We start from the raw sequence: 60,948 nt of genomic DNA on the forward strand, positions 1-60,948 counted from the left end.
TTTTCATTATGTATGTGTTACTCTAAGAGAAAGGAGGGGCTGGGAAGGTGGCTCAGTGGTAGAGCGCTTGCCTTGCATGCATGAGGCCCTGGGTTCGATTCCTCAGTACCACATAAGAAAAAAGAAAAAAGCCGGAAGTGGTGCTGTGGCTCAAGTGGTAGAGTGCTAGCCTTGAGCTGAAGAGCTGAGGGACAGCGCCCAGGCCCAGAGTTCAGGCCCCACAACCAGACCCCAAAAAACAAACAAACAAATAAGAGAAAGGAGCCAGGCACTCCTGTAATCCTAGCTACTCAGGAAGCCAAGATCTGAGGATCACAGTTCAAAGCCAGCTCAAGCAGGAAAGTCTGTGAGACTCTTATCTCCAATAAACCACCAGAAAACTGGAAGTGGTGCTGAGGCTGAAGTGGTAGAGGGTAAGCCTTGAGCTGAAGAGCTGAGGGACAGAGCCCAGGTCTAGAGTTCAGGTCTCACAACCGACAAAAAGAGAGAAAAAGAGAGAGAGAGAGAGAGAGAGAGAGAGAGGAGATGACAATTCTTGTTAATATCAATTTAGGACGTGTAACTTGAGCTGGACTAAAAAACACCTTCATATTAGTATTAGGTTCCATGTGATAATAGGGTTTTGTTATCTACTTAAAGGTAACAAGTAATTGGGGGGGAGGGGGGAAGCTGGGAAGGGATGTGAAGGGTAAACCAAAGGAGAAGGCTGCAATGCTTGGTAAGAAATGTACACATTATCCTGCCCATGTAATTGTAACCCCTCTGTACAGTATGTTCACAAATAAAATTAAATTAAATTTTAAAAAAAAGGTAACAAGTAAGCCAGACCCAAAGAAATATAGGTCCCATGGTTTCCCTCATTTGCAATAATTTGTATACATTTGGATAATTTTATCAGATAAGCAGTAAAGCTCAAAAGCTATGTACATATGACCATATAAGATGATGAACCAAGATATGGACACAAGAGGTCTTTCCTTGTTGTTGTTGTTTTAATGTATTATGTGATTGTTTTGTTTCCTTTGTAGGTTCTTCCCCCTATGGTATAGCCCCTGTTGTCACTGTACTTGATTTTGGTACCCTGCATCTTGTATATACATTTACCTAATTTGGGGAGGGGAAGGGGAATAACAAAATGCTGAAACAAGGACACAGGATGACCTATTGCAACAATGATACCCACAAGACACTATGATGGAAATGAACTTTACAACGTTGGGGGGGGAAGGAGAGGAAAGAGGGAGGTGGGGAAGGGAAGGGATAGTGGGAGAACAATGAAGGAGGGGGTAAGAATGCTTGACAAGAAATTAACTCCTTACCTTACTCATGTAATTGCAACCTTTCTGTACAGCATCTTTACAATAAAATGAAGTTTAAAAAGATAACAAAAATAAATTAAATAAAAATAATAATCAATTTTAGAATATAAAATTATCCTATTCATTATGGTTTTGTGCCAGTCCTACTTTATGTTTATCATTTGGCTTTATGAACATTTAATTCATTATTATAGCTTCATATGATCTCTTCTGCCTCTAGAATAACAATATTTATACCCTTCATTTGGCATCAGAATATTGTCATGCTAGAAACTTCAGGATCAATAGATTCAGATCAACTTTGTATAACCTAACTGGAAAGCCAAAGAGAGATAAAAAGTTTGACAATGACAGGAGTAAGACAGCAAAGTCATGTTATGTTGATTGAGATCTAGGCTGATTGATTAAGGAACTTGCTCCAACAGCTCCCAAGAACATTGTCAGGTATGGGATTTGAACCCTGTATACACACCTCCCCTCCATACACACACACACACACACACACACACACACACACACGCACACACACACACACACACACACACACACACACACACACACGCACACACACACACACACACACACACACTTCCCTCTGCAGTTTCTATGCCTTCTGATTCCCAAGTCAGACAGTAAGGGATTTAATCACAGACAACTTTTAAATCCTTTATATAGTATCATCTACAGAATAGGGACTCAGTAACAAAGTTTTCTGGGGAGATTGTGGAATCACTAGGAGAAAAAAAAAAAAAGATCGCTTATCCAGTAAATTGGCAGAATGGGAGAAAGGAAGTCAGATGGACAAGAATTGTACTTAAGTCATTTCCACCATCATGTTTTCTTTTACTCCCTCAAAATTACCTGAATCCATTTGACCTTTGGAATCTTATTCAGAAAAGTGGATGTATCTAGTGAAACTGAAGGGCAATTACTGGGATAAATAGTTAAACTTGGAATTACTAAGCCGCATTCCCAGCCCTTGATTACATTTTGTTATACATCTTTTTTTTTTTTTCTTGTCGGTTGTGGTCCTTGAGCTCTGGGCCTGGGCGCTGTCCCTCAACTCTTCAGCTCAAGGCAAGCGCTCTACCACTTGAGCCACAGCGTCACTTCTGGTTTTCCGGAGGTTTATTGGAGATAAGAGTCTCACAGACTTTACTGCCTGGGCTGGCTTTGAACCGTGATCCTCAGATCACAGCCTCCTGAGTAGCTAGGATGACAGGCGTGAGCCACCGGCGCCTGTTTGTTGTACATCTTAATGGATTTCTTCTTGACACTTTCATACACCTACATCATGCACTGTGATTATATTCATTCCCTATTTCATTCTCTTGTCTTCCTTTCTTCTTTTTCACTAATCTGTTCATCTTCCCAGATAGTCCCTTACTGCTTTCATGTCTTTGAGGAATTTTTTAAAATTTATTTTTATATAAATAGTTAACAAAGGGGCTTCAATTCAACATGCTACGTTATGATACAATGCATCATTACCAGTGTCATCCCTTCCACCATTTCTTAAAAAGCTTATGAATCCCCAAGCAACAATGTCTACTCTAGATTTTTCTTACACACTTTATACATCTACATACACACACACACAAAACCCTACTGAAACTTTCTTTGGAATCTCATCTCATTAATGAGTACACAAAGTGTACTCATTAAAATGTACACTTAAAATTCCTGCTATAGTGGGACAGTGTGCTAACATTTTTTAATTTTTAATATATATTTTTTATTGTAAAGATTCTGTACACAGGGTTACGGCAAGGTAATGAGTACATTTCCTATTGAGCATCATTACCCCTTGTGCTAGTACTTTTAACTACTCCTTGCATTTTTTTCCTATGTATTTTCTACAGAGTGTCCCCAAACTAATGATATTCATTTGTGTCCAGAAAGAGAAGGAAGAAAAAAAACATCCTTTGATGGCTCTGCTGGCTGAAACTGGGCATGGACAGAAGAATCTAGTCCTGCATCATTCTGGAGTAAAGCTTTAGGGAAGAAATAAGGAAAAACACATGAGACTTGGAAAAGGAGAGCAACCACAGGAATAACGAGCGATACTTTGCATGACAGGACATTTTCCAGTTTTCAAAACACTTTAACAACTCTACATTATAAAGCAGGCAGGGCAGATCTGATTGCCTTCACTTTATTGATAAGAAATTCAGGTCCAGAGTGGTTTCATGAATACCTAAGGTCATACAGCAATCGTAAGTGGCAGGTCAGAGACTTCTTTGCAAGTAGAGCTTTGGACCCAGTTTCTATATTCCCGACAGTAAGAATACAGTTGTTGTTGCTGTTATTGTTTTACCTTTCACCTTTGTTTATGAGGGAAAGAGGAAGGTTGAAAGAGATTTACAAACTTTCAACCCTTTCAACCAAGACATAAGAAATTTTATTTCTATTCATTGTGTTAAGTTATCTGGCTGTTTTCAAAATGCCTAGATTCTTTGCTTTATAATGAGATTGCCCTTTTCTTAGTCATAGAAGTTTAATCATTTGTGAAGAATGAAATGGCCCTATCTTTACCATTGTAATCATTTGGTAAATGTCTGCAGTCATTTGTATTATTCCTTATGGGATAATGGGTTCATAGTTGTAAAATCTGGAAATATTTTACCACTAGAATGCTGCTCTAGGCATTTCTCATTTTCAGTCTCAGTTTTCCCCACACTGTCACATCTTGCAGCTAAAGAATCATATTTCAGGGCTGGGAAGGTGGCTCAGTGGTAGAGCGCTTGCCTTGCATGCCTGAGGCCCTGGGTTCGATTCCTCAGCACCACATAAGCAAAAAGAAAAAAAGCCAGAAGTGGCGCTGTGGCTCAAGTGGTAGAGCGCTAGCCTTGAGCTGAAGAGCTAAGGGACAGCGCCCAGGCCCAGAGTTCAGGCCCCATGACCGGACACCCCCCCTCAAAAAAAAAGAATCATATTTCATCTATGACCCACATAGTGAACAAAGCAATTCTGAAGACACTGACACAAGATCTGATAGATCCTAAAGTTTGTGTCTTTCTCAATCCCTTCTATTTCCCATCACCCAACTCACTCATCGAATGTGCTCTCTTCCTGGCTATAGTTAGTAGCCTAGCTTTCTGATGTTAGGGAACCTGCCATCAGAAAATTTGCCAGGCTGGTGGGTTGTGGTAGTGTATACTTATAATGCAAGCTCTGCAAAAGCTGAAACAGGGAGATCAAGACGGTTTACAGCCAGTTTATCTTGAAAGAAAAAAGAATAGGAAGGAGAAAAGAAGGGAAGGAGAAGAGAAGAGAGGAGAAGGAAAGTGGGGAAAGGAACAGGTAGATAAAGGAGGGAAAGTGAGTGGAGGAGAAAAGAGGAGAGGAGGAAAGGGAAGATCAGAGAAGGGAGGGGAGGGAAACAGAGAGGAGAGGGGAGAAAAGGTTCAGCAGGCTGACCCTGTGTTGGTTCCTGGTGGGAAATTAGAAAGAAAACCCTTTTCATAGGCTAGAAAGTGGAAGATTAGCATGCATTGATAATTGCTACTTTTTCTAATTCCTTCAATATTCACTGAGCCTGAACAAAACTTGAAAAAAGTAATCAGAGAAAGGAAAAGTAATGTACATGTGTTAAAATTTAAGATGAACCCTTTGCATTTCCCCACAATCTTCATAAAGGTGAAACAAGATGTCCAGAAATTAATTCATAAGCAGCAGATACAGCATTTGAACTTTATCCCCCAAACCCATATGCTTCCAATTACATAAGTTCTTTCCAAACTTTAAACACTCTTGATTTATCCTAAAATCCTGTACTACAGGAGCATAGTTAAGTAGACAGAATATATTTCTAAAGTCAACATACTTCAGTTAGTCCTGCCTCTCACCAGCTTTATGGCTCTGGGCAGCTAATTTGACTATTACTACTTTTGAAAGTGTTAAACAAGGGTTAAAAAATAGCATCTATTGGGCTGGGAATGTGGCTTAATGACAGAATGCTTGCCTACTACCATGCATGAAGCCCTGGGTTCAATTCCTCAGTATTACATAAACAGAAAAAGCCAAAAGTGGTGCTGTGGCACAAGTGATAGAGTTATAGCCTTGAGCATAGACAGGCTCAGACACAGTGCCCAGCCCCTGAGTTCAATCCCTGCAGGGATTGAAAAGAAAAGAAATAGCATCTATCCAATGGGGTTATGTTGAGGACTGAGTGCTTGTATTCCCAACACTTAGGAGGCAGAGTCAGGATTTTGAGTTTAAGGACATCCTGAGTTACACAGTGAGAACCTGTCTAAAAATAAAGCAAAATGAACCGTGCTTCAAAATTTTCTTGAGGGCTGGGAAGGTGGCTCAGTGGTAGAGTGCTTGCCTTGCATGCATGAGACCCTGGGTTCGATTCCTCAGCACCACATAAGCAGAGAAAAAAAAAAAGCTGGCAGTGGCGCTGTGGCTCAAGTGGTAGAGCGCTAGCCTTGAGCTGAAGAGCTGTAGGACAGCGCCCAGGCCCAGAGTTCAGGCCCCATGACTGGACCCAAAAAAAAAAACAAAACAAAATTTTCTTGAAATCAGCCTTTTGCTATGTAAGTGAATGTATTATAAAGAGGTAGTCCTTACAACCTAACTGTCAAGGTACTAGCTCGATGTGATAGTTACATTTTAGTATGACATTAGAATAAAGACAAAGAAAAGAAATGTATCTATGTACCCCCTAAATCATTATCAAGACCTAGATCCTGATTTGATGAATATGGTCTCCCACTTTCCAATCCATACAAAGCTTATAGAATGCTGAGTACTTAAAGGTAAGCACAGTAGTTAGTAGCCAACCGGGTTTATGGAAAATAAAAAGAAAGAAAGAAAGAAAGAAAGAAAGAAAGAAAATCTAAGGGAGAAGTAGAACGTAATGAGCAGATGCTAAAACCATTGGGCAAGAAATGAAAAGCCAATCATGGCAAGCCCCCAATTTCTATGGTACCCACTAGCTGTCAGGAGGAGGTCCTCAAAAAGACAATGCAACCCTCAAACAGAACTTAGTTTATATCCTGACACTGGGGTCACAAGTAGGGCTTGTGTGATGGGACTATAACTGGGACAGGAGTCCAGAAACTTCAATTCAAAATCACAGGGCAAAGGATGTAGGGGAAAATAGCCTTCCAGCAAACAAACAAAAGAGAAAGAAGCTAAAGGAAACAGACTTGGCCAAGAATAGAAGCAAACACTTGATATGTGCCACAGTTCTGCAAACAGAGGCCACCGTGGCAGAGAGCATGAAATCCTCACAACACTCAAAATAATGATCAAGAAACTCAAGGTGGGGGCTGGAAATATGGGTTAGAGGTAGGGTACTTGCCTAGCATGCATGAAGCCCTGGGTTCGAGTCCTCAGTACCACAAACACAGAAAAGGCCAGAAGTGGTGCTGTGGTTCAAGTGGTAGAGCACTAGCCTTGAGCAAAAGAAGTTCAGAGAAAGTGCCCAGGCCCTGAGTTCAAGCCTCAAGACTGGCAAATAAATAAATAAATAAAATAAAAAAGCAAAGAAACCTCACAACAAAAAAAAAAAAAAACAAAGAAACAAGAAAAAAAAACTCTCATGGGGCTAGAGAATTAACTTTGGCTTAAAATGTATGTGGTCCCATAATGATTATGATCTTACTCTGTAATCATAGGATCCAGTTTCAATAAAGTTTCAACAAATTAAAAAAAGAAAGAGCCGGGCACCAGTGGCTCACATCTGTAATCCTAGCTACTCAGAAGGCTGAGATGTGAGAATCACGGTTCAAAGCCAGCCCAAGCAGGAAAGACCATGAGACTCTTATCTCCAATAAACCACTCCAAAAACCAGAAGTGGCACTATAGCTCAAGCGGTAGAGCACTAGCCTTGAGCTGAAGAGCTGAGGGACAGCGCTCAGGCCCAGAGTTCCGGCCCCATGACCAACAAAAAAACAAAGAAAGAAACACAGGTAATGGACTGTTGTGCCCTAGGATGGGTATTTGTATTCTGGAGAATATTCAGCCCAACTATCTCTCCTTTATATTTGCTAATGTTAGAAATTAAATGCAGGATATCATGCAAACTAGGCAAGTGTTCTAAAACTGTGCTAGACCTCCAAGCCTCCCCTTTATTATTTATTTACCTGAGAACTTTCTAGATAGCACAGGCTATCCTCAAACTTGAGATACTCCTGCCCCCACCTATCTGCTTTCTCTATTTCTCATACTTTGTTGAGCTTTTTGCTATAGAGGTTGGTATGCAATTTGTAGATTCTATCTTCTGAATTATAATCCCCAAGTACTGACAAAGTGCACAGAGATTAAAAAAATCTTCCTTTAGAATTTAATGAAGCAAGAGCTTACAGTTAAGGACATATTGACTGCATGCCTAAATATTTAGAAATGTTTATGAGAAGAGGAATGCAGAAATGGAGGAAAAGCCAGTCTCTATGGCCAGACATGCTTCTGAAAGCCTTCCAGGTGTTCCAGAGGTCCACTGGAGGTCACCTTGGGCTGTGTTGCTTTCCTCAGGAAAGGCCGGTTCGACAATATTTAAAAGTCCAGGGGTTTTGCTTCGATGGCAGTTTCTAACATAAATCCTTTTATGACAAGGTGATTATTCTAATGAACAATTATTAGATAAGGGGGATAATTAATAGGCATCCATATTCCAATACCAATCTCGTAACCACAGTTCTTTGCAGTGATTCTCTCTGATCTACTGAGCTTTAACCTTTGTCTTTCAGCCTATGTTTCTATTTCCAGAAGCCATTTGCTATCCCACACACACACATTGACTTTTCTCCTTTCATGTTGCAATGTCTCAAGGTTAGTATGCTGAACAGAGACTGACATCAGCTAGAAAGAAAAGAAGTTCATGGCTGGGAAGGTGGCTTAGTGGTAGAGTGCTTGCCTCGCATGCAAGAGACCCTGGGTTCAATTCCTCAGCACCACATAAGCAGAAAAAGCTGGAAATGGCACTGTGGCTCAAGTGGTAGAACACTAGCCTTGAGCTAAAGAGCTGGGGGACAGTGCCCAGGCCCAGAGTTTAAGCCCCATGACCCCCCCCCAAAAAAAAGAAAAGAAGTTCAAGTTGAGGCTCAGAGATCAGGTGATCTCCAGCAGACTCAGTTATTGCAGAGACTGGCTGTTCAGAAGTGAATCTCAAGGGAAGATTGTCCTCCAGCAGGGTGAAACCAACAAATGTTCACGTAACACGTCCTGAGTGTCAGTCCCTTTCCAGAGGCCTCAGCTGTCACAGAAAATACTCCGAGAAGAAGTAAGCAATGCTCCAAAGAGTGGAAAAACTCAGGTTCATTACACCAAAGAGCCAAGAGGAGATCCTCCTCCAAAGCCTGAGCGCTGACTGACAGGAGTACAATCCTTTCATACTTGGGTTCCAGGTTTTAATTCCACAAAGTGCACAGGTGATGTGAGTTTTGGTTTACGCCAATGGCTGCAGTTTCTCAAAAATCTCTCACAAACTGGCTACAGCAATATCGGGTTGAGCTAGTTCTGGTAATAGCAGATAGTTCCTTATCATTTCCCTTTGAATCTCTCTCTTTGTATATATATGAATACATATGTGTGTGTGCATGTGTATATCCCCATATATATGTATATATGTACATATATTATGTATATGTATGTACATGTGTATATCCTTGTGTACATGTGTATATATATATATATATATATATATATATATATATATATATATATATATATATATATGAGCAATGTCCTTTAATAAATTGCATTGATCTAAGGGCTGGTATCCTCACCAAGCAAGGACAGGTACAGCTATCTCCCTTGCTCCTGCAAGATCTATGAAGCTAGACAATGAGAAAACTAGGAGGGGCAGTATGCACAGAATGATTAGGCACCCTGCTGTTATGTTATTAGGCACCCCCACCCCTGCTTCTGCCATGTGTGAATTGGCCAGCCCAGGAAAGACCAAACAGGGCTGTTTTGTTTTCTCTTCAAGATTATCCCCAGCAGGGATGGTGTGGTTCCTTCTTCCAGATTTTTCCCACAATGACTGCTCTGGTCCACAAGGCTGAGCCCAGTGACCCTGGGGAATGAGGAGCCCTTTCTAACACCTCCCAGGAGACACAATGGAGCATCTTTTTCAAGGCCTGGATCTATGGTGACAGTTCTATTTGCCCCAGTCACTTGGGGTCTCCCTTTAACCTACGGATGATAGGTAGGAATCTGCCCTACGTAATCTCAAAAGGAGAAAACCCTGAGGAGTTGGGTGTGCAGGGGACCCAGAGCAGAGCCACTGGGTGCAGGCTCAAGCCAGGGCACCCCAGCTTCCTGACAGAGCTCAGCTAAGCCGGACTTTAGGGTTCCATCCACACAGTCAACTTTCCCTGAACTCTGTGGGCAGTAGGCTGCATGGAATTTCAACTTGATACTTAAAGTCTTAGTCAAAATCTGGGTTGTCTCAGAAACAAAGGCTGCCTCGTTGTCTGATCCTATAGTCAGATGCAGTCCATGTGGAGGTCTGATCTCTTGTAACAGTGGTTTTGCTACCTCCCGGACCCACTCAGTACATGTAGGAAAGGCCCCCACCCATCCCAAGTGTGTGCAGATCAATACAAGCAGATAAGGAAACCCATGGCATGGTTTTACTTCTGTGACATCTACTTCTACATCCTCAATAGGTGATATCCCCAGAGCTTGTATGCCAGAAGGTTTGGCAGTGATGTATCAACACCATTCTAGCAAAGATCTAGTATTTCCCCTGTGCCCCATTTCATAATACTGGGTTACAAGCTGCTAAGATAACTTTTGTGGAACAAAGAGGCATTGATCGGGGAGCTTCCACCAACCTTCCAGGGCCAGACACCAGCATCAGAAGGGGGCTTCTGTCTGGGAATGTGGCTTAGTGGTAGAGTGCTTGCCTAGCATGCATGAAGCCCTGGGTTCAATTCCTCAGTACCACATGTACAGAAAAAGCTGGAAGCGGTGCTGTGGCTCAAGTGGTAGAGTGCTAGCCTTGAGCAAAAGAAGCTCAGGGACAGTGCCCAGGCCGAGTTCAAGCCCCAAGACTGGCAAAAAAATAAAAAGCAGGGGTGTGGGGACTTCTGATGCTGCTGATACCTGTTCTTCCTGGCTATACCTTGGGCTTTCTGGAAAGCTTGGGAATACCAATGCCTGGGCTATAAAGGGGCGACTTTAGTACTGCTGTACAGCTTCCTTGGCCACCCATTTCCTTTACTGACTGGGTCCCTGATCTTTTGATGCCCCCTAGAGTGGATTACAGCCACCTGTAATGGCGCCTTGTTCTTTATTTCCTGTCTTTACTGAGAGGAGGCCTCTTTCCTTGTAAAGTGCCCCATGCGCATGACATGCAGCTTGACAAAGACATACGTGGAGTTGGTGTTCAGCAAGCTCCAGATCCTTGATTGAGGCCCAAAGTTTCGTCCTCTGGGCTGACCATCCCTGAGGAAGAGCCTTTGGCTCCAATATTTGGTCCAGCTTCTGACAAGAGGGTTAGCAAACATGAAGGTACCTCTCCAACAGTCCTTCTGGCTAGGGCTGGCTAGGAGGAGATCAATTTCTTTTTCCTGTGTCTAGGTCTTCCCATTTGAAGGCAAAGAGCAAGCTGGCTCACTGGGGCCAAGCAGAAGAAGGCATCCTTGAGATCCAGACAGATGAACCAGCTAGCTTGAGCAGGTACAAGGCCTAGGAGAGTGTATGGACTTGTGGACCCCAAGCACAGCCAGAGGCCTGAATCACTATTATGCCATATGAAGTCACCCTTGAAACACAAGTTAGGACTCTCTCAGACTCCGCAGCTTTTGGCCATGGAACCACCACTAATTTCACGTTCGTTCACACGGTCACACACACCAAGTGAAAACAGCATCCCCCTCACCTCTCCCTCAGGAGTGCCCTAAACTGGTGGCTGTTAGTAAAGAGAAGCCCTGCACTGGTGGCCTCTTCTAAGAGAAGGGGCCTAATTTGGTAGCTTTCCTTAGAAAGGCCATGGGAGGTGATCAGGCTCCCACTGTGTCCTTCTGGATAGGCCTGGCTGGGTCTGAGGGTTCCCAGGACCTTACCTTATCCAGAATTGGACCATCTCTCCACTGAGTCCAGCTCCCAGGAGAACAGTCAAGTGTGGCTGCCTCGTTCAAACCTAGAAGCCAGTGAATGAGCATGGAGGCTTGCACCCATGGCTCAAGTGGCCAGATGGTTGTCGCTTCCTGGTCAATGCACCCAAAACTTGCTGAGGAAAATACTCAGAAAAAGCAAGCAGCACTGGGAAAATCTGAGAACTTGGGTTTGCTATGCCAGCACAGGCCCAGAGGAGTTCCAAAGTCTGTGTCCCTACCCACAGGAGTGCAAGCCCTGTGTACTTCGGTTCCGGGTTTTAGTTTGGGATAGAGCTCAGGTGTTCTGAGTTTGGGGTTACTCCAAGGAGTATGGAGTCTCTAAAATGACTCAACTTCTGGCAATATCAGGTTGAGCTGGTTCTGATGGCAGGTTTTCATCATGATTACAGCTTCTGAAGTAGGGGTATCACAAGCCAGCGACGTTGAGAAATAATCAGAGGCCTTATTTCTAAACTGACTGTGTTGCTGCTCAGGTTGGTCAATCACAAAAACTCATCTTTATTTTCCTTATTAGTTAAAAGAGGGGAATGACTTTGCAGGGATTTGTGAGGATTAGTCTAGGGTCTATGTCAACTGGGGGAGTGTAGCTCCTGGAAAATCATTTGTTGAGCATGTGTGGGAGCCCTGGGTTACATCCATAAACCCGCAAAGCAAAAGAAAACAAAATTAGCAGGGCTGGGAAGGTGGCTCAGTGGTAGAGCGCTTGCCTTGCATGCATGAGGCCCTGGGTTCGATTCCTCAGCACCACATAAGCAAAAAGAAAAAAAACGGAAGTGGCGCTGTGGCTCAAGTGGTAGAGCGCTAGCCTTGAGCTGAAGAGCTGAGGGACAGCTCCCAGGCCCAGAGTTCCAGGCCCCACAACCAGACCAAAAAAAAAAAAAAAAAAAGAAGAAAAGAAAAGAAAACAAAATTAAGTCATATGTACAAGTCAAGTACTTGGGATATAGAAAACTGAGTCAATGTTATTGTTATTGTGTTATATGTTATATATTATATGTTGTTATTATGGTATTATTACTACACTATTATTATTAAAATGTAATCTATGTTTTCAAGAAAGATGCTATGTACTTGAAGAGACAAAGAATCAAACATTAAAGGAATTGGTAAGTAGTAAAAAAGGTCATCAGAATATAGAATTAAGGAAAATGTGGGGGTTTGGTGGTGAAGGGAAGGGCATGGGACAAAGGTTTGCTAATGTATTCTAGGCTAGCCTTGAACTAAGATCCTCATGTCTCAGTCTCCTGAGTTATGGGAGTACAAGTGTTTATCAGGTTGGCAAATACTATAGTCCAATTTTTTTTGTTCTCTTATAAATAGCACATACTCATAGAAAATTAGAGACAGTGGGAGAAAAGAGCATAAAGAAGAAATGTTTTCAATGACATTAAGTCAAAATGTGCATACATAGTACCCAGAAAGTGTCAGCACTAGGCAAATGGTATTTAAAATCCACCATATTTTCTAAAGGAAATAAAATTTATCAACAGAAGATATTTAAGTTGATAGAGCTATACATGTTTTTTTTGTTTGTTTGTTTGTTTTTTGTCAGTCATGGGGCTTGAACTCTGGGCCTGGGCGCTGTCCCTCAGCTCTTCAGCTCAAGGCAAGCGCTCTACCACTTGAGCTACAGGGCCACTTCCGGTTTTCTGGTGGTTTATTGGAGATAGGAGTCTCATGGTCTCTCCTGCCCGGGTTGGCTTTGAACGAGATCCTCAGATCTCAGCTTCCTGAGTAGCTAGGATTACAGGCGAGAGCCACCAGCGCCTGGCAATGTCTTAAAGTATAGCATATTTTCTTAAATTTTTATTAGCCCCAGGGGAGCTATTACTACAATAGATTTCTAAAACTCTTTTTATTAGCACCAATTACCTGTTCATTTTGACATGTGCATACATGTATACAATGTTCCTTAATCTGCCACCTCATGTCACTCTCTCCCTCAACCTCTTTCTACCTTCCCAAATAAAAGGCACCTTAGATTTTTAAGTCCTACCTTGCAAGACTGCCAGAAAATATTGTCACATGTTTTAAAAGCAAGTTGAAAAACAAGACATATATAATTACTTTATTAAACATGTTTATTTCTGAGGTTTGGGCTTCTCTGAAACACTGCGCGGGTTTCATTGCTAATTAGTAATTTTAGAAAACTATTTGAGGCAAAATAAATAAATAAAATACAATTTTTTTAAGTTGAGAAAGGAGAGAAGGCATACACCCAACCCCCAAAACAGCGCAAAGAGTGCTTCTTGTTGTTAAAATGCAAAGATATTCACTGAAATTTTGTGGGGTTTTTCTCTTTTTTATTATTGTATATTAATTGTACAGAGGATTTTTTTGCAATACTTCTACATATGCATATGCTGATCAAATTCATCCCCTCTGTTATTCTTTACCATCCCCTCCTCCTTGCTTTTTAAGACATGTTAATGGGTTGTCATTATTCTATTTTCATATAGGTCCATGAAATACTTTTTAATCACAACCCTTCCTTCCCACTCTCCTTCTACATTTCCCCCTGCTTTATTTTCATGTCATTCATGTTTTCTTTCTTCTTTCTTTCTTTCTTTCTTTCTTTCTTTCTTTCTTTCTTTCTTTCTTTCTTTCTTCTTTCTTTCTTTCTTTCTTTCTTTCTTTCTTTCTTTCTGAACAAATGGCACGTTCTTTCAAATGAGTAATGGGGCTGATGGGCTGAGGGGGACAAGGATGTAGCCGCCCAAGTCCAGGGCCGTGTGAAGTTAAGATAGGGCTCTGCTCCCCCGACACACCGCTGATGTGGGATAACCCCTGATATCGCTCTCAGAGCATTCTTAGCATCAGTGTTAAGCATGACTCAGTAACACAGGGGCACCCCCATTTGAATGATGGTGCCAACAGACAAACTGCCTGCTAAGTGGACTGTGAGGAGGGATGTGGCCCGTATTTCACTGATGGCATTCATTCACTCATTCATTCATGTGTGGGTGGGTAGACATCTAGATTCCTGGGTAGTGAATGACAGACAGCTTGACCTCACTGGCCATATGAATTCCCATACAATGAGGAACCCAGTCACCTAAATTGCTCTAGCTCCTCTTATTTTAAGATACCAGACGGTGATTTAAAAAAAAGCCGTGGTGGTAGCTTTAGCCATATATGAGTATCTCCAGGGAGTGAATATTTCCTATAAGAAGCCATCTTAAGCCTCTGGCCAGTCTTTTGCCATGATATTAAAAGGATTTTTAATGGTCTCATGATGCAACAAAATAAAATAAGGTAAAACCAGGGCATGCATTTGATCCAGATCCTAAATGCAGACATCTGTAGAGGCAGACCCATACAGAGTGACTCCCCAGACACAGCTAACATTTTACAGGTGCTACTACGTGCCAGGAGCATGTCTTATCTCATTCAATTTTCACAACACCCTGGGAAGTAGTTTTTATAACTCACGTACCAACCGTGAAAGGCTGTTGACACTCCCAAGCTGAACTTCTCAGGTAACCCACACACCAGCCAAGATGCCACCCTGTGGCCACCTTTGCAATAAATTATAAATAAATAAATAAATAAATAAATAGATGATGGAAGACAGAAAACAAAATAACAGAAGGGCTCCCTCCCTCCATTATCATGTGTAAGCCCAGAAGCAAAAGCACTCTGCACATGTACACAAAAGACAGAAACCATCCTGGATAAAAACAAAAGATGGAGGGCTGGGAAGGTGGCTCAGTGGTAGAGTGCTTGCCTTGCATGCATGAGGCCCTGGGTTCGATTCCTCAGCACCACATAAGAAAAAAGAAAAAAGCCGGAAGTGGCACTGTGGCTCATGTGGTAGAGTGCTAGCCTTGAGCTGAAGAGCTGAGGGACAGCACCCAGGCCCAGAGTTCAGGCCCCATGACCGGACCCCCCCCCAAAAAAAAAAGAAAAGAAAAAGAAAAAAAAGAAAGAGAAAAACAAATGATGGATCCATCCTGGACATACTTGTCCTCACTAGCTGACAGCAGCCAACCCAGAGCAAAGACCTGCTTTCCTTGAATCCTCCCCACATCACTGAGCCTGAGCCTCAACCCCACAACAGCCCTTGGAGCACATCCTTGCTGAACTGCCCCTAGCTCCCTATGGTGAGGCTAACACTGAGCTCCAAGTCTTTGACTTGTTCCTGGTAGAATCTGTGTTCCTGGTGTATTCCTGGCAGAATCTGACTGGAGACTATTGGCAGCAATGGGGTTTCCCCAGATACAGCCAAGACACTCACCACTTGGAACCTGGATTTGCTAATTCTCCATCAGCAGTATCTCACCTCCCGCCGGAAGGAGGTGATGTCCTGTATTGCCTCCAAGTCTGTCAGCCTGGAATGTCTTTGATTCTCCTGTTTACTACTTTGGGTCCCTTGGGAATTTTTTTTCTGGTACAATTTGCCAAATGGTTTTTCCGGTATATTTTTTTTCTGAACAATAAGTTGTACTGTTCTCTTGTGACAGTGGTGTAAAATTGCAGGAGTTGAAAATCGAATGGGGTTGCTGTGTACATTTGGACCTGTCAACAGTCACCATCGTGAACAGTGAGTTTAAAATGAGAACAAATCTGGCTGAAATTCCTCTTACTAAATGCTGGCATTTCAAAAAGATCTAACAACCCATGGATCATTTGTAGTCCTGGGCCCTGTGCTAAATGCTCAGCCCAGCCATCTCTAGTCCTGATGGTGCTCCCCTGAATCAAGAACTGTAGTTTCTCTCCACCTTACACATGACACAAATGACACTGAGATATTTTACAATGTACTTGTGATAGTCAAAGAGCTAACATGGTACTTTGGGATTTGAAGTCATGCAGAATCTTTAAATGCTCTACATCGTGTATACTTATGTATACTTTATAATATATATTGATTCTCTCATAAGAATTCTCTGTAAAGAACTTCTCTATAACCTAGGTTTGTTTGTTGATACCTGGATCAAATCATGTCTCTCTCCTTAGATGTGTCATCTGTCACAAAGAAAGCAAAATGTATAACAAGTATGAAACATCATATCTCCCCCAGAATATTGTACTAGTTTTTTCTGAATGCCTTTGCACATTGGATTATAGCTATGAACTTGCAGTACTCCTGTAGGATCTTTTGAAGAACCTCATACCGATTCTGTAGGGTAGATAAGAGACTTGCTTCTTATCACAACTAGCAACCCATATCAAGGCCAGCCACTAGAAGAACTTGCTTCCCCTCCCCTTCTACCCTCTTCTCTCAAGAAAACAGAGATAAAATGGCTATGACTCCCTTGCACACTTACTTCTCCATTTCCAAGACTAAAAGAATTAATGTGAGGTGTGAACTCTTTGGTTTTAATTGGTGTTCATGCCTCTGGTCCAGGTATGTTTGTGACCATGTGGTAAAAATAGAGGAGAAGGGAAGTTCACTTCCTTCTTGCCTCACGCCAGACAAAAGAGATACGGCCCCACTTCCACCCAAAAGGTATGTTAATGTCACAACATAGTTTTCTTTTTTGTTGTTGTTTTTTGTCTGTTGTGAGGGCTGAACTCTGGGCCTGGGTGCTATCCCTCAGCTCTTCAGCTCAAAGCTAGCACCCTACCTCTTGAACCACAGTGCCACTTCCAGCTTTTTTCTGCTATGTGGTGCTGAGGAATTGAACCCAGGGCCTCATGTATGTGAGGCAAGCACTCTACCACTGAGCCAACTTACCAACCCACAACATACTCTTAATTGGCAAGCAATTGGTTGCTTGCTTGGTTGGTTAGTTGGTTGGTTGAGGAGATAAGGTCTTGCTAGAGAGTATAGACTGACCTCAAATTCATAATCTTCCAGCTTCAGCTTCCTGAGTACTGGAATTACAGATATAGGCCACCATGCCTGGCAGTAACATACTTTTGAGTCAGGACACTGGATGTGGAAGGCTCCATAGTGTATAGTCTGCAGGAAATAACCTTTGGGAAAAAGTGGCACACTCACATAGAAAAAAGAAATAGAAATCAGCAAAGGAGAAACCAGCAAGGAAGTATCTTGACAAATGTAATTGAAGAAGGGGAATGCCTTGGGCAAGCAAAGAAAAGGCATTGTATCATATCCACCTGTATGTTCAAGGTCTAGTCTCCAGCCTGGTGGAGGTGGTAGTGTATGAGGTGGAGTGTGGAGGAAGGCCTTCCAATCACTGGGGGTAAGGAACATAGTGGGACCTCAGTCCCTTCCTTCTTTGTTCTGCAGTTCCTAACCATGAAGTAAGCAGTTGTTGCTCTGTCACCAGCTGACCGCCATGATGTGCTTTCTCCACCACAGGCTCAAAGGAAAGAAGGCCCAAAGTGGCTATATGGCTCAAGTGCTACTGAACCAGCTTTGAACAGAAAAAGAGAAGCAGGAAGGAGAGGCCATAAGTTTAAGCCCTTCCATGGTACCAAAAAACAAAAACAAAAACCAAGAAGGCCAATTGGGCATAGATGGAAACCTCCAAAGGTCTCAGCCAAATATAACTCTTTTTTCCATAAGTAAACCATGTTGGGTGTTCATTACAGTGATGGAAACCTTTATGACACAGGGTGGTGGAGGGTAGCAGAGGAATGTGAAGAAGACACTAAAAGAGAAAGAGAGATGAGACTAATTAAAACCAAACCAAGGAAGGGACAGGTAATAATTTTGCAGAGGTAAGTTGACAAAGACAAAATGGGGCCCGCTAATTTGACTTTCCACACACATTTGAGTCACATTTCTACTTTTTTTTAAAAAAAATTTATTTACAGCACCATTAAACAGATTACACCTTCAGAAGGTGTGCACATGAACTTACATCATTTGGGGATGCGCATGCAATTAGTTGGGGTTATTCAAAATTTGTATCTTAAAGTTTCAGCAATCATTTTCTGTCCTGTAAGGACAGAAAGGGGACTGTAAGCAACAGAACTCCACAATATTGTAACAAAACCTCAGACCGCCAAGAAGGGGCCCCTCCCCCTTAGTAAATCACTCTTTTTAGGTTGTTCTCATTAGAATTCAGAGATGTGTTGGGGTCTGTGGCCTGGCTTCCTACTAAAAGGTGACAACTGATTATTTAGCAAACTTCCAAGAAAGTTTCATGTAAACAAGAAAGTCCAGGAAAAAAAAAAAAAAAAAAACACTTGGAAAGAGAGGTACCAGAAGTGACACATTTGCATTCACACAATTTGGATTTCACTGAAGATCATGCTCTAATGCAAGTTCCATTTGACAAACCAGTTTCCTGGTTGGAGAACCTCTTCCCTACTTGTGGCCACATAGAAGCACAAAAAGGCAACAATAGATCAGGCAAAAAGGGAGAGCTATAGCACAGGTATTCTGTTGGTGATCATTAATCTAAATTTGAAAGCCAAATCAGGAAATTGCCCTGGCTTTTCCTAATATGGTATGCAGTCTTTATGAGAGTATAAAAATAATCTAATGTCAGGATATTTTCAAATTCATTAAACACAATTTTCCCCTTCAAAGAAAATAGGATTTGACACTGGATTAAAGAAATTACAGAATATTTTAATGTCAAAACTTATCATAACGTCTAAGATGAGCTGCTGAAGCAGAACCTAATAGCAATATTCATCATCAATTTTTAAATCAGTTAATTGTTTTGTTTTTGCTTTTTGACACAGGAGCCTAAGTTCTGTAGCCCAGGCTGGCCTCAAACTCATGATCTCTCTGCCTCAGTTTCTTGAGTACGGGGATTTCAAGGGTGTACTACCCAATAATGGGTAATTTTAAATATGAAGGAGAATTAAACATCTTACTCTAACTATCCGTCGTGCCAAGTAGAGGATACTTGAGATTTGAATTCATCACAGAAGAGTATGAGAAAATACAGTTTCCTTCATTTCATTCACCAGACTAAGATTTGTAAAGGCTTTTGTACAAATCATAGCTTTCTTTTCTTTAAATATCCAAAATTCCTAGGTAGAAACAAAGGTAGATTTTCATGACTAGCTTGATGTCATCTAGCTGGATGTAGATCAGTAGGAGAACATGTGCTTAGCATGTGCAAGGCCAAAACCTAACCACAATACCAAATGAATAAAGATTAAAATGTTGTTTTCTTTTTCTTTTTCTTTTTTGCCAGTCCTGGGGCTTGAACTCAGGGCCTGGGCACTATCCCTGAGCTTCTTTTGCTCAAGGCTAGCACTCTACCACTTGAGCCACAGCTTCTTCTGTATATGTAGTACTGAGGAATCAAACCCAGGCTTCATGCATGCTAGGCAAGCACTCTACCACTAGGCCACATTCCCAGCCCCACAAATGTTAGTTTCTAAAAAGTGAATCTTAATATCTCTAAATTACTTGTGGGTTTAGCTAGAGGCTCAGACCTAGGGACAAAACTTCTTCCCAGGGCACCTGAACTCGGGGATGTGACAACTGGCAATTGTAATTAGAGAGAAGCTGGGGATGCTGCTAAACATCCCATAATACTGAGGACAATGTCTGCGTCTGGTTCAAAGTGCCATTATTGACCAACCCTACCTCAACATAGCAAACATGCTCCGGGCAGCTTCCATATCATAACCCCATACCTGCCCCAGCCAGTTGCTTGACATTGAAACATTCCTGTTGAACTTGGGAGTTCCTAATACAGCGCCACTGGAGTTTGCTCAGTGGGCCAAAACAAAAGTAAATAACAGAATGAACTATATAACATTCTTCCTCACCTAATGTCTTCCTTTTATTGGTATTTTAATCAAAACCTTAGAAGGACGATCTTTCCATGAACAATAGAAAGCGGAAGCCCTGTGGCATTTATAATGACCAAAGGTCAGGGGGAAATTATTCTCTGTCTTTGTATACAAAGCTGGAAGTTGAAAAATGGAATAGACTTAGGTAAGTTCCTATAGTGCTGAAATGATAAGAAAGGGATTTGAAGAGCCAGAGAATAGCAGAAAGTTCTAGAAGGGTCGATGACCAGGCTAGTTTGCAAGACAAATGGTCCTGACTGATACCACTGCTTTACTATGGATACAAATGCAGGGCTGTGCTGCAGCTCAGTGGTATAGCTTGTCCCTGGCAGACATGAGACCCTAGGGAAAGATCTCAGGGTAGGGGTGGGTGATGGGGAACAATGCTTTTTTCAAAAGTAGGAAATTAGCCAGGTGCTAATGACTCATGCCTGTAATCCCACGCTTGTAATCTCAGGAGGCTGAGATCTGAGGATCGCCATTCAAAGCCAGCCCAGACAGAAAAGTCCCTAAGACTCTTATCCCCATTAAACTACTCAGAATAGGCTTGAAGTGGCACTATGGCTCAAGTGGTAGAGCACTAACCTTGAGCACAAAGTGGTTCAGGGCCCTGAGTTCAAGCCCTAGGACTGGCACACACACACACACACACATACACACACACACACACACACACACACACACACACACACACACACACACACACATACACACACACAAAAGTAGGAAATTTTCTGGAGCAAATCTAAACTGAGGGGCAATGTTTTCTCTAATCTCAAAGAAAATCTGTTGTTTTAAATTGTTCATCAGATGCTACTGCCACCAAGCAGAGCTGATTAGGAAGAGAAGTGGGGGAAGCTTTTGTATTTCCTTAACAGAATTAAAAGACAGGAAAACTAAGGGGAGGGTAAAACCCAAATGAAAATACTATACAGCTGGCATCACCGTGATAGGGGTGAAAAATAAAACTCAGCCAAGCTTATACAGAAATATTGCACTTACCCCACTTGTTTGAACTGAATTAAGTATACTCAGAACCTCATGTGGTAGCTTATGCCTGTAATCCCAGCTACTTGTGAGTCAGAGGAAGCAAGGAAAAAATGGAGAGTTTGAGGCTAGCCCTACCTCAAATACAAAATAAAAATAAAAAGACGAAGGACAGAGAGTTTTCCCCATGCCCTGGGTTTAATATCTAGTGTCTGTTTGACTGTCTGTCTATCTGTCTCTCTCTCCTCTCTCCCTTACACACACACACACACACACACACACACACACACACACACACACACACACACACACACACACAGACTGAGAGAGAGAGAGAGTACTCCGCAAAACTGTTCTTAAGAAGTTTTGTTCACATTAAACCCTCATGCACAACTTGGTATGTGTTGATCAAGATCATTTTCTGAGGTTAGATTTAATTATGTTGGAATTAAATTCCTCTTATTTCCAAAAAAAGGTAATTTAGAGATGAAAAATATTATTTTGATGTAAACTAAAAGTGATTCCATGGTCCAGTAGCAAAGAAAAAGAAAGGTGAAATTACAACATTTCCCTTTTAATAAAGGCAGAATGATGTGAATTCATCTTTGGAGGAAAGTGAGAATTTTCTTATTTGCCTCTGGCTCCAGCATCTCAAACAATTTTATAAAGGAGAGAGTTTGGTTCATACATCACCTAAGGATATTTCTTAAAGAATCTCCAGTTCGTATTTCTAAAAATCAGAAATGTTGTCTTTTGCTCCCTTTTTAGCTTATATATTGCTTAATATATAATCCAGCAGACATCTAAAAAAGCAAACAGTTCTAGAAATTTTTCTATTTACCTATCCAAGGCCAACTTAAACACAGAGAATAAACATTCAAGAAACTCTACTATAGACCAGAGCAGCATACTCATCAGGCCTCCATTTAGAACTAAGACAATTTGCTTTGTTTTATTCTGTTTTGTTTGAGACAGGGTCTCCTTTTGCTGCCTAGGCTAGCCTTGAACTCCTAGACTCAAGTAATCTTCTTGCCTAAAAATCCTAAGTAGCTGGGACTACAGGCATGAACCACCAGGCCCAGCAAAGACAAAACTTCTGAAATGATTTTATGCTAAAAATGTGAAGGAGTCATTGTTTCTGCTATTATCTCAGCATTTCTGATGAATTTTAGGCAGATTCTAAATAGGGCTGAAAGCTTACGAAGCATAAGAGACCATCATTTTTAATTCTGCAACCTATCACAGAAGATTCTAGTTTTTTAAGTAAGGTACTCTTCCTTTCCCAATTTTCTCATCTCGATGAGACCTGTTTAAATATTGAGGCCTAAACAATGTGCTAAGTACATGATAAATGCTTCTCTACTAATGATACAATTGGATTATGTGTCTCAATCAAATTACAAAATAAATTTATTTGAACTTGGTAATATGGGTCAGAGACCTAAAAGAAAATTCTAAGCTCTACAAAATACATTGAAAACAGCAGCTGAATTAATTTTCATTTCTCATTTGGACACCAATTTTTTTCCAATCAACTTAGTAATTGAAAACCATAATAAATACTTTAAAGTATGTCTACTTAAAGAAGAGGCAGTCTAGGTAATTTATTTAGCAAAAATGAGCACTCAATGGCATACACTCTTCTAGCCCAGGAATACTTGTCCCTGATAAACACTACCCTGATTAACGTGATTATGTAAAAGGAACTCTAAGGAAATTTGGACAGATAAGTAAATTATCACCAAAGCCATGAATGTCATGAATACAACTGGAAGACTCTCAAAGACCATAAATACATATTTGTGTCATACTTAAGGACGCAGAAGAATCTCTGTATGTCCAAGCAAAGAGAATATATTACATATTTAAATAACACACTATAGCTGTAGTTCAGTTCCAAGCAGAGAATAAAATTTTGTTTTCTCTCATCTCACAAAACCAAGAAGACAGAAAATATCTTTTCTTCCAAGCCCCATTAAACTCTACCTCTTCTAATGTTCTGAGAACATTTTCCAACCTGAATAAGTACTTGTTTTACATTTCTCCAACAATGAGTGGAAGAAAAGATACTCTTGAAGTGCCACAAATAACCTCACTTCCCTCTTCCATGGACTTTGAAGGGGATGGGAAAAAACACAGCTATTATGATACTTCAGTTTTTTTCTATATAGACAGTGAGCTATGCCTCTCACCCAAGAGTCAGCTAAAAGCTACTGAGAGTGCAGCTCAGTGGTACAGCCCTTGTTTCACATATACAAAACCTTAGGTTCAATCTCCAGCACCACAAAAAAAAAATAATAATAAAAGGAAGAACTATTTTAAAACCAGTGTCCAGAGTTAAGAGTTCCCCCTTCAGTATCCCTGGTCTATGTGCTAGTGTACTTTGCTTTAGAAATCACAAAACTGTTGAAGAGCAGCAAGAGATACCCAGAGGAATGAAAAGGGGTTAGCAGCCACATGAAAACCAACAGATATGTTCCACTAAATCCTAATTATCCAACCCTTACTGAACACAGAGAGTGCAAGGTTGGTTCGAGCCCACAACCCACAAAGCTGTTTCCACAAGCCAAGCTGGTGGTCCCAATGCACCTAAACTATATAGAGTCCGATCTTAGGGGAGTACCAGATCAAAAATGTGTACTGTTTTCAGAATGTTGTTCCTCCCAAGTTTTGTTAATAGTTTGTCCGTGGTCATGCAGACAGCCATCCAAAGGCACGTCAATGGCTACTTCAGTGGCTTCTCTTCTACTTCGATATATCTCTAGAGGAGGGCCACCATTGTGCTCAGCACAGCCATTGACATGAGCCAGGGGCAGTGCTCCAGGAGGACAGCACAGCCTTTTAGCACAGCCGTTGGAGATGCAGGGGCTGCTGCATTGAAACAGTAAGTCTTTCTGCTCCAGGGGTTCCTTCAAGTCCACCTTTTCATACTGAATGGTCAGGTTGTGGATTCCTGCATTGTGAAAGATTTCTCGAATTTTTGTGCTGGCATCCTGATAACCTGTGTCCTGCTGGTACTTGATGTGCAGGGTGGCAATGATCTTCCCACTTACAAGTTCCCAGATGTGCACTTCATGCATGCTGCTGATTCCAGGCACAGAAGAGAGTTTGCTCACTAGGAGAGAGAAGAGTAGATGATGGGAAATTGTGAATGCAGTAGGGGAGACCCAGAACCCAGAGGTGTAGCTGTTTAAGCTCATCACCCAAACAGTGTGCATTTACTAAGACTAACAGAAGAAAAAAAAATCACTGATCCTCTATGAATAGATATTTCCCATCATCTTCTTTCTTCTCTCTGAATGCCTACACCATGGTCAGCCCATAAAAAGCAATTCAAAAGAACAAGTGTAATAAGAAGAAAATGCATAGGTTTGTTGAATGTACAGGGAATGATTCCCAGTGAACGTCCATGAGCATTAAGTAGAATAGCTCTTTGAAAGAAGAAGAATTTGACAAATATGGATGGAAAACATTTGCCAACAAATCTAGAACTAAGGTTTCGGCCAAAGGATATAACCAAATATCCATGTACATGAACAGCTTGGGCCATGCTCTTTGTAGTAATAAAAACTGGAAACAAAAACACAATGCCTCCTATCTTTTGTCCTCTATCTTCTTCCTCTCCCTGCCTGCAGCACTAGGCAAACAGCAGGTACTCAGGAAATAGAGGCTGGTTATTTTAAAACAGTCAGAGCAATGCTCGCAGAGAAGAGACTAAAAAATACAACTAGAATGTCCAGGAGAAGATGCCTGAAGAGGAACTGAGGCTGTTGTAATGATCCCACAGACTGGCCACAGTGGGTATACTCAAACATAGTTACCAGAGCTATAACCTTCCAAGCAAAGTGATACTAGAGCTGGAATGGTAGCCCAATGGTAAGATTGTGTTTGGCATATGAGGAGTCACGAGTTCAGTCTTCAGCATTAAACACACATGTATGTGCACATGTGCACACGCACACACACATACACACACACAATTCACAATGCAAGTTGCCCCTATATCTGGAACAATCTACCATTGCCATAGAATATATTGTTGTGCCATTTAAACTGACTGTCAGAGAGGATAAGAAATGTACTCATTACCTTGCCCATGTAATTGTAACCCCTCTGTATGGTATGTTCACAATTAAAAAATATATAGAAAAATAAATAAATAGACTGATTATCAGGCAGATAATAAAACAGATCTTCTAATTTCTACTCACTCCCTGTTTTCTGGCTCACCAATGAATAATGTATAATAATAACCATAACAAATATGTATAAAATAATAGTTTTATAAAAAACTGAGTTTCTGCTGTATAAAAATGTTGTCTCCTTTTAAAAACTAGAAATAGGGCTGGGAATGTGGCTTAGTGATAGACTGCTTGCCTGGTATGCAGAAAGCCCTAGGTTTGAATCCTTATTAACACATAAAAAGAAAAGGCTGGAAGTGGAGCTGTGGCTCAAGTGGTAGAGAGCTATCCTTGAGAAAAAGAAACTCAAGGACAGTGCCCAGGCCATGAGCTCAAGCCCCAGGACTGGACAAAAATAAGTTAAATAAATAAATAAGTAAATAATTGAAATCATACAAAAAAATGTCCTCAGGCAATAATGGAATTAACTTGGATCCTACAAAGACAACAGCAAGCTGAACACCAGTGGCTCACACCTATAATCCTAGCTATTCAAAAGGATGAGATATGAGGATCATGGTTCAAAGCCAGCCCAGGCAGGAAAGGCCATAGTAAGACTATTATCTCCAGTTAACCACCAGAAAACCAGAAGTGGAACTGTGGTTCAAGTGGTAGAGAGCTAGCCTTGAGCTGAGGAGTTCAGGGACAGTGCCCAGGCCCAGAGTTCAAGCCCCATGACTGACAAAAAAAAAAAAAAAAGTGTGACTAAGTCAGAGCATCCTGGGTTACAAGGACCTTTGGTTCTTGGAGCTTCGCATCATCTTCCTAGGCTGCCCAGCACCCAGGGAAATCTTCATGGCAGTTTCAGAATGCACAAACCAAACAGCACTCTGCACAATGCTAGCCCTCCAACTGCACTAGCACTCCGTCTCAGCATCCAATCCCCAGTCTACTTACTCAGCTCTTCCATGTCAACTCCCTTGGGGACCATCTGCAGCAGAATGGCAGCAGTCTCCTTGATGAGCGGAAAGGCCGATGACAGAATAATGATGACCATGATGATGGTCAGGCTGGGGTCAATGTAACATTGCCAGTTACATGGCGCTTCAGCGGTCAGGGGACGTAGGTAGAATATGACAGCAGTGATGACCACAATCACAGACCCCAGTGCATCTCCCATCACATGTAAAAGAACGCCTGCCGTGAAGAAAGATACTGATAAAGCCCACAGTCCCACAGTACTCAGATTTCCAAGTAGAGGGATATCTGTTGCTACCTGTGTACTTTGCAGTTAGCACTCCAGCAAACATCAATATGGAAATAATCATAATAATGGCAATACTTTCTCTGAAATCAAAGCCAAGACTACAAATTCCAGGATGCAGAGAGCCCGGGAATGTCAATACGTGGGTGATTATCTCATCTCACAGTGTGAGATGAAAATTCTCTGGTGGATCGAACACATCCAAGAAGAAAGCATCCAAAACACACAGATGAACCAGGGAGGGGCTGTTTCATATCTTGCCCTCCTCCTGCCCTGAAAAGATTTTGCCCCACACTGATGCACTGGGAATGTGGCTTAGTGCTTGCCTAGCATGCATGAAGCCCAGGGTTGGATTCTTCATAAACAGAAAAAGCCAGAAGTGGCACTGTGGCTCAGGTGGTAGTGCTAGCCTTGAGCACAGAGAGGCTCAGGGACATTGCCCAGGCCCTGAGTTCAAGCTCTGGAACTGGCAAAAAAAAAAGGAAGGAAGGAAGGAAGGAAGGAAGGAAGGGAGGGAGGGAGGAAGGAAGGAAGGAAAGAAGGAAGGAAGGAAGGAAGGAAGGAAGGAAGGAAGGAAGGAAGGAAGGAAGGAAGGGAGAGAGAGAGAGAGAGAGAGAAATGAAAGAAACATGCTATCCCTACACGAGCAAGAAAGCTGTTTGCAAGAAAAAGAGATCCCAGGAGAAACAAAGATGCAAATATGTATGATATAAGAATAATTGAAATGTAAAATAAATACAAATAAAAGTATAAAAATTAGAAAGAAAGGAAATAGGGAGAGAAGGAAGGAGGGGGAGAAGGAGAGAGAGGGAGGGAGAGATAGAAAAGGAAGGAAGGAAGGAAGGAAGGAAGGAAGGAAGGAAGGAAGGAAGGAAGGAAGGAAAGATGGAAGGAAGGAAGGGAAGAAGGGAGAAAAGGAGAGAGGGAGGGAAGGTTAATTCTCAGGCCCCATCAGAAAGTCAATCTCCATTTTACAAAGGAAGAAAATGAAACACAGAGTAGTGAGTAATTTGTACTAATTGTAATAATACAATTATGGAATATGATACATGGATATATACATAGATACATAGATATAGAAAGAGAGGCCAATCCTCATCTAGTGATAAGGATTAAAAGAGTACCAATCTCATAGGCTTGCATGAGAAAAAAAAACATATATAAGAAGAAAACATGAAAAGTGCTTAGGCTTATAGTAAAATGAACTACTACTTTTATTGACTCTCTACTTTGTGCCAGGTGCTAAACATGAATGAGTTGCTTCATGTTTACAATCATCTTCCTAGATAGATATTAGTGTCATTGAGGTCCTGAGTGCAATTAGGAGACTCCAGCCCTGCTGTTTCAGTAAGGGTTAGCTTAAAACATGCCTGTAGCTTCTCATGGTTACGCTGGCTGTATCCTTTCCATATCTTGGACACAGAGTAGCTCAATAATGTGTCCAAGATCACATAACTAAAATGTTTTTCAGAGGGAGAGAAGCCTGGGAAATCTGCTTAATGGAACCCTGTACAAAGTTCTGAATATGAAAAAAAAAAGCCTGCTGAAAGAATCAGCTTAAATTCTTCCTTTGTTATTATCATGAGTTACTATTTGTATCTGTGGAGAAAGCTCAGGGCCTCGCACATGCTATGCAAGCACACTGCCGCTGAGCTACACTCCCAACCCCAGCAGTGGATTGTGGGCCTCCCACACAAAGATGAGGAAAGCCATTATCCTCTGGGATATCACCAGTGCACTGGTGATATTCTTTTTCTTTAATTGATGCAAATACAAAGTGTTCATGTATATAAGGTACCATGTGTTGTTTTGGCATATGCATGAAGCTCAAACAAGAGAAAAACATGTATTTCCTCCAATCTTTGTTGTCTTTATGGTGAGAGCACTCAAAAAAATCCTTTCTTCTTGCTTTTTGGGAAAGCATACTGTACAGCGTTTTCGCTGTCTGTAATCACCCTGGTGAACAGCAGCACAGGCCGGATCCTGAGCTCCATTCACTTGCAACCTGGGGAAGGAAGGAGGTTCACTGCCTCTCCTACTATCAACCTTGGTAATTTGTGGAATAAATCCTCGATCTTGTGCCTAGCTGTGCCAAACATCCAGGTCATGCTTACCACAATACCAGGAAGATGGTACCAGTATCTTTATAAACAGATGAGGAGGCCAAAGCTAAACAGGAGTTACTGGGCTAGAAAATGCAGAGACAGAAAGCAAGCCAGATCTGCCTGACCTGGGAAGGTACGCCCTTCTCCACCTGGCTCTACTATACAGCAAGTACAGAGCAGTAAGTACTGAGAATGGCAGTGCAGGAGGGGAGAAAGGGGCAGAAATTTCTAGAAAGAAGTACTGGCAACAAATAGCAAACTTTTGATTTCCAGCAGTACTCAGACATTTTATTGAACATAATAAAAGTTTGTGAGCAAACCCTGCTATGGTCTCATCTGTGATTCAGAGACAAGTCTGGTAGAGACAAAGATCAGCATTCTAGCCACGTCAGTCACCTGATTAGTCACAGTGCTCAGAAGACTGGAGTCCTTTACAAAGTCAGGAATCCTCTGTACCTGGGCTGGGAAGGTGGCTCAGTGGTAGGCATGCCTTGCATGCCTGAGGCCCTGGGTTCGATTCCTCAGCACCACATAAGCAAAAAGAAAAAAGCCGGTAGTGGCGCTGTGGCTCAAGTGGTAGAGCACTAGCCTTGAGCTGAAGAGCTGAGGTACAGCACCCAGGCCCAGAGTTCAACAAGCCCCATGACTGGACCCAAAAAAAAAAATTGTGAAGAATCCTCTGTACCTACCCTTCACATGTCAACTTGGAATTTTAAAAAGTACAGAAAAAAATAGCACCGGTGGTTCACACCTGTAATCCTAGCTACTCAGAAGGCTGGGATCGGAGGATCAAGGTTCAAAGCCCCAGAGAGGAAAGTCTGTGAGACTCTTATCTCCAATTAACCACAAAAAGCTGGAAGGAGAGCTGTAGCTCAAGCGGTAGAGCACTAGCTTTGAGCACAAAAGCTCAGGGACAGCACCCAGGCCTAGAGTTCAAGATCTAGGACAATAATAATAATTATTTTTTATTATTAATAATATTATAAACAACCTCAGACTCATATATCTCATGAGCTGGCAATTTGACTAAAATTGGCATTTGGTAAATGTAAGAATCTTGCTGGGGGTGTGCTGGGAATGTGGCTTAGTGGTAGAGTGCTTGCCTAACATGCATGAAGCTCAGTACCACATAAACAACAACAAAAAAAAAAAAACCTAGAAGTGGTACTATGGCTCAAGCAGTAGAATACTAGCCTTGAGCAAAAGAGGCTCAGGGACAGTGTCCAGGCCCTGAGTTCAAGCCCCAGGACTGGCAAAAAAAAAAAAAAGAAAAAAGAAAAACAGAAAGAATCTTGCTGGTGGAGGAGATGGGGACAAACAAGTCGTTTAAGGATTCAGGTGGACCTGTTGCAACAATGAGAAGTACAAAATGTCATGTCAAAACCAGCTTTACAATGTCGGTGTGGGGGGGGAGGGGGGTAAAATTGGGTGGGGGGAGGGGGGTAAAATTGGGTGGGGGGAGGGGGGAGGCGGGGAAGGGAAGTGAAGGGTAAACAAAGGAGGAGGCTGCAATGCTTGGTAAGAAATGTATGCATTATCCTGCCCATGTAATTGTAGCCCCTCTGTACAGTATGTTCTCAAATAAAATAAAATACAATTAAAAAAAAAAAAAAAAAAAAGAATCTTGCTGGGCGCGGGTGGCTCATGCCTGTAATCCTAGCTTCTCAAGAGGCTTCTCTAAGGATCATGGTCCAAAGCCAGCCCAGGCAGATAGTCCATCAGACTCTTATCTACAATTAACCACCAGAAAACTGGAAGTGGAACTGTGGCTCAAGTGGTAGAGAGCTAGCCTTAAGCTGAAGAGCTGAGGGACAGCGCCTAGGCCCAGAGTTCAGGCCCCACAACCGACAAAAAAAAAAGAACAGCTGGAGTAAGCAAAGTCTCCAGAACATGACATTTTTCAATTTCAAAAATTGCCAAGGAGCCGGGCACCAGTGGCTCATGCCTGTAATCCTAGCTACTCAGGAGGCTGAGATCTGAGGACCATGGTTCAAAGCCAGCCCAGGCAAGGAAAGTCCATGAGACTCTTATCTCCAATAAACCTCCAGAAAACCAGAAGTGGCATTGTGGCTCAAGCGTAGAGCGCTCACCTTGAGCTGAAGAGCTGAGGGACAGTGCCCAAGCCCAGAGTTCAAGCCCCATGACCAACAACAACAAAAAAAAAGTTGCCAAGGTATCCATGTATTGCAACTACATACTCCAATTATTTGTATGCAGAAAGAAAACAATTAACAATTGTGTTTTCTGAAGCAACTGCTTCTAAGTGTACATCGGAGAAGCAAGCCACCCCTCCCCGGAAGCCAGAGGCAGTATGTGATCATAGAAGGAGCCGGAAACATGAAACAGGGGCACAGGATTCCGGCCCACCTCTATGCTAGCTAAGGAGACACGAGGAAGTCGCTAAATCCTCTAGACTCTATTTTCTCCTTTGTAAAGAGTAAGGAAGGGTGGGAACTCATTCTAAGTTCTTTCTAGCACTTACATTTTGTGGTCCTTCCCTGAATTGAAGGGCCCAGGCCTGCCTCACACTTAACCTAAATCCTGAAAGCATAAGCAAAGGCATGATCTAGCTCATCATTACTGAACCAGCAGGGCCTGGCACTTTACAATTTCACTCAGGACCTGAATGATAAAAGTATCCTTCTAGGAAAATGATAATGAACACCGAATGACTCATCCATGCATGGTACCTGGCACAAAGTAGGCACTCAATTAAAATGGAAGCTCACTTTCCTGTTATAAGCCTAAGTAGCTTACATGTCTTTTCATCATGCAAATCTATAAGTACTGTTGTTATCTACCTTTATTTAATTAGTTGCTTTTCATTCATTCATTTGCAATTCTGTGGACTGAATTCCAGGCCTCGTGGCTACTAAGTAAGTATTCTACCACTGACCTCATTATCCTCATTTTAAAAAAATGAGAGGAGCTGGGGATGTGGCTCAGTGGTAAGAGTGCTTACCTACTATACATGAGGCCCTGGGTTCAATTCTTCAGTACCACATAAACAGAAAGAGCCAGAAGTGGCACTGTGGCTCAAGTGGTAGAGTGCCAGCCTTGAGCAAAAGAAGCTTGGGGACAGTGCCCAGGCCTTGAGTTCAAGTGCTAGGACTGGCAAAAAATAAAAATAAAAAATAAGGGACCCTAAGTCCTGAAGAGATTCAAGAATATGCCCTAATCTGGGTAGTCCTTAAGTGCCAGAGCCAGGCCTCAAACCTAGGCAGTTGCCAAATTCCAACTTTTTGGCCACTATATTCTTCACCTCTGCCAGGTGCACTTCCGAAAATCTGTCTGGAATGAATATTTGGCTAGGTACAGTTGTAGACTAAAGATTAGTGTGTCCCCATCATGTAGAACTAAGAGAATATAGCTCAATGATAGAGCAACTGCCTGGCATGCACTAGGCCCAGTGTTTGAGCCCAATGCGCGCACACATGCACACACACTTACACACACACACACACACACACACACATCCCAAATTAGTAAGATCATACAAACTTCTGAAATAAGGTCATGATCTATCCTATCTACTGTCCTTTCTTCTTTATGCTTACCTATTCTTTCTCTAAACTCTGTAACACAAAAATGAAGGTAATTACCCGTGTTTTAAAAGGGTAAAGTGCTACCATAGCAAATTTTACCTTAAAAAACTTAGATAGAAATCAGGCACCAAAATGAACCCCAAGATAGGGACATAAGTATTGTTTCTAACATATTTATAATGTACTATGTGACTTTTTTTGTTTCTTTGTATGTTCCTCCCCCATGGTATAACACCTGTTTTCACTGTAGTTGATCCCAGTGCCCTGCATCTTGTACATACACTTCGTTAACTTGGGGAGGGGAGGGAAAAAAACAAAATGCTTAAATAGGAATACAGGTTGACCCATTGTAACAATGAGATGTACAAGACACTATGCGTCTTTACAACTTCAGCAAGGGGGGAAGGGGAGTTGTGGAGGTGGGAGGGAAGGGATGGTAGGGGAAAAACAAAGGAGGAGCAGGCAGCAATGCTGGATAGGAAATGTACTCATTACCTTGCTCATGTAACTATAACCCCTCTGTACAGTATTTTTACAATAAAAAAATATACCAAAAAAAAAAGACATCAGGCTCCAGTAGCTCACACCTTTAATCCCAGTTACTCAGGAGGCTGAGTTGTGAGGATCTCTATTCAAAGCCAGCCCTGGACAGAAAAGTCCTGGTAAGCCTTTTATCTTCAATTAACCACTCAAAAACTGGAAGTGGTGCTGTGGCTCAAGTGGTAGTGCTAGCCTTGAACACAAAGAGGCTCAATGACAGTGCCCACAGTTATGAGTTCAAGCCTCACAACTATCAAAAAAAAAAGACAGATGTGTATTTAAACTGGAACTTAAGAAAGAAAGATATATTAAAGGATGATGACTTTTCATTACAGATTCTCTCAAATAGATCTACCACTATTCACTTTAGAAAAGTGAATTCATTTTGCAATTTTTTCAGGGCTACTGTATACTGATTTCTGGATATTTTCCTCCTGTAAGTCCATTCTAAGAATGACTTTATGTCAGGTGTGAGACTTCCTAAACTAGAAAGAATGCCTCCTGGATTATTCTCTTTTCATTATATTATTTTCATCTAATTCTCATTCCACACTTTTCCCAAACCATATGAAAGTAAAGGATTAACCTTCACCTTATACTTCACTGCAATTCTCAAAGTTAAGATTGGGGATTAAACTGGGTGCTGGTGGTAATCCTAGCTACTAAGAAGGCTGAGATCTGAGGACTGTGGTTCAAAGCCTGCCCAGGCAGGGAAGTCCATGACACTTTATCTACAATGAACCACAAGAAAACCAGGAATGGCACTCGAAGTGGTAGAATGCTAGCATAGAGCTCAAGAACAGCACTCAGGCTCTGAGTTCAAGCCCCACAACTGACAATAAACAAACAAACAAACAACAGGCTGTATTATACATCAGCAATATCCATGGATGTGCAAAATTGAGTGGAGTAGCAAGATGACAGTGCTATATGGAACTCAGGAGCAGGGGCAATATGTTGGGCACAACAAGAGCAAAGATAAATCATTAGCAACTAGTTTCTCCTTCCAAATCAATGCATCCATTAGGTAAGACACCCAGGTCATAGTCTGTGCAGGCAACGGGCCTACTTTCCAACACATCATTGACTTATTCAAAGTCAAACAGAAGTGGAGAGCAGAACACACATTTGGAAAGGATTTCAAATGGACCCAAAGTCAATCCTACCTCGGATATTCAGGGCTTCAGACTTTTTCTCCTTTTTCATAGTCTCTTCCAGCTCATTCTGGGTGCTCAGGGAATCACCTGCATTCAAAGAAGAAACCTTGTGTTGTGTATAAGTTCTACAAGCAAAAAGAACCAATGGACTCAAAATAAAGTTTTGTTATTTCAAACTCCTACTAGCATATGGGAACTCCACCCCCTTTCTGTCACACACACACACACACGCACACACACCCCAATAGTACCCCTTGACCCTAAAAGGACTTGTGGTCCAGCTTTGGATTTCATTCACACTTCCTTTCCAATTAAAACCAAAAAAGAATAACTGGGGAGCCCATCCCCACCCCAAAACCCAGAAACTAGAGGGTGGCCAAAGGGGGAGGAGGGAAACAAAGTTCAGACAGTAATCGATGAAAGGGAGGCGGGAGGAGGAGGAGTGTTCTGTATTGCTCAAGAAGAAGAACTGATTCCTAAGAAAATCGATAACTTCCACACACAGAGAGACTAGAGGAAGACAAATGACAAACGAGAACGCAAAATCGAGGAGGAAATTCAAGTCATTAGGGGGGAATATATACTGTTAGGAGAAGAGAGGTCACGCGGGTGCAAAGAGTATAAAAAAGAAAAAGAAAGGAAGGAAGAAATACTGACAGGAAGAAAAAGGCGTGGGGTGAGGAGGAAGGGACCAGGAGGGAGGAGGGAGACAGAGGATGGAGGAAGAGGAAGAGAGGAGGAGGAGGAGGGAAGGGCAAAGCCGTCCAAAGGATGCAACCGAAAGGCACCTGCTACATTTGAGAAAACGGTCGCCCCCTTCTCCTGCTTGCTCTCCACCGAAGCCCCCCGGAAGGTCACAGCGGAGTCAGAGCCGGGGACGCTCGGGGTCACCGCATCCTGCTGGCCCTCCGTGCCCTGGGGTCCCCCCGAAGCACCCCCCTGGTCCAGCTGTCGCTGCTGCTGCTGCTGCTGCAGGCGGCGGCGGCGGAGGCCCGGGACGCAGCAGGAGAACCAGGCGGCGCAGTCCTGGAAGATGAGCAGCCCCACCAGGTTGACGGCCAGCCCCAGGGCGCCGACGATGAGCACCAGCTCGGGGTCGTCCATGCGCTCGGGCCGGGCGAGGCGCAGCACGGCCTGCACGAAGATGGTGAAGCAGAGCGCGGTGAGGAAGACGGCGTTGCTGAGCGCGCCCACCACCTCGGCGCGCGCGTAGCCGAAGGTGGCCCGGGAGCCCCGGCCAGGGCGCCGCGCGATGTAACCGGCGCTCAGCCCCACGCACAGCGAGATCAGATCCGACAGCATGTTGAAGGAGTCGGACAGCAGCGCGATCGAGTTGCCCAGGTAGCCCGACACCAGCTCGGCCACGAAGAACACCACGGTGAGGACCAGCATGAAGAGCAGCCGGCACGTCTTGCCCGAGTAACGGCCCATGGCTGCAGCCCGGCGGCCCCAACCCGCCGCCGCGTCCGGCCCTCCCGCTGCTCCCCGGCCAGCGCCGCCAAGCCCCGCGCCACAGGTGGGGGGCCCCCCGCGCACGGTGACCGCCCCCTCCCCGACTCCACTGGGGCCTGGCACCCCGCCTCCAGGGCTTCCCCGCCCGCGCGCCCTGCCCAGACGCTGCTTTATAAGGCGGAGGCAGAGCCACCCCAGTCCCCCCACCCCCACCGGCAGTCCAGAGTCTATGGGAGTGGCTGAAAGGCCTCAGGTCTCCTCCCTCCGCCCCCGGGGCCTCCTCCCTCGCCACCCAGCCAAGGGCCTTTCCAACCTGGGCTGCTGGGAGGAAGGGGTGGAGGGGAGCCTGTGGGATGTCACTCTTCATAGAGGCCCCCCAAAAGCAGCGGTGGGATTCACCACCTCCTTTCCCTCTTCTCCAGGTCCTCCTTTTTCCCCCCAATGGCCAATGGCCTTGCCCAGCCTGATTGTCCAAGACCTTGACTGTCCATGGGCGTGTTCCCGTTGGTGGTGGACGTGGACACCTGTGCATACGTGCCCAGTCTCGGGTTGCTGTATAGATTTCCCCATTAACCCTCCGCCTCGTAAGGCCCAGGAGCGTGAACTTGGGCCAACCCTGCCTCTCAGGGCTCTGCCTGCCTTTCTGTTTTATTGAATGTGAGTTCAGCCATCGCTTGGTACCCTGCTGACGCCACCACCGGTGGTGAGATCACCAGATCGCTCCTCTCTTCTTCCTCACTGACTTCATGAAGAAGGCTGGGACCATCTCTGTGACCCTCTCCTGGCACTGTTATCCTGGTGCCCTTCTCCTCCTGCGGGGCACAGACATACATGCAGGCTTACACCCAACACTCAGATGCTCATCCGTTCTGTGGCAAACAAAAGTCTCTTGACCAGAAACAAAACAGCCACACCAGGGCCAGCCACCTCAATGGACTTGTCTCATTCTCCACCAAAGACATTAAAGAAACCCCTCTGTACAGCATCTGTACAATAAAATAAAAATTTTAAAAAAAAAAAAAACGGGCGCCAGTGGCTCACACCTGTAATCCGAACTACTCAGGAGGCTGAGATCTGAAGATCGCTGTTCAAAGCCAGCCCGGGCAAGAAAGTCTGAGGGACTCTTATCTCCAATAAACAACTCAGAAAACTAGCAGTGGTGCTGTGGCTCAAGTGATAGAATGCTAGCTGTGAGTTGAAGAGTTCAGGGACAGCGCCCAGGCCCAAAGTTCAAGCCCCACGACCGACAAAATAAATAAGAATAAGACATTAAAGAGAAAGTTCCACTCACTCCCATGGTCTTCTTCACACCCACCTTATACTAATTACATCATTTTAATGCCTTTGTGGTAAAACTTAAGTAGAAGAGCCCTTCCACCATCTAGCTGCAGGAAAGTGGCCCTCGGGGCTGTTGCTGGAATGTATGTTAGGGGCTGTCTGAATGCATAGCAGGACGCCCATAAGGCTAGGTTTTTTGTTTGTTTGTTTATATTTATGTTTTTGGCAGTCTTGGGCCTTGAACTCAAGACCTGGGCACTATCCCTGAGCTCCTTTTGCTTAAGGCTAGCACTCTACCACTTGAGCCAAAGTACCACTTCTGGCTCTTTATGAGTAGTTTATTGGAGATGAGTGTCTCCTGCATTTTCCTGCTGGGGCTGGCTTAGAACCACCATCCTCAGATCTCAGCCTCCAGAATAGCTAGGATTTCAGGCATGTGCCAACAGGGCACCCCACCCACAAGGCATTTTAAAAATAATTCAGGGCCGGGCGCTGGTGGCTCACACCTGTAATCCTAGCTCCTCAGGAGGCTGAGATCTGAAGATCATGGTTGGTGCCATGATTTCTGTACAACTATAAAGGAATTGCCCACCTGGTCAGAATTTCCCTCCTGACCTTTTGTATATCTAATGAATGCCCACTTTGTATGCAACCAGTTTGTATAAAGCCCAGGATCTCCCCTTATGCTGACCCCCTAAAAAGAATATAAAATGTGAAATTAGAGACAGAATAAAATTATTGATTTTTAAGAATAGGGCCAAACTTGAAAGATAGGATCTCCCTGTAGAAAACAAAAAAACTCAAGGCTAGTCATTAAAAGGAGAAATTCCAAAGATAAAGGCTTGAAGTAAATTAGTGAGTTAAACACCCAGTTACCGGAATTCATTAAGTAGTAGCAAAACCATCAATATCCACCATGGGGACCCTCCAGACCAGGGGCGAGGGGAAGTCTGCCCCCTTTTCTGTAACTAGTAGTTTTGAAACAAAAACACCCATTTCTTAAAGATCAAGAAATGGTTACAGGGGTATTTATGGTTTTAATTGTTTCAGGAATGGTTGTGATTTACGTGCTTGCAAAATAACATCTAAGTTCTGCTTCTGTATATCACCTTGTTTGCATCTACTCTAAAAGAAAGCATTTTTTGCCTTTATAAACCCTGAGCTATTTGAGTTCAAGGCTGCTCATTCCCAAGTTGAGTCAGCCCCGGCCAGTCAATCCAATAAACTCCTGCTTTTAAGATACTTGGTCACCATCCATGACTTTGTCCAGAGGGTCAGTCCACTTCACCCTCCCTCAGGATTCAAACTTCTTTCCAGCACTAGCCTGATTCCTGTCATCAGCAATAAACTCATTTATCCTCTCTTAAAAGTAGTCTTGAGCTGCACTGGTCAGCACCTCCATAACAAAACAAATGAAAAAAAGTCTAAGTTCACGTTTTTCGTTGCAAAACTTAAAACATACCGTGAGTCACAAATTCAGAGATCTTGACACTAAAACTATTTCTACACTGGCATTTGCCCCAGAAATAACTTTTTAAAAGAACTTTCTAAAGCAAAATGGGGAGGGAGGAAGAGTGAACAAATGCCATCATGGTATTCAGCATATGCTGTGTGGAAAAAAGAACTATGTAACTTATAAGCAGGGATGAGAGAGGAAAACTGAGCCAGAGAGGGGGCAGGTTTAGAGGGTAGAGATAGTGAAGGAAGGGGTGACATTATCCGAAAAGAATTTTACTCATGGGGAGGAGAGGTGGGGGAGGGAAATGGCGGGGAGGGGGGAGATGGGAAGGGATAAGAAGGGGAAACAAAGGAGGAGGCAACAATGCTTGATAAGAAATGTACTCATTACCTAGCTCATGTAATTGTAACCCCTCTGTACGGTATTTTCACAATAAAAGGGCTGGGAAGGTGGCTCAGTGGTAGAACGCTTGCCTTGCATGCATGAGGCCCTGGGTTCGATTCCTCAGCACCACATAAGCAAAAAGAAAAAAGCCAGAAGTGGCACTGTGGCTCAAGTGGTAGAGCGCTAGCTTTGAGCTGAAGAGCTGAGGGACAGTGGCCAGGCCCAGAGTTCAGGCCCCACAACTGGACCAAAAAAAAAAAAACCACAATAAAAAAATTAAAAAAAAAGACACTCCTGAGAGATCCCCTCCTACCCTAAAGATAAGCCATACTTGGAAATGTCCCCTTCCCAATGGTCCTCTCTTCTCCTGCTGTAGTTCCAGTCCTCACTACCTTCAGACATATACAGAGGTTTAAAAAAAAAAAAGAATTTTACTCATTACCTGACTTATGAAATGGTAATTCTTCTGTTCAATGCCTCAATAATAACAATCAAATTACATTTAAAGAAATTAAGAAAGCAGCTTTATTTTGTTGTTGTTGGTGGTGGTTTCTTTTCAGGACTCTCCTGGTGAGATATGTTCCCCCATGGGAAGGGGTGGGGTGAAAAGAGAAGGAGAAGATGAAGTATGATCAAAGCTCTTCATACACACACATGGAAATAGAATAACAAAGCCCTATTGCATTGCTTTAACAGGGAGGAGAAGATAAAGAATAATAATGAGATGAATTTGATCAAAGTAACTTATATGCATAATTGTATAATTGCACAAATAAAAATTATAAAAGAGATGATATTTGCCTTCAGGAGAGAGGATGGACATCTTGTCCAAAATATTCCAAGTCTTTAAAAGGTGGTTTCCCATAGTAGAGATCCCCCACCATCGGCCCATCTCCAGATGTGTAAAGATTTGACAAAAGGAAATCCTTTCTACAGGGAGCTGAAGAATCTTGGGAATAAACTCAGTTTTTCATTGAAGAACATATATGTATATGTATATGCATATGTATATGTACCACTTTGGTTGATACAAAGTAATAGTGTACTTAATGTGCCCCAAGTAGGCATTTTCCCTTCACTGTTTTTCAGGATACCCTAAATGTAAGAGATTCATTGTATGTGTGTGTGAGAGAGAAACAGAGACAGAGACAGAGACAAACAGACAGAGACAGAGACAAGGAGACAGAAACAGAGAACTCCGGCCTGGGTGATGTCCTTTAGTTTTTGCTCAAGGCTGGCACTTTCCCATTTGAGCCACAGCTCTACCATGGCTTTTTGCTGGTTAATTGGAGATAAGAGTCTCACAGAATTTTCTGCCAGGGCTGGCTTCAAACTGTGCTCCTCATATTTCAGCCTCCTGAGCAGCTAGGATTACAAGCATGAGCTACCAGCACTCAGCTAAGAGATTCTTAATGATAGAGGCATATGATACGAAGATGAACACTAATCAGTGGTCAATACCACTTTTAAAGGGTTGCTGGTGAAGATGAGACACAGCAACACGATGTGCATCTTCCTAGAAGGAATGAGCTCCATTCTGAATTCAGAGCTGTGCTGGTCAATTTATCAAATGTCCTTACTTAAAGGCACCTCCATGGTTTCTCAAAAACAATGCTTGTTCGTCTTCCTTCCTTCCTTCCTTCCTTCCTTCCTTCCTTCCTTCCTTCCTTCCTTCCTTCCTTCCTTCCTTCCTTTCTTTCTTTCTTTCTTTCTTTCTTTCTTTCGTTCTTTCTTTCTTTCGTTCTTTCTTTCTTTCTTTCTCTGGTCCTGGGGCTTGAACTCTGGGCCTGAGTGCTGTCCCTGAGATTCTTTTTGCTCAAGGCTAGCATTTACCACTTGAGCCACAGTGCCACTTCTGGCTTTTTTGAGTCGCTTATGGGAGATAAGAGTCTCATGGAGGGCTGGGAAGGTGGCTCAGTGGTAGAGTGCTTGCCTTGCATGCATGAGGCCCTGGGTTTGATTCCTCAGCACCACATAAGCAAAAAGAAAAAAGCCAGAAGTAGCACTGTGGCTCAAGTGGTAGAGTGCTAGCCTTGAGCTGAAGAGCTGAGGGACAGTGCCCAGGCCCAGAATTCAGGCCCCACGACCGGACCCAAAAACAAAACAAACAAAAGAGTCTCATGGAGTTTTCTGCCCAGGCTGGCTTCCAACTGCAATCCTCAGATCTCAGACTCTCGAGTAGCTAGGATTACAGGCCTGAGTCACCAGTGGTTGGCTTGTTTGTTCTTGAAATGAACACTACCCCCTTGAACTGATAAAGAATACCAGCCCTATCTGATAGGCCCACTTGACCACTAACTACCCCCATCCTCCCAGGGCCATTCTTAGAAGTTTTGGTCTTGAAACAATTTTTGGAAAATCCTCATCTCTCTGAAAGTATACATTTCCCCAGGTAGAACTCAGTTTTGCCAGTTGCCTGAGTTGACTCCCTTGTTTGACTTGAACTCATACCCTGGACTGTCCACTTTCTACGCCCCTTGTATCCTAGACTCTGCTGGGTGGTACTTGGCACCCCTCACCAGTGATGAATGAAATCTGATTTGATCTGTTGAGGTGTCTGGCCTTCTTTCTCTGCTTTCATATGCTTGGTCTTTCCTAACACTATCCAGAATAGTACAAGTGAGGATACGGTAAAGGCACTTGCACATCCGTGTTCACTGGTAACACAAGTCACAAGAGCCAAGTTATGGAAACAGCCCAGATGTCCTACAATAGATGCGTGGGTCAGTAAAATGCAAGACCTATACACAATGGAGTTTTACTCATCCGTTTAGCATTATGGCATTTGCAAGGAAATGAATAGACCTAGAACAAACCATGTTAAGTGAGGTAAGCCAATCTCACAGACCAATGGCGCATGTTTTCTCTCATATGTGGACGCTAGATCTAAACTACAACTGGATGCGATAACTTATACAAGGCTCTAGATATTCACACACAGACTAAAGGAACATACTCTTGGGGGAAGAACCCAAAGGCACAACTCCTCTGAACATTTAAAATAGTATTTATTGAAACAAATTCCAGGAAAGGGAAACATGCATTTTTGTTGGTGGTGGTGGTGGTTGGTTTTGCTCTTTAAAAAAAAAAATATTTTGTCATTTTAAGTGGGCATCAAGAGAGGGATGTTCAACAGACATATGCTCAGTCATGGTGTTCTGCAGACTCCGTGTGGAAAATGAGCTATGTAACTTGTGGGCAGGGACAAGAAGGGGAAAACAAGGGAAAATGAAGGAAAGGGTGATACTATCCAAAAAAGAAATGTACTCATTACTTGATTTATGAAATGGTAATCCCTCTGTGCAACAAACTTTTTTTTTTCTATTTTTGTCGGTCATGGGGCTTGAACTCTAGGACTGGGTGCTGCCCCTCAGCTCTTCAGCTCAAGGTGAACACTCTACCACTTGAGCTACAATGCTACTTCTGGTTTTCTAGTGCTTTATTGGAGAAGAGTCTCACAGACTTTCCTGCCCAGGCTGGCTTTGACACCATGATCCTCAGATCTCAGCCTCCTGAATAGCTAGGATTACAGGTGTGAGCCACCAGTGCCTGGCTGTGCAACAAAGTTAATGGCAATAAACTTATATTTAAAAAAAGAAACCTACCCCATTGTAACATCAAATAATACAACTCATTAAATAAAATATTGACTAAGTCATTTTAATTTTGCAATCACTTTAAGAGGACTTGGAAGGTTAGGATGAAACCCCTTACTAGGTCAGGTTTAATAATAGAAATGCAAAAGAAAACGTGAAAGACACCATAGCATAGCAGTTTGTAATTTGAGTTTCCCCATTCTCATTTCACTATTCCACATGGTGGAATGAGCCAGACACAGAAAGACAAGTACCACAGCATGATCTCATTCCTATGTGGACTCTAACAAACTTTGTCTCCAAAGTGGAGAGTGGAGTGTGGTTAGCAGAGCCCGGGAAGAGTACAAGGGAGAGGCATGGGAAAAGATTGATCACTGAGTACTGAGTTGTTACAGTTAGACACAAACAAGAGGTTCTGGTAACAATGGTACAGTGAAGTGACTGAACAACAATAATGGTGCTTCTCAACCACAAAGAAATGGTAAATGTTTGTAACTTGATTGAAACATTATGCAGTGATACCAGTATCAAAATACTAATTATCCCATTGATGTGTACAATTTTTATGTCTCTGTATAGCAGTTAGTTAATTTTTTTGCCAGTCCTGGGGCTTGAACTCAGGACCTGGGTGTTGTCTCAAACTTCTTTTGTGCAAGGCTAGCCCTCTACCACTTGAGCCACAGCACCACTTCATGCCTTTTCTGTGTATGTGGTACTAAGGAATCAAACCAAGGGCTTCATGCATGCTAAACCACATTCCCAGATAGAGTGTCATGCTTTAGTCCAGGCAGGCCTCAGACCTACCTTCACCTCCCCAGTAATTAGGGACTGATCCATATTATCAATTTCTAGGTAGCATTGAGGATAATGTGGAGGGTTTTCCCCCTCAGAGGACTTGAAAACACATTAAATTTGAGAGATTTTTTGACTTGAATACAAGAATGTCAGCCATGGCCTAGCTTTTTATTTTTTATTTTTGTTGGTCATAGGGCCTGAACTTTAGGCCTGGGCACTGTCCCTCAGATCTTTAGCTCAAGGCTAGCACTCTACCACTTGAGCCACAGCGCCACTTCCAGTCTTTTCTGCTTATGTGATACAGAGGAATTGAACTCAGGGCCTCATACATGCAAGGTCAAGCTAATGAAAGGGAAGAAAGGGAACAGAGACCTCCATAGATCAGAACAGGAGCAGGCTTTATTCAGCACTGTCCAAGGGCTCCAGGTAATGTCCAACAGAGTCAGAGATACAAGGGATCTGCAAGCTGGGGAGCTTAGGGTTTTAGTGTAAGTCCAACAAGACAGTCAACTCAGGCAGTGGGCAAAAGGTTTTGCCCAGGGCAATGCATACTTTCAAAGCCAAAAATTGCTCTATGGCAGAGACTTCCAAGAATGGTCTTAGGGTGGATGGGTTCCAGTAAACCATGAAGGTAGCATTGGGTTATGAGAACAATGCAGATTCCCTTCAAATTTGACTCTCTTTTTTTTTTTCATGATAAAAGGAGGAGATGAACAACAATTTTAAAAAGCTAGGCCATGGGAGCTGGGCTCAGTGGTAGAGTGCTTGCCTTTCATGCAGGAAGCCCTGAGTTCAATTCCTCTGTATCACATAAGCAGAAAAGGCTGGAAGTGGCACTGTGGCTCGTGGCTCAAGTGGTAAAGCACTAGCCTTGAGCTGAAGAGCTGAGGGACAGTGCCCAAGCCCAGAGTTCAGGCCCTACAACCTACCCCCCCCCCAAAAAAAAGCTAGTCCATGGCTGACAACCCTGTATATAGGTTGTTGAGAAAGCAGAAATAGTCTTTGGGCTGTCTGATGCAATTGAGAGCAGAGGCCAATGCTATCTGAGAATCTCTGAGGCCTGCTGGTGGTCATGAACACTAGCTTTGGTGTGTGGTTCTCTTCCCTCCTCCAGGCCAACAGGGCACCCCAGAGACTCAATCATAGGGAATTCCTATGCTCTAGGTTTAGAAGAGGAAGGTAAGTTAAACATGAATCTGAAAGGGGATATGGCTACTGGGAGAAATGGGGAAAACAGAGGCAGAACTGGGTATTTAAGAAACACTTCTCCCTCAAAGTTCATCATTACTTATTGATACCATTGAAGTCTAATTCCTCCGGATTGATGAATGGAGGGGGTGGGGATAATCAGCTTTTGGACAATTTTTAATTGTCCAGTGGAAGTAAAATGAACTAAAAGTTATTTTAAAATGGAGACAAACTCCCCTGGAGTTTACCTAATAACTATAAGTAAAATAGAGGACAGATTAGATAGATAGATAGATAGATAGATAGATAGATAGATAGATAGATAGATAGATAGATAGATAGATAGATAGATGATAATTTTTGGGAGGGAGCCCAGTTGTGGGGCCTAAACTCTGGGCCTGGGTGCTGTCCCTCAGCTCTTTAGCTTAAGGCTAGTACTCTACCACTTGAGCCACAGCACCACTTCCAGGTTTTTTTCTGCTTATGTGGTGCTGAGGAATTGAACCCAGGGCCTCATGCATGCAAAGCAAGCGCTCTACCACTGAGCCACCTTCCCAGCCCAGATGATAATTTTTTTGAGACAAGCTATCCTCAAACATGTAATGCTCCTACCTCAGCCTCCTGAGTGCTGGGATTACAGATGTGAACCACTATATTTGGCTATATGATTTAATAACCTCCACAAAAAATTTCACCTGTTATTTGATGCTATCCCAAACACCTCCACAAACAGCAGCTTTCTTTTTTTTTTTTGCTAGACTCCCCTTAAAGTTTAAACAATATGAAAACAGGAAAGGTTATTTGTCCAAGAGAATAATTTTCTATGTTGAAATAAGAACTATTGAAGTAGACATAGTTAGCCCTTCCTAGTAACTATGTTTGGGGCAAAGTCCAATGTACCAGCAAATGGTCCCAGTGGGGCTGTTGCTGCACTATGGGCTGGGGGCTAAGTGAGCAATCTGAACTGAGCACAGTAAGCCCACAAGGTTTTTGTTTGTTTTCTGTGGGTCTTTTTTTTTTTTTTGCCAATTCTGGGGTTTGATCTCAGGTCCTGGGCACTGTCCCTGAGCTTCTTTTTGCTTAAGGCTAACACTCTACCATTTGAACTACAGATTTACGTTCCTACAGAGATCTGCACTCCTGACCCATAGGAAAGCTAACTGAAACAGGCTCTGCCCTGGAGAAGAAGATGTGGAAACCTAGAAGATAATTCCGCTCCTGTCACTACATATCTAAGCCAGACCCTTTACTATCTGTAATAAAGTTTATATTCAGCTGTCAGCTATATCTAATCTATCCATCATATCTACCTAGGAAAGTGAGAAACAGGTATTACAAGTCCCCAAAGCTCCAACCTATCTGATACGAGTTCTCAAGAACCTCAAGAAAGATAAGTGGTTTTCCTAAGGCTAAAGAAACACAGGGATTGCGTTTCTGGTGAGGCTCATGTCAAATCTGTTGTGAAGGGGATCTCTCAAGCATTTTGATGTTGGCAGGTCACAGCAGCTATTGCCTACAGATGGACACTTTTTTTTTTTTTTTTGGTCGGTCATGGGGCTTGAACTCTGGGCCTGGGCACTGTCCCTGAGTTCTTTAGCTCAAGAAAAGTGTTCTACCACTTGAGCCACAGCACCACTTGCAGTTTTCTGGTGGTTAATTGGAGATAAGAGTCTCATGGATGTTCCTGCCTGGGCTGGCTTTGAACTGAGATCCTCAGATTTCAGCCTCCTGAGTTGCTAGGTGCTGAGGAATCGAATCCAAGGCCTCATGTATGCAAGGCAAGCGCTCTACCACTGAGCCACATTCCCAGCCCCTGTGTGTATTAGTGTTATTATAGGCTTCAGACTTAGTTGCATAGGAAATGAAATACAGTAATTTGCTCACAAAACAACAGGCAGATTAAACTAGAGGAAGATAGTTCTCCTAAGGGTAGAAGAAAAAGAAGAAAAAGAAAGGAAACAGGCCTATACCCAAACATTCTTTAGCGTGTGTGGGTCTGGGTGTGGGGCTATTTAGGGGGATGTGGGTGTGGGTGTGCTTATTTGGGGAGGTGTTACTCTAAACACTCAACAGGAGTATTAGCTTTGATCAGATTGAGGGACTAGGAATGAGGGAAATCTTTTCACAGAAATGTCAAGTGTCTGGAATACAGCCTCCTCACCACCAGAGGGAGACATACTTAGGAAACTATTAAAAGTCATCCTTCATAGCCAGGTGCCAGTGGCTCACGCGTGTAATCCTAGCTACTCAGGAGGCTGAGATCTGAGGATCACGGTTCAAAGCCAGCCCGGGCAGGAAAGTCCTTGAGACTCTTATCTCTAATAAACCACTAGAAAACCGGAAGTGTTGCTGTGGCTCAAGGGGTACAGTGCTCGCCTTGAGCTGAAGAGCACAGGGACAACGTCCAAGCCCAGAGTTCAAGCCCCACGACCGACCACACACACACACACACACACACACACACACACACACACACACACACACACACAAGTCATCCTCCTAAAGTTGTAAATGCTGTCTAAAACAAACACAGTTGAGGCAAACTTCCATTGTACTATACCTGTCCTATCACTGTGTGTTGGATGTGTGGAGGGCAAGTCATTTGTTTCTTTAGTCCCAGATCTCAAGAAACTGAAGGAACCATATATAAGGAACTATACCCGAGATGCTTCATTCATCCTGGACCCATTTAAGACAAGACCCTGCCAAGCATGTGGAGCTGATAGCACATTGGATGAGCATTTAGGAATTTTGGAGAGAGATAAGTCAATCTTGCATGAGGAAGTGATGTGAATTGTGTTTTTGGGTCCGGTTGTGGGGCCTGAACTCTGGGCCTGGGCGCTGTCCCTCAGCTCTTCAGCTCAAGGCTAGCACTCTAACACTTGAGCCACAGCGCCACTTCCAGCTTTTTTCTTTTTGCTTATGTGGTGCTGAGGAATTGAACCCAGGGCCTCATGCATGCAAGGCAAGTGCTCTACCACTGAGCCATCTTCCCAGCCCATGATGTGAATTGTGACCAGAGGAAAAGTTGGGTGGTGTTTCCAAACAATGGCTATAGTTGTATCTCCAATTCTACTTGTTCTTCTACAGGATGACCTTGATGTGCCCTCCATCCAGAGGTAAACTAAATGAAAATAAAGGTCTTTGAGGTGCATGCCTATAATATCGACATTCAGGAGCTGAGGCAGGAGGATCTTGTGTTTGCTGCCAATCATTCTACCTGATGAGACTCTGCCTCAAAAACAAAATGAGGGCTGGGAAGGTGGCTCAATGGTAGAGTGCTTGCCTCCCATGCATGGTAGAATGCTAGCCTTGAGCTGAAGAGCTGAGGGACAGCACCCAGGCCCAGAGTTTAGACCCCATAACAGACAAAAAAAAAAAAGAGCCAGGCACTGGTGGCTCACGCCTGTAATCCTAGCTACTCAGGAGCTGAGGATTGCTATTCAAGATTCTCATTGGAGATTCTCATCTCCAATTAATTGCTAGAAAACTGGAAGTTGTGCCATGGCTCAAAGTGGTAGAGTGCTAGCCTTGAGTGCGAAAGCTCAGGGGCAGCCCTCAGGCCCTGAATTTCAGCCCTACAACCACTAACAACATCAAAAAGAAAAGAAATGAAACAAAACAAGAAATAGAATTAGGACTTTAAGGAGAGATACTGGGAAGAAAAGACACATTGAAGACCAGACAAAAATCTGGTCTTTGAATCAGGCCTATGTTAGATTTTTTTAAATATAATTGCAAAATGCCTTTTGAGTGAGATTATCCAACTCAGAGAGGTGAGAGTTGACAAGATTTGTTTGGACAACAGTTGTTTTTGGAAGACCCTTAAAACATTGACTTCATTTCTCTCACTGTGATGAGAACAAAATCTATGTTTGAAAAATAAATGGCCCGGAAAGCAATGGACAAGTAAAAGGAAGAAAGTCCAACAAAAACACCAGCTTTACATGCCATAAAGAAGAAAAGGAATCAATTTAAGGAATTAAGCCATTAACAATACAACTAGGAGACACAGAATAAAACACAAGAAACTATTGTAGGAGGTATAAAAATAAAATGGAAATTTAAAAACTGAAAAATACAATAACATGGACAAAAATTCAATGGATTAGCCCTGAGCGAAAGAGCTTAGGGATAGTGCCGAGGCCCTAAGTTCAAACTAACAAAAAATAAATAAATAAAAGCAACAGAAAAGTTAGAATGGAATTCTAAAAATTAAGGAAAACAAGAAAAGAAAAACAGAGAAGTAAAAACTAGAAGGAACAAATACAAACAGAAAACAATTATCAGACTTAAACCCTATCATCCAATAATTGTAATAAACTGAAGTGGTCTAAGTTAAGGCAGGCTCCAGTGGCTCACTACTATAATCCTACCTACTCAGGAAGCTGAGATCTGGTTCAAAGCCAGCCCAGGCAGGAAAGTCCATGAGACTCTTATATCCCATAAACCACCAGGAAACTGAAGTGGTGCTGTATGTAGGTCAAGTGGTAGAGTGCTAGCCTTGAGTTGAGGAGCTGAGGGACAGGACCCAGGCCCAGAGTTCAAGCCCCAAGACCAACAAAAATAAATAAATTAATTAATTAATTAAAAAAATACAGGTAAGGGCTGGGGATGTGGCTTGGTGGCAGAATGCTTGCCTAGCATGCATGAAACTCTGGGTTCAATTCCTCAGTACCACATAAAAAGAAAAAGCCAGAAGTGGCACTGTGGCTCAAGTGGTAGAGTGCTAGCCTTGAACAAAAGAAGCTCAGGGTCAGTGCTCAGGCCCTGAGTTTCAACCCCAGGACTGGAAAAATTAAAAAAAAAAATAGAGGCTGGGAAAGTGGCTCAGTGGTAGAGCACTTGCCTTGCATGCATGAGGCCCTGGGTTTGATTCCTCAGCACCACATAAGCAAAAAGAAAAAAGCTGGAAGTGGCACTGTGGCTCAAGTGGTAGAGCTCAGGGACAGTGCTCAGGCCCAGAGTTCAGGACCCAAGACAGGCCCCAAAATATTAATTAATTAATTAATATACCAGTTACAATGAGCAGAAGGGCTTAAAAATCCATATTCTATAATAATAAATATAGTAAAATAATAATTATATAATGTACATATAATGTAATATATAAAACATAATATATTATAGCATATAATTACATATGTTAGATTACATATATAATAATATTATATTATTATGATATTTATAAGAATCCCAGACCACATAATTAAAGAAACAAACTACTGACATAAGTAACCACTTTAATGATTCTTTTTTTGGGTCCAGTAGTGGGGCCTGAACTCTGGGCCTGGGCGCTGTCCCTCAGCTCTTCAGCTCAAGGCTAGTGCTCTACCACTTGAGCCACAGTGCCACTTCCAGCTTTTTTTTTCTTTTTGCTTATGTGGTGCTGAGGAATCAAACCCAGGGTCTCAGGCATGCAAGGCAAGTACTCTACCACTGAGACACCTTCCCAGCCCCACGACTTTAATGATTCTTAAGAGCTTATGCTGGAAGAGAAAAGACAATCTCAAAGGTCACCTATGCACATTCCCTTTGTGTAATTAGATTTCAAAAAAGGAAATCAGACGTTGTTTCTAAGACACGGAGCTGAGGAGCAGAGAGGGAATGGTGAGTGTGATTGTAAAAGGACAGAATGAGGAGGGACATCTTTGTGGAGATTTAATTTGATAATGGTCACACAAACTTACATTTGACAAAATGGCATAAAATACAAAAACCCATTAATTTATCAATATCATAGTTTCATTGGGGCGAACTAGACAAAAAGTATTACTAGTTTTGAATTTGCTTTATAATTTGGTGTGAATCTAAATTCATGTCAATATAAAACTTACAAAAGCTATGGGCAAGTTAATGAGCACCAGAGTCAAAGAGGAAAAGGAATTAGTGAGGATAAATCTGAAGAACTATGTTTTCCTGGATGGAAAATATGAAAGATCTTACAGGGCATGGAAGAGATAAGCAGGTCTAACATTATATAACTAGCACCGTGCAAGGAAAAGATAAAAGGAATGGGAGTGGGGTGAAAAACTAGAGCCAATAATATCTTTAAAAAAAAACAAAAATCTTTCCAATTTACAAATGCTGTAAGTACGTAGAGTTTGGGAACTGCTGTTCCTGCTGCCCAGGAAGCAAAACCCACTGACAATGCTCACCCCACGGCCCACCCACCCCCTCTCACTGATCTGAGGTAAGGAGAACTTTTTTCCTATGTCCTACCAAAATCCTACATCTTAGAGATGTCACTGCAAATAAAGGCAAGAATACAGATCCTACTTTATCAAAAATTACTTCCTCAGAGTTCTGTCAAGATAATATCTTAGATGTAGATAATAACTAACAGGACTCGGACTTTGGAATGCATTCTAAATATCTATAGATATTATTGCTCCTCACAAAGGATGATGGCAGAACTTGAGTATATCGATGTCATCACAGCTGTCTCTAGTGTTTTTTCAAACAGTACCATGACTACTATACCATTTCTATCAACAGAGAAAGAAACAGAAAATAACAAGCAGAAATGCATTGTCTATTTCTTATAAACATTTGACTATGAAGAAAACCAAAATTATATCAGTCCCCCACCATCCCAGAATATACTGGCATTATCTTTGCATTAGCTGTGGGACATTTGGTTTCTTTGATTTTTCATCTGTAACTTGGAAATAAGAGCCTAATATATGAGCTTCACATTTACATGATCATTTTTTAAAATTTTCTTGACCTATTGCCCAGGCTGGTTTTGAAAGAGAGATGCAGGGAATTGATTAAACTCTCCTATGATACTAGGTGCCAATGGCTCACACCTGCAATCCTTGCTACTCAGGAGGCTGAGATCTGAGGGTTACAGTTCAAAGCCAGTCAGGGCAGGAAAGTCCCTGAGACTCCTATCTCCAATTAATCACCAGAAACCAGAAGTGGCGCTGTGGTTTAAAGTGGGAGAATGCTAGTTTTGAGCAAAAGAGCTCTAGGACAGAGCCCAGGCCCTGAGTTCAAGCCCAACAACCAATCAAAAGAAAACAAAAACAAATCACTTATGAGATAGATGCTATTATCACTGCAGTTAATGGAGACTAAAAATGGTACTGTAAGCCAGGCGCAAGTGGCTCATGCCTGCAATCCTAGCTACTCAGGAGGCTGAAATCTGAGGATTGCTGTTCAAAGCCAGCCCAGGCAGGAAAGTCTGTGAGACTCTTATCTCCAATAAACCACCAGAAAACCGGAAGTGGCGCTGTAACTCAAGTGGTAGAGTGCTCACCTTGAGCTGAAGAGCTCAGGGACAGCACCCAGGCCCAGAGTTCAAGCCCCACGACCGACCAAAAAAAAAAAAAAAATGGTACTGTACTCTGAAAATAGTATAGTGTCAAATATAGAACCCTGCAAAGGGATATTTCAGGGAATCATGTTTATTGCCCATTTCCAGTCATCCCAATCCTGCCTGTGAACTAGAAGAAAGTGCTCCCAGGAGATAGGTGTCTAGGAACCTGTCCCTTCTCCTATTCAAAATGTTTTCTTTTGCTGTGTAGATCCCAAATACTTCCCACCTCCTAGCCCTGTCTCCTGCCTCAGCTCCCTGGGGGAGGGGATTACAGGCCTTCTCTACCATAGTCTGTATAAGTTTTTTTGGTGTTCTTGTTTTTTTGTTTTTGTTTTTTTAATTCTGGTACTGGGCTTAAACTCAGGACCTGGCTACTATTCCTTAGCTCTTTTGCTCAAGGCTGGCACTCTACCACTGGAGTTAGAGCTCCACTTCTGGCTTTTTGATGGCTGACTAGAAATAAAGTCTCTCAGGTTTGTCTACCCAGGTATCTTCAAACCACACTGCTCCGATCTCAGCCTCTGACTAGCTAGGATTACAGGTATGACCATCAAGACCAGGCTTGCATAGTCTTGGTTGTTGTTGTTGTTTGTTTTTGATATTGCTTTGTCAGTTATAAGTCCTGAACTCAGAGCCTGGGTGCTTTCTCTTAGTTTTTCACCTGGGACTAGATGTTCTATCACTTGGAGCCACAGCACCACTTCTGATTTTTTGAGTGGATAATTGGAGGTAAGAGTCTTATGGAGACTTTTCTGCCTGGGTTGGCTTTGAACTGCAATCCCCAGATCTCAGCCTCCTGAGTCACTAGGATTACAGGAATGAGCCACTGGTAAATCATATTTATTTTTTTGTCGGTCATGGGGCTTGAATTTGGGGCCTGTGCTGACCCTGAGCTTTTGTACTCAAGGCTAGTGCTCTACCACTTTGAGCCATTGAGCCATTTCTGGTTTTCTGGTGGTTAATTGAAGACAAGAGTCTCAGACTTTCCTCTCAGGCTGGTTTTGTACCATGATCCTCAGATCGCAGAGTCTTGAGTAGCTAGGATTACAAGAGTGAGCCATTGGTACCAGGCTTCTATAGTTTTTATATCTATCTTGTTTACTGCAGTATATTTGCCACTGAAGAAGCATCAAATTTAGTGACCTTCTGCTGCAACCTCCTTAGATAAAGACTGTGTTGCCATTGCCTCTAGCAAGTTGATTGGAAGAACATGACATTAGGAGGGAGGAGAGAAGGCACAAAATAAAACAAAATCAAATACTAAGGAATTTGTAAAAAAATAAATAAATAAAAATACACATGTATCAGATAAAATTCATCACTTATAAATGATATGAAAGCCGGGAACCAGTGGCTCACACCTGTAATACTAGCCACCCAGGAGGCTGAGATCTGAGGATCATGGTACAAAACCAGCCTGGGAGGAAAGTCTGAGACTCTTGTCTCCAATTAACCACCAGAAAACCAGAAATGGCTCTATGGCTCAACGTGGTAGAGCCCTAACTAGCCTTGAGTACAAATGCTCAGGGTCAGCACAAGCCCCAAGACCAACAAAAAATAAATATGATCTTAAACAAGACTGATATGTCCTAGACAGAAAAAAAAGATGCAAAAGAGACTAAAAGCCATGGTACTAGAAAGTGAGCTGCCTAAAATTAGTTTTAGCTTAAAAAAAAAAAGGCCAGTGTATAGCAAGATTTTCAGTTCCAGTGTAAGTCAAGTGCATAGTGTTTTTTTTTTTGTTTTTTTTTTGTTTTTTTTTTTTTGTCGGTCGTGGGGCTTGAACTCTGGGCCTGGGCGTTGTCCCTTAGCTCTTCAGCTCAAGGCGAGCGCTCTACCACTTGAGCTACAGCGCCACTTCCGGTTTTCTGGTGGTTTTATTGGAGATAGGAGTCTAGATAGGAGTCTCATGGTCTCTCCTGCCCGGGCTGGCTTTGAACCGTGATCCTCAGATCTCAGCCTCCTGAGTAGCTAGGATTACAGGCGTGAGCCACCAGCGCCCGGCTGCATAGTGTTCTAGTAGTTACATTTTAAAGAAAATTCAGGCTTGAAAAATACTTTTCAGAAAAGAAATGGAGCAAAAATCAACCTGAAAATCAAGGGAAAAATCAAAGTAAATAAGGAATAGGAAAAAGTAGAAACTGTTAAACATAATGGCTCCCACCTATAAATCTCCACACAGGGGAGCTGAGGCAGGAGGATTGTGAGTTCAAGGCCAACCTGGACTATATAGTAAGGCCCTATCTCAAAGAAAGAAAGATGGAAGCGGTTGGACTATATAGTAAGGCCCTATCTCAAAGAAAGAAAGATGGAAGCCGGGCGCTGGTGGCTCACGCCTGTAATCCTAGCTACTCAGGAGGCTGAGATCTGAGGATCGAGGTTCAAAGCCAGCCCGGGCAGGAAAGACCTTGAGACTCCTATCTCCAATAAACCACCAGAAAACCGGAAGTGGCGCTGTAGCTCAAGTGGTAGAGCGCTCACCTTGAGCTGAAGAGCTGAGGGACAGCACCCAGGCCCAGAGTTCAAGCCCCACGACCGACAAAAAAAAAAAAAGAAAGATGGGTAGAAGGAAGGAGCCTGGCACCAGTGGCTCATGCCCATAATCCTAGCCACAGGGAGGCTGAGCTCAGGAGGTTTATAGTTTGAGGCCAGCTAAAACAAACAAGTTCACTAGACTCCCCTTTCAGTCATTAGTTGGGTGTCATGGTGTACACCTATAATTCTAGCTATGTGGAAGGCTAAGACTGGGAGGATTCTTGTACCAGTACAGCCTACGTAGAAAAGCCCATGAGAGTCCAACTCAGTAGAAGAAGCTGTGTACGTATTAAGCTGGTAACAACAGGAAGCCTAAAATAGATGCTTCAAGATCCAGGTGCATGCCTAAGAATTAAGTAAGACTCTAACAAATAACCAGCACATTGAACTCAGAGCCTGGGCACTGTCCCTGAACTGCTTTTTTGCTCAAGGCTAGCACTCTACCATTCATTTGAGCCACAGCGCCACTTCCCACTTTTTCTGTTTATGTGGTACTGAGGAATCGAACCCAGGGCTTCATGCATGCTAGGCAAGCACTCTGCCACTAAGCCACATTCCCAGCCAAAATATTTTTAATGTGTTATTATTAATGGGAAATGGGTTACCACTACATAAGTTAGGTAAGGAGTACATTTCTTTTGGACAATGCCACCCCTTCCTTTGCTTTCCCCAGTTTCCCCTTCCCATCCCTGTCTACAAGTTATATAAATCATTTTCTACATAGTGTAAAAAAAAATAACCAGCAAATAAAAAGGGGCTGTAGGGGTGGGTGCCAGAAGCTCACGCCTGTAATCCTAGCTACTCAGGAGGCTGGGATCTGATTATCACAGTTGGAAGCCAGCCCTGGGGCTTGAACTCAGGGCCTGGATTCTGTCCTTGAGGTTTTCTGTGCTCAAGGCTAGCGCTCTACCACTTGAGCCACTGTACCACGTCTTGACTTTTCTGTTTATGTGGAATTGAAGTATCAAATCCAGGGTTTCATGCATGCCAGGCAAGCACTCTACCACTAAGCCACATTCCCAGCCCTTTTTTTCTTTCTTCTTTCACTTATTTCTTTCCTTCCCTCCTGCTCCTTTCTGCCTGCCTTCCTTTTCTCCTTTTTCTTTTTCTTTTCTTCTCCTTTCTTTCCTTCCTTCTTTTTTCACTTTCTTCCTTCCCCCCATTTCTCCTTCTTACTTTTCTTCTTTCTCTTTGTTTTCTTTTGCTTCCTCCCCACCTCTTTCTTTCTCCCTCTCTACCCCAATGTCTCACAGACCAGTCTGGCCTCAAACTTGAGCTTCTCCTCCCTCTATCTCCTAAATGCTGAGGTTACAGTCATATACTTCACATATTCTTTTTTTCTCCATGTTTTTAAAAATACACCTGACTTTGTATGTCTGCCTAAGTCACTCCATGAGATCCAACCATGTTGAAAGTCTTAACCATATATACCATTTGGGTAATACTTCAAGTTAGTGGCCTTGATTATTATTATCATTATTTTCCTTTTCTGTGATCTCAAACAAGCATAATGAGTATCAGTTCTCACAGCATTCATATAAAGCAGAACAGTAAAAGATCTACGAACCAGGGAGACTGCAGTTTTGCTGAGTGAGAAGGTCTCTCGCTACAGATCCCACCAGGATGATGGATTACTGCATTCTGAACACTAACCCAGCCGATATCAGCAGTTCTCTAGTCAATAGGCACCTCAAAGTATTTCAAGCCAAGGTTTTATATGCACTAAATAAAGACAAATCTTTTGAAGTGAAGAACCATTTTTCTCCCCTCATCTGGCATGGTGGTTCATGCCTGAAACTCCAGCATTCAGCAGGCTAAGGCAAGAGAATCATGAGTTCCAGGAAAAACTGGGCTACATAATGAGACCTTGTTTCAAATATAAGCATTTTTTTCTCCCTTAGATATTATTATACATGGATTAGTTATATTTCCTACTGAAATGTAAGCTAATTCTTGTTAGGTCAATGTTAACTTATGAGATTTATTTGACCTACATATTTACTCTTTTAATAATGGGAAGGACACTAAAATGTGGTTTCGAAGCTGGGAGCCAGTGGCTCACGCCTGTTGTATTAGCTGCTCAGGAGGCTGAGATCCAGAGGATTGTAGGTTCCAATCCAGTCCAAGCACAAAAGTCTACAGTGTAGTTCCATCTCCAAAAAAAGGCTAGGCTGGAAGCATGGCTCAAATAGTAGAGCCCCAGCCAAGCAATCCAGCCAAGAAAACTTTAGGCCAGCCATGAGTTCAAAATCTAGTACCAATACAAAACAATCTGTGACTCAAACAAAACAATAAATACTTACCTACAGACATAAATGGTAACAAGCTAAACAGTTGTCCTAAAACTCCTTGGAAACCTTAAACACTGAAATTTCTAATAAAAAAATTCAAGGAGGGGCTGGGAAGGTGGCTCAGTGGTAGAGCACTTGCCTTGCATGCCTGAGGCCCTGAGTTTGATTCCTCAGCACCACATAAGCAAAAAGAAAAAAGCTGGAAGTGGCACTGTGGCTCAAGTGGTAGAGCGCTAGCCTTGAGCTGAAGAGCTGAGGGACAGCGCCCAGGCCCAGAGTTCAGGCCCATGACAGGACCCCCCCTCCAAAAAAAAATTCAAGACACTAAAAGCTGCCAAAATAACAATGTAACATAGAATACCAATATTGAAGCATTGGCTATAAAGTGCACTTAGTTATTAAAGAAAAATACAATGTAATACCATATACTCTACAGGAAGAGACATACTCCAGAATAAAACCAGCAGAAGCCCATGTGGTCAGGGTAACATTCTTTCCTTAAGCCTTTTAACTGTTACCTCAGCATGGACATAAATGCTAGAAAGTGGTTTCCCAAAGGAAAAGTGAATTAAGAGCTGTGTGATAATAATTCAGCTTATGAAAAAGAACTATGAATGTATATAAGTTCTAACTGTGTCAAAGTCAGAACTCTAACCTAAATGTCTTTGTTAAACGCAGACAGAGATCATCTATCAAGAATAAAGTTAGGGGCTGGAAATGTGGCTTAGTGGTAGAGTGCTTGCCTAGCATGTACGAAACCCTGGGTTTGATTCCTCAGTACCACATAAACAGAAAAGGCCAGAAGTGTGCTGTGGATCAAGTGGTAGAGTGCTAGCCTTGAGCAAAAGAAGCTCAGGGACAGTGTTCAGGCCCTGAGTTCAAGCCCCAGGACTGGAGAAAGAAAGAAAGAAAGAAAGAAAGAAAGAAAGAAAGAAAGAAAGAAAGAAAGAAAGAAAGAAAGAAAGAAAGAAAGAAAGAAAGAAAGAAAGAAAGAAAGAAAGGAAGAAAGAAAGAAAGGAAGAAAGAAAGAAAGAAAGAAAGAAAGGAAGAAAGGAAGAAAGAAAGAAAGAAAGAAAGGAAAGAAAGAAAGAAAGAAAGAAAGAAAGAAAGAAAGAAAGAAAAAAAGAAAGAAGGAAAGAAAGAAAGAAAGAAAGAAGGAAGGAAGGAAAGAAAGAAAGAAAGAAGGAAAGAAAGAAAGAAAGAAGGAAAGAAGGAAAGAAAGAAGGAAAGAAGGAAAGAAAGAGAGAAAAAAGAAATCTTGTGGCACAACTAAAGATATGTAAGCCCAGTAATACTGACAATCTAAAATAATCTCCCAGGCTTACCTTTATGCCTAATAATTATATAGTTGAATTCTGTATACATGCCATATTGAATACATGAATTTTATCATCTGAAACCCCAAGTGGTAGTTTTCACTTGGTGACTGATGTAATCATGATATTGCGTTAATATTACTTTTTACAAAATAGGATTTTTTTTTTTTTTTGTCGGTCATGGGGCTTGAACTCTGGGCCTGGGCGCTGTCTCTCAGCTCTTCAGCTCAAGGCTAGCGCTCTACAGCTTGAGCCACAGCACCACTTCCCAAAATAGGATGTTTTAATTTTTTTTTTTTGTCAGTTGTGGGGCTTGAACTCTGACTATGATGACTGAAGAATGCAAACAGAAAAAAAAAAGGATCAATACTAAATAAGGAAAAACTTGACATATATTTTTGATTTTTTGCAGCATATATATATATATACATAATTTTATATATAATTATATATACAAGCTTATATATAATGATATATATAATTTTAAGTCACTTTATGGCATTAAAGTGAAAAAACATGATTCCATCTCATAAAGAAGCTACTTTTTAGATTTACTGTTTTCTTCCAAGATTTAATTCAATCTGGCAACAGATGACCCAGTAATTTTGGTATCCACTCTTAAGTCCTTTTTGAGGATTCACAGGTACATTGTTTTCCTTTTACTCGCAGAGAATATATGCCTACAATAAATAAGTGCAAATATTCCTGGTCAGAAACCACAATCTTCTTTTAGTGTCGTCCCTCTCCCCGTTTTACATAACATTCATTAACTTCTGTTAACAGTGTCTCTAAGAGTTTATCAGTGAGTTAGATATGCAGCCCCACGTTTTTAGAACTTTAAAATTCAAACACAGCCATGTCACATCTAAGGAGACTGTTTATGACACCACATGCATTTTCTTTCCAATTGTTCCCCATACACCTCTGGTCAGTGCATTTGATTCCTTCCTACTGATCTGAACATACTGTTTCATTCTTTGAGAGGAAAAAGCCAGACTGAAAGCCAGTCTTCTAAGAAAGACCTATTGTAAAATCACAAGGACAAGAGGCCCACCCAGTGAGTAAGGCCTCTCCAGATAGGAGCCCCAGAGGCCCCTGAACACAACACCTGCCAGAACGCTCTATAACTTTGCCACCACCATCTGAAGAGCTTTACCTGTTTTGGTGTCGCCCTGAGACCTGGGCGCTGTGCAGTAGCAGCAGTCCAAGAAGATGACATAGTTAAGAACATTGAAGAACAGCCCAACGACTCCAGCACCAAGTACCAGCAGGGGCTTCTCTGTCTTCTGGGGATTGATATACCTCTTGATGGCTTCAACCAGGATGCTGAACATGAGTGCCACAGCAAAAACACTGTTGCCAAATGCTCCCACCACATCTGCCCGAAGAAAACCGAATGTGCTCTTCCTGTGATGTTTTATTCTGCTAGCCCTGACACCGAAAAGTCCTATGATCATGGACAAAAGGTGAGAAAGGACGGCAAATGCATCGGATGCCAAAGAGAGGGAGTTGCCTATGTGAGAGATCACTAACTCCATCACAAAAAGGAGGGTGCTGACCACACACATGGCGATCAAACGGAAGCTCCTTCCCGAGTAGCGCCCCATAGCAGCTGAGTGTTCTGGAAGTCTCTCCTCTGTTTCTCAGGAAGGCCGAGCTCTTCGCAGAGCAGCCACAGATTTCCTGATAACAGCTCCTGGCTAATTCACCCCTTCAGCCTCTCAGTGTTTCTCATATTTGGAAATCATCTTTTATAGGCTGCTATAAAGCCATAAAATAGTTTAAAGGGCAATTAAGCAAGAGATGTCACGTGAGCAAAGGTTTGTAGAAATGGAAGACACTGGCTTCCGATATGGACTTGAGACATTTGTTTGGTTGTATGTCTTTGTTTTCTTACAGAGCTAAATATCTTTCAATTGTATAGCTCATGGATACCTATGGACTTTCCAGGTTCTCCTGCTCCATGCAATGAAGTAAGTCATTTGATATCAACAACCATGTCTTGACCATCTGATGTATAAGTAGCTTTGAATGCCATCTACTGTGTGAAACCAGGAATATTCTAGGGCCACTGACCTGGAAATCAAAGCTACAGTAAGTGAAAGCCAATGTTAAAGCTACAGTGTCTACAACTTTGCCCACTGACCAGGAATAAATTACTACCCTCCTTCCAGTCTTCATAAATAAGACAAGAAGAACATTCTTCTCATTGAGGCATGGAGATGCATTTTTAATACGGAGGAGCTTAAGACAATCCCTCATAGCTTCAGGATAAAAGATAAACTATGATGCAAGGAAATTTCATTCTTAAAAATCCTTTAAAAGCCGGGCACTGGGGCTCACGCCTGTAATCCTAGCTACTCAGGAGGCTGAGATCTGAGGATCGAGGTTCAAAGCCAGCCCAGGCAGGAGAGACCGTGAGACTCCTATCTCCAATAAACCACCAGAAAACCGGAAGTGGCACTGTAGCTCAAGTGGTAGAGCGCTTGCCTTGAGCTGAAGAGCTGATGGACAGTGCCCAGGCCCAGAGTTCAAGCCCCACAACTGACAAAAAAAAAAAAAAAATCCTTTAAAAATCCTAAGATCTGCCAGGTGCTGGTGGGTTAAGCCTGTAATTCTAGCTAGTAAGGAGGCTGAGATCTGAGGATCACAGTTCAAAGCCAACCGGGGCGGGAAAGGTAGTGAGACTTTCACTTCAACTACCTACCTAAAAATTGGAAGTAGAACTGTGGCTCAAAGGGGTAGAGCCCTAGCTTTAAGCAAAAAAAGTTCAAGGACAGGGCCCCAGCCCTGAGTTCAAGCCCCACAATTGGGGGGAAAAAATCCTAAGACCTGTTAGACCCTTACAACTCTTTGAGGTTTACCAATGTGGAAAATAATAGTGGCCTGTATTGAACAGCCTCACTACTACTACTTTAAAAGAAATACAGGCTGTCTCATGCCTGTATCCCACTCAGGAGACCGTGATTGGGGGCATTATGGTTTGAGACCTGTGCAATGAAAAAGCTGGGCCCAGTGAGGTAATCTGCTATCCCAGCTATACCGGTAGCATGCATAAGTTGTGGTCCAGGTTGGTCGGGAAAAAATGGAGACTTTGATTCAAAAATAACTAGAGCAAAAGCCTGTGGGTGTGGCTCAAGCAATAGAACACCTACTTAGCAAACAGAAGGCCCAGAGTTCAAACCCTAGTAATGCAAAAAACAAAACTAGTCATAAGAATAGTCTGATGTGATAGTTACTTTTATGTGTTCCCTTGGTTTCAAAGGGAAATTCTGGGGGTTTGAGAATGTTTCAGGATGAGGTTAACATTTGAAGCCATGGACAGAGCAGACTGCCTTCTAATGTGGATGAGTCTAGTCTATGCTGTTGAAGGCCTAAATACAACAAAAAAGCCTGGAACTCCTGCCTGATCCTATCAGCCATGACTTCAGGGCAGTGTGAAGTAGGTACAAAAGAATGGAGAGTAAAAAGATTAATGATAGGCCAGGTGCAGGTGGTTCACGCCTGTAATCCTAGCTACTCAGGAGGCTGAGATCTGAG

At 42.6% G+C, this 60,948-nt stretch overlaps 1 protein-coding gene and 1 long non-coding RNA gene across 5 annotated transcripts; one reads left to right on the forward strand and one right to left on the reverse strand.

Moving 5' to 3' along the window:
• Nucleotides 1–18,129: 18,129 nt before the first annotated feature.
• Nucleotides 18,130–59,112, reverse strand: LOC138811958 (calcium/manganese antiporter SLC30A10-like). 4 transcript variants are annotated; one of them, XM_069999907.1, is made up of 4 exons: nt 58,565–59,112; nt 33,800–33,877; nt 26,137–26,376; nt 18,130–24,173 (listed from the first exon to the last, which is right to left on the reverse strand). In XM_069999907.1, exons 1-4 carry the CDS (start codon nt 59,013–59,015, stop codon nt 23,686–23,688), a joined length of 1,257 nt encoding a protein of 418 aa, XP_069856008.1. In that variant the 5' UTR covers nt 59,016–59,112; the 3' UTR covers nt 18,130–23,685. The 4 variants fall into 4 exon arrangements, with proteins under 4 accessions (XP_069856008.1, XP_069856007.1, XP_069856009.1 ...); XM_069999906.1 differs by lacking the exon at nt 58,565–59,112 and adding an exon at nt 34,579–35,305; XM_069999908.1 differs by lacking the exon at nt 58,565–59,112 and adding an exon at nt 34,042–34,562.
• Nucleotides 35,024–36,265, forward strand: LOC138811959 (uncharacterized). The gene is made up of 2 exons (XR_011367527.1): nt 35,024–35,306; nt 35,665–36,265. It is a non-coding gene; the product is annotated as an uncharacterized lncRNA (long non-coding RNA).
• Nucleotides 59,113–60,948: the final 1,836 nt, after the last annotated feature.

This window comes from Dipodomys merriami, unplaced genomic scaffold (assembly GCF_024711535.1).
Source record: "Dipodomys merriami isolate MVZ:Mamm:240054 unplaced genomic scaffold, mDipMer1.0.p SCAF_551, whole genome shotgun sequence".
Classification (NCBI taxonomy): domain Eukaryota; kingdom Metazoa; phylum Chordata; class Mammalia; order Rodentia; family Heteromyidae; genus Dipodomys; species Dipodomys merriami.

Bases quoted from the DNA above. Each gene is read 5' to 3' on its own strand.
- LOC138811958 (XM_069999906.1), bottom strand. From the start codon at position 35,221: ATGGGCCGTTACTCGGGCAAGACGTGCCGGCTGCTCTTCATGCTGGTC. The intron at 33,878-34,578 runs GTGCCTTTCGGT...CTTTGAATGCAG, and splicing joins CGTTTTCTCAAATGTAGCAG to GTGATTCCCTGAGCACCCAG. The intron at 24,174-26,136 runs GTAAGTAGACTG...TCTCTCTCCTAG, and splicing joins AGTTGACATGGAAGAGCTGA to TGAGCAAACTCTCTTCTGTG.